General features: G+C 41.0%; 1 protein-coding gene and 1 long non-coding RNA gene across 3 annotated transcripts; one reads left to right on the top strand and one right to left on the bottom strand.

The window, feature by feature from the left end:
- Positions 1–58,490: 58,490 nt before the first annotated feature.
- LOC138762043 (uncharacterized) lies at positions 58,491–71,741 on the bottom strand. Of its 2 annotated transcripts, XR_011356732.1 has the most exons (6): positions 71,369–71,741; positions 69,538–69,683; positions 66,666–66,779; positions 64,112–64,254; positions 61,834–63,856; positions 58,491–61,616 (listed from the first exon to the last, which is right to left on the bottom strand). It is a non-coding gene; the product is annotated as an uncharacterized lncRNA (long non-coding RNA). The 2 variants fall into 2 exon arrangements; XR_011356733.1 differs by lacking the exon at positions 69,538–69,683.
- On the top strand, positions 62,224–66,169 carry en1a (engrailed homeobox 1a). The gene is made up of 2 exons (XM_069935228.1): positions 62,224–63,064; positions 65,503–66,169. The coding sequence occupies exons 1-2, from the start codon at positions 62,560–62,562 to the stop codon at positions 65,820–65,822; spliced, it is 825 nt and encodes a 274-aa protein (XP_069791329.1). The 5' UTR covers positions 62,224–62,559; the 3' UTR covers positions 65,823–66,169.
- Positions 71,742–72,089: the final 348 nt, after the last annotated feature.

Here is a 72,089-nt window from a genome sequence, read left to right as displayed (position 1 = left end):
CACATGACTCGCGCATGCACATTTCCACAATACGCCCCATCCCCTACCACAACACCCGCTTCCAGAAAATCCCTTGTGTATAGTGGCCTCTGTTAATCCCCACTACAATAGTTTAAATTCCCTGCTTATTTTTTTGCTTTTTGTTAAACAGAGCTGCACTGCACTCCTGATATCCATCTCTAGCAACACTCTCCCTTTCCTTGATCTTTCTGTCTCCATCTCAGGAGACAAATTCTCCACAGACATCTTTTACAAACCCACTACCTCCCACAGCTACCTTGACTACACTTCTTCCCCTCCCATCCCTTATAAGGATTCAATTCCATTCTCTCAATTCCTCTTTCTCCGTCGTATCTGCACCCAAGGTGAGGACTTCCATGCCAGATCATCAGAGATGTCCTCCTTCTTCAAACAATGTGGCTTTCCCTCTACCACCGTCAATTTGGTGCTCACCCATGTATCCTCCATTACCCGCACATCTGCCCTGGACCCCTCTACCCCCACATGCAACAAGGACAGGTTTCCTCTTATTATCAAACCATATTATTCACTCCATTGTCTATTGTAAACCCAGACTAGTCTCATAAGGTGTAAAAATCATATTCAGAATTTTTAAGGAAAATGAGCTGTTCATGTAAATCAGGACATGCCCAAGATGAGTTTAATACTTCGATAGTTTTCTTTGGCTTGGCTTCGCGGACGAAGATTTATGGAGGGGGTAAATGTCCACGTCAGCTGCAGGCTCGTTTGTGGCTGACAAGTCCGATGCGGGACAGGCAGACACGGTTGCAGCGGTTGCAGGGGAAAATTGGTTGGTTGGGGTTGGGTGTTGGGTTTTTCCTCCTTTGCCTTTTGTCAGTGAGGTGGGCTCTGCGGTCTTCTTCAAAGGAGGTTGCTGCCCGCCAAACTGTGAGGCACCAAGATGCACGGTTTGAGGCGATATCAGCCCACTGGCGGTGGTCAATGTGGCAGGCACCAAGAGATTTCTTTAGGCAGTCCTTGTACATTTTCTTTGGTGCACCTCTGTCACGGTGGCCAGTGGAGAGCTCGCCATATAACACGATCTTGGGAAGGCGATGGTCCTCCATTCTGGAGATGTGACCCATCCAGCGCAGCTGGATCTTCAGCAGCGTGGACTTGATGCTGTCAACCTCTGCCATCTCGAGTACTTCGACGTTAGGGATGAAAGCGCTCCAATGAATGTTGAGGATGGAGCGGAGACAACACTGGTGGAAGCGTTCTAGGAGCCGTAGGTGATGCCGGTAGAGGACCCATGATTCAGAGCCGAACAGGAGTGTGGGTATGACAATGGCTCTGTATACGCTTATCTTTGTGAGGTTTTTCAGTTGGTTGTTTTTCCAGACTCTTTTGTGTAGTCTTCCAAAGGCGCTATTTGCCTTGGCGCGTCTGTTGTCTATCTCGTTGTCGATCCTTGCATCTGATGAAATGGTGCAGCCGAGATAGGTAAACTGGTTGACCGTTTTGAGTTTTGTGTGCCCGATGGAGATGTGGGGGGGCTGGTAGTCATGGTGGGGAGCTGGCTGATGGAGGACCTCAGTTTTCTTCAGGCTGACTTCCAGGCCAAACATTTTGGCAGTTTCCGCAAAACAAGACGTCAAACGCTGAAGAGCTGGCTCTGAATGGGCAACTAAAGCGGCATCGTCTGCAAAGAGTAGTTCACGGACAAGTTTCTCTTGTGTCTTGGTGTGAGCTTGCAGGCGCCTCAGATTGAAGAGACTGCCATCCGTGCGGTACCGGATGTAAACAGCGTCTTCATTGTTGAGGTCTTTCATGGCTTGGTTCAGCATCATGCTGAAGAAGATTGAAAAGAGGGTTGGTGCGAGAACACAGCCTTGCTTCACGCCATTGTTAATGGAGAAGGGTTCAGAGAGCTCATTGCTGTATCTGACCCGACCTTGTTGGTTTTCGTGCAGTTGGATAATCATGTTGAGGAACTTTGGGGGGCATCCGATGCGCTCTAGTATTTGCCAAAGCCCTTTCCTGCTCATGGTGTCGAAGGCTTTGGTGAGGTCAACAAAGGTGATGTAGAGTCCTTTGTTTTGTTCTCTGCACTTTTCTTGGAGCTGTCTGAGGGCAAAGACCTCCATTGCAGGCAAAATCTTCGCTAGGATTCTCCTAAATAGAATAATACCTAGTGTCGCCGAGAATATTCTCCCAGAATCACAGTGCGGCCTTCGCGCAAACAGAGGAACTACTTCGATAGTACATCTTGCAAAAGTGCATGAATGCTATGTGTTTTCATTCAATGCATTTTGTCATTCCTTTTTCATGGAAGTCTACAAGCAAACACAGAGGCTTAAAAAGTGTCATAGTAAAGTGTATTTCTACACATTTTAAAAAATATAATTTGGAGCCAGTTAACTCTACAGAAAGAGGACAGTTCTGACTGATAATCCTATTACATTTTTAATCTGAACATTGAATCAAAATTAAAATTTTGCATTCTCATTTGTTCTAAATGCTAATTTTTTTTTTAAATTGCTTACCGTAAAGCAGTAGAACATTTGTTTCATCACACTGGTCATATGAAAGCAAAGGGATTGTGTCCAATGGTTCAAAACATTGATTCCGCATTTTCCAACTGATCTCCCTGTGAGGTGATTTTATAAAATTGCCTTCTATCAATCAAAATGGACTTTCCTTCTTCAAAGCCTTGTTAACTAAACAAAAGGTCAATCAATGTATTAACTATTCTTTTGCGATTCATCAAAAAAGATACGCAGGATAGCTTACAAGGAAATTTATCATGACGTGTCATCAGCATTTAAGTAATTGTATTAAATATCTCCACAAAACTAGAAGAATTGACAGCTACCTGGGGAAATCTGCTCAAAAGAAATAGAAGTGGCAATCTTTGGATAAATTTCATTCATTATAAAAACTATAACAATTCCTAAATTGTTGTCAGTGGTTCCATTACTAAACTGTAGAGAAAATACATGGGAATAAAATTTACTTGCTCCTTCATGGTGTAGGAATACTTTACATTATCATATTTAGAGCTTTCTAAAATGTTTGTTTTTAAGGCGATGTCTGCATGTGACAATTTAAAATATCAATTTACAGATTTGGTAGGAGCATAAGTTAATACAGTGTAAACAGGGTATTTACAAGTTGCTGTTGACCTTCAAGGAAGAGATAGATAGTGGGGAGAGCTGACGAAGTTCAAACATGAAGCAGCACTGGAGAGGTCAAGGTGGCAACTTAATATATTCAGTCTACGTGGGAGAATAAGCAAATATTACCTTACTGGAAGAAGAAGAGTGGCAGAGCATTACCTGTAATGTCAGATGCGGAAGGAGAAACTTTTAGGATAGCAGGAATCCAAGATAACATGCAAAGCAAATAATTTTACCCATCTGGTAAGCACTGTACTTCATCAAGGATTCCTTAGTTATTAGTCACAATCAGTAGTGAAGATAGATTTTCAGTGTTGTTAGATCTGGTAATAGCGCAAGGAAATGAAACAAGAAAATCTGCAGATGCTGGGGTCTAATTCAGTACACAATAATGCCGGAGAAACTCAAAGCCAGATGCAGCCAGATTTAACTTTGCCAATTTGGAGCTGGGCAGGTTAAATAAAAATGATCCTCAAGTCCTTCTTAAATTTCCTGAATAACATCATGAAAATACTCCAGGCAAGGGTGGTTAGGGGGCTTACTGAGATGCAAAGTTGCATTTAATGAATGATCTCAGGAAAGCCCCATTGTCTGGGTTCAAAATGAACAACTTATTATTTGTGAGATATTTCTAGAACTAGTGGAATCAATTGGAAAAAAATGTATGTTTTATTCTTGTTTCACATGAATCCATACAGATTGTTGCAGTATTGAATTTCAATAGAACCAATGCAAATTCATTTACACAATTTTGCAAGTAAATGTTAGAAAGAAAATGTAAAAAAGTACAATTTCTTATCATTATTGTGAGACAAAATAAGCTTATTCTTTTTATTTTAATATTTAAAAGGCATAAAATGTTGAAAAAAAACTTAGCAGGTGTCTATTAATATTCACAAACTGATTCTGATGAAATGTTTGCCTCAGAATTGTAAGGCTCTCCTTTTTACTTTAAAAGTGTTAATATGTTTGAGATGTTAATCTTTTTCATTTATCTTGACAAATAACACAAGGATTTTGAACTTTAAACAACCAGGCAGCTCTTCATTCCATTGACAAAATGATCCCTGCTCTTTTAAGATCTTGATCTATATAAATTAGGAAATTGAACAGTAGGAAGATTTTCAGGTGACCCAGACAAGAAGTCTTATCTATAGGAGAGTGGGAGTGTAAAGCACCAATTTCCTTGGAGTTCATTTAACTAGTGACTTATCATGGACACTCATCATCTCCTCACCTGTCAGGAAGGTGCAACAGTGACTGCACTTCCTGAGAAAATTGAAGCGGGCAAGGCTACTGGCCACAATTATGTCAATCTTCTTTAGGAGCTCTATCAAGAGCATCCTTGCCAGCTGCATCACAGTGTGGTATAGTTGCTGCAGAGAAATAGCTCAGAGGTCAATTCACAGGGCCATATGAGGAGCAGAGAGGATCACTGGAGTCTACCTCCTTCCCATGGACGTGATCCACTGGAATCATTGTCTGACAAGGCACACAAAATCATTGAGGCCCCCCTCCACCCTGCACACACCATCTTTCAGCTGCTCCTTTCGGGAAAGAGATACAGGAATATCAGAGCCAGCACCACCAGGCTGAGGAACTGCTTCTTCCCACAGCAATGAGAATGCGGAACAACCAAAGGAAATGCTCATACTAACCATCTGTGACTCTCATATGTATGAAAAAAAAACATCTATTTATCTATTTGTATAGAAGAAGTACTTGTTTTGCATATGTATTATTTGTCTGTATGCATGTTACGTTTGTTTGTATGTCTGCATCTTTTGCATCGAGGACCAGAGAACGTTGTTTTGTCAGGTTGTACTTGTATAATCAGATGACAATAAACTTGACTTGACTAAACATATTTCTAGTAGCCTTCATAGACTTCAAGCATTTCTATCCTAATATGGGGATTGAGTATACTAAAAAGAGCTTAATTGCCAAATCAGTCTTTTTGCAGTAAATATTTTTTTTTAATGGTGTTATTATGGTATATTAGAACCACTTAGTTAACTCTTGGAGAGGAACTCAGAATTGACTCCAGTGTATTTTAATATAACTCAGTGAGGATAAAGAGTATCACAATTTTGCAGCCAACCTGAAGCCTAAGAATGAGTGGAGTTAGGATATTTATCAGACATGATTCAATAAATAATGGATCAGAACCAAGGGAATAATTACCTTCCCTGAAACAGAACAAAAAAGGCTGCAAATACTGAACATAACATTAAGTGGAGGAAAACATGCAAAGTTATGTTTTGGATAATGTCCTTCTTCTGAATCACCAAAATAAAAATTGAAAATCATCTGCAGATTGCAAGTCATTGAATAGATTTCCTTACTTATTCTAAGACTTTGCCAGGAAATTGTAAACTACTTCAAAAAGAACACTGAAACACTTCACTGTATGATGTTATAACCAATTAAATCAAAGTTCCTTTTTTAAAACACTGTAAGCATGTCAATTTGCACTTTAGTTCTTGACATATATTTCTGCTGTGTATTGGGCTTCCGAAATAAGGTAAATAAAATGAATGAAGTCTCTAATTTTTCAATTCTCACTGCTCTCTTAAAATTGATTGCATAAATTTCTCCACAACATAAATATCTGGCCATTTGCAATTGTTACTTCCACAGAATGTATGAACAAACATAGAATACATCTACAATTAATCACCTTGGAAATAGAAATACAGAAATTAAATCATACAAGGACTTCAAAATTATTCCTATTGTTTTACACTCAACCGAGCACATGATTATGGGGATAAGTCATATTCATGAATGTGAGGAAAATAATGAAAACTGTCCATAAAATAATAAAATAATTCAGCCTTTCAAAATACCAACAGAGCTAGTGTGTGTGGTTTAAAAAAAAGACATCTCGCAATTGGCAAAATGAATACGTGAATGACAAGATTCTTTCTATATAAGAAAAAGGAACTTCAAAATTGGAATGAGGAAAGATATAGAAAGCAGAGAGCATTCAATTCTAAAAACATTAAGGCCAGGACAAATATTAATAAAAACATTCAGGAGAAATATTAATAAATATTAATAAAAAATTTAAAACTGGTCTGATCATTAAATAGTTGATAATTTCAAATGAATTCTCAATATATGATTATGTTTAACTGAGCAGCCAGAAACAGAAAATTATTTACAAATATGTCAACAATTTCCCTACAGTGAATCTAGTTGGAACTGATTTTGATTGTCCTTGTTTTGGTTCTACCTAGTAGCCTCTTTGAGAACTGATCAAACTCATCCCATTTAGGTCATTGGAAGATAGTCTTAAGTCACAGAAAAGTAACTTCTGAGTAAATTCTGCTGGTGAAGGTTATGTGTGGATTGTGGCAAAAGACGTGGCCTCCCTGCCTATCTGGAATCTTGTGGATGGTGGGCATAGGTATATTTAGGGTAGGGCAGGTGGGGCACAGAACCAGGGTGGCACTTGCAGGGGGGGCTTCACTGTCCTTACCTTACCCACTCAATATCTGTGTCCCTAGCCCAATACAAACCGCTTTGGGGCCATTCCAGCACACAAGTGGCACCTGATGACTGCACAATGTGGGATCAATGGGAAAAATGGCTGTCTTCCCTACCCATAATCTTCCACACAGCTGGAACTGCTCTGCCAGTGCCAGCACTGATGAGCAGCCCTGACGGCCAAAGCACCCTGTTGGAGTGGCCCAGCGGGGTGGACTGTCAGTGGGTGGTTGGCAGGGCTGCACAGCCTGCCATGCCCATGCACTGATGTCCCCACTGGCCACTCCCTGACAGCCCTATTGGCTGCCATTGACAGCCCTGCTGTCCACCTGCCCTGACCATGCACTGATTGCCCCACTGACCGCTCACCCTTGCCACGCACTGACAGCCCTGCCGAAAGCCCGCCGCGGCTGTGCAATGACAGCCCACCTCGGCCGCCCATGGAGATATTCCAATTAATATCCCCCTGCAGCCTGCCCCATGTCCCACTCCCCAAACAAACTTCTGACAGACTTCCATTGCCAGAATGTGTGCTCCCAATGATCAGGAAGAGAGAAGGGGTAAAGGCTGATTAGTTTTTCACAACCTGTATCCACAACCAGTGTGTGGTGGTGGTGAGGGGCAATTAAAATGGAAACTATGTCAGGTGGCAGTGGCATGGCTAGTTGTGGCAGTTTTTTGTTTGATTTTTTAATGGGGCACCACTTGTCCTAGATGTGACCCTTATTGTTGGTGGTCATGTGTCCACCCTGAAGTCATATCACCTATTAATCAAGGTTGGACTCCAGCCACCCATGAGTGCATACCTTGCTGTTGGCTCATTTAAATTACCTCGGGTAATTTAAATTACCTCGGGTGACTATGTGCGCAGATCAGAACTGTATATAACATAAAAGCATAACACATTCTTTCCCGAGGTTAATATAGATGGGCTAGGGGGCTCCATCCTCTCTGCACCTCTCCATCGTTGATAAGCCTCCCCTGAGTGCATTCTCAGAATTAATATACAATACTCAAGGGGCATTCATTGCGTAACAGCAAGAGAAAATTTACATTGGGATCACCCGATTGTCATCAGGGATTGTCATCAGGGCAGCCAAATGGACTCCCCTTGTCATTTCACCCCCTCATCCCCCACAGGTTGTCTGCACCCACCAGTATTGGGTGCCGGGGAGCAATGAGGAGATCCCATCCTCTATGAGGGATTAATAAAACCCACCGTGTCCCCCTACAACAGCCCAGTCTGGCCCATCCACAAGAAAAACGGCATGTGGTGCATGACCATTGACTATCGCAAATTGAACAAATTTACCCCCACTTCCCACGCTGCGGCCATTCGTGACTTGAACACATTGGTGGAGGATATCACATGCAGGGACAATTAACCATGGTATGTCGAGGTCAACCTCACCAATGCATTCTTTTCTATCCCCTTAATCCCTGACTCCAAGGATCAGTTTGCTTTCACCTGGGTAGCACACAACACATCTTTTGCCATCTACTCCATGGGGTGAGTCCACAGTCCAATTCTTTGCCACGGGTTAATAGCTCATGATTTAATAAATATTGCCCTCCCCTGACATCGATGTAAGTCATTACATTGATGACATCCTCATCCAGGGACCCGCGGAAGAGACAGTAGCACAAGCACTGGACTCCCTCATATCTGTGTTCCGCGCATGTGGCTGGGCTATTAATCATGAAAAAATACAGGGCCTCAGCCAGGAGGCCCACTTCCTGGGAATCCAGTGGCACTCAGGCCAGAGCAATATCCCAGAGGTGGGGCAATATAAAATTATGACTACAGCAGTGCCCACCAACAAGGATGAAAAACAAAGTTTCATCGGTCTTTTAGGCTACTGGTGACAGCACATTCCCCAACTCATCATGCCGCTGTATGTTGTAACCAGGAAGATGACCACATTTCAGTGGTGCCCTGAAGAGCAGCTAGTGCTTAAAATGGCTAAGCAAGCTATGGAGCAAGTGTTGCTGCTAGCCTCCCGACAGACCGGAGTCCCCTTCAAACTCCAGGTCTCAGCCACCACCAGAACAGCCGAGTGGAGACTCTGGCAGAAAATTAATGGCCGCAGATTTCCACTCGGCTCCTGGATGAAAACCCTATCCAAGCCCGCCTCCGGCTACACCCCTTTCGAACACAAGCTCTCCTCATCACGGAGCACCGAATACCCAGTGAGACCATTATCTTCTGGCTCACCTGCCCATTATTCAGTGGATCAAATCCTTCGATACTGTCCATAAGGAAGGACACGTACAGTGTTCCTCCATTGTTAAGTGGCATTGGTATATCGCTGACTGGGCAGAGGCAGGGCCATAAGGAGTCAGCAGATTGCACAAAAATGTCACCCCTCTCCTGGAGAGTCATGATCCCCACCATCAATCCCTCTCTTGTACCTTGGTGTCAGCCGTTTGATTTGCTCATCAAAGAACAGCAGCAAGCCTGGTTTCATGGATGGTTCCAGTCATTGGAAAAATGGGAAGTAACTGCACTCAGGTAAAGGTAAGGCTCTAACTCAAGAGGGTGGGGGGGTGGAGGGATCCAGCCAGCTCACAGAATTGGCTGTGGTAGTGCTTGCGATCAAATCAATGATGGGTCTGGTGCATATCTATACCGACTCATGGGCAGTGGCGAATAGGATGGCGGTATGGATGCCTCGTTAGTACGACTCGGGGAGGGAGATCCACAATCAACAACTATGGAATCAGCGGCATTGGAGGTACATCTGGTAGTGGGCTGGGCAGAGGGTACTCATGGTCCACCACCTGGATGCCCACATCAACAGGGCTGCAGCAGAGGCTATCCAAAATGCCACTGTGGACCATGCAGCTCAAATCTGCATAGCCTCCATCTGCTCTAACAATGTAGATTCCAGTACCCTGGCAACAAGGGCCCACAGGAAGAGCGGTCACCTTGGGACAAATGGAACACAACGATGGGCAAAGGGTTTAGGGGTGGCATTAACCCAAGATCATGTGTGGACAGCGGCAGATAATTGCCTTCACATGTCAGCAGGTTAAACCACGGGTCTGGCTGGTGAAAACACCAGGACACATTCGGTGTGGCATGGGCGCAGGCCAAGTCTGGCAAATAGACTATGTCGGCCCTCTCCTATGCCAAAATTAAAAAGCCTATGTACAGATGATGGTGGACACCTACTCTGGTATCCTGGTGGTCGTGGTGCCCTGAGAGCAGGCTGACCAGGACAAACAATTTGGGGGTTGAAATGCCTCTCCTCCATTTATGGAACATCATGGGAGGTACAAGTCTGATCAGGGTTCACACTTTATGGGGATTAAGGTACAAAACTGGGCGACAGAGGCTGCTACCTCATGGCTGTTGCACATCCCCTCAATCCACAGGTATCAGGTCAAACTGAAAGAATGAATGGCCTCCTCAAGCAAAAGCTGCACATGCTGACAACACATTCAAGGGTGGCTCTGTGCACTGCAAAAAGTGGTGGACCATTTTAATTCACCCTCACTATACATGGGTGTAGTGGTGACCCACTTTCTAGACATTTGGTCACATCAGCACAGCAAAATTTAGATGAGATTGACCTTCAGGACCTTGAGAAATCTGGTAGGGTATGAGTGCAGCAGCCACAGGGTCCACCCAGAAAGGGGGAGGTGGTTGCTCAGGGACCAGGAAGCACTCAGTGGGTTGTGTTCCCGGGTGAAAATGTATTAACATGTTATCGCATGAACAAACTGGTCTTCACAGCCTTCCTGCCATCACACCATTCAGTTTAACCAGCAAGGAGCTGTTGTCACTTATTATGCGCAGAACTTTCAAGCAGACATACAATAATTGTTGCCAGGGAAATGTCATCATTGGAGACTCGAGCACAACAACGACCGCATCTTTTGTTATGCACATTCTGAGTTCAGCTTCTGTAACAGACCTTTTGCTTTTTTTCCCTCTCTTTTTAATTTCACCCTGAGCTGTGCTCATAATATCTCCCAGCACACACATTGGAGTTACAGATCACTATTTTAATTTTAAATTAAAAAAAAAATTAGACATACAGCACGGTAACAGGCCCTTCAAACCTGTGCCATCCAATTACACCCAATTAACCTACAAGCCCTGCTAATGTTTTGAACAATCGAAGGAAACCCTACGTAGACACAGGGAGAATGTACAAACTCCTTACACACAGTTCTGGATTCGAACCCCCAAAGCTGGTGCTGTAACATTGTTGCACTAAGCGCTACATTAACCATGCCACCCTAAAATGTTACAGTTTTTAAAGTGGTGGAAGATTGATGTGAGGCAGGTTATTTTATTTCTTTTCATATTATTATCTTTTCTTATTATCATGTTATTGTTATATAATTTTGGTCATTCTCTGAGACTTCCTAGAAGGTCTCAATTTGAAATTTTACTTACTGATAGTCGTAAGAAAGGATTTATATTTGACATGTGTGCTGTATTGTAGAATAAAATGCCTAAATCAGATATTGATAAAACTAGAATGAAGTGAGAGAAAGATTTGGGGATATCTATTTCTCATGATGATTGGAGGTCTATATGTGAGGATAATATGAGAAAAATTGTAAATGTAAGGTATAGATTGGTCCATTATAATTTTATTCATCAATTATATTTGACTCCAGAGAAATTGAAGAAATATAAATATATTTCTTCTGATTCATATTTTTGATGTCATAAAGAAGTGGGTACCTTTTGACATTCGATTTGATTATGTGAGAGGGTTAAACCCTTTTAGAATAATATGAAGGAGTTTTTGGATCGGTTTTAAACATTTTTTTGCAACCAAAGTTCAAATTGCAAAGTCAAAGTTCAAATTTATTGTTTACATGACATTGGATACAACCCTGAGATTCCTTTTCCTGTGGGCCAGGCAGATTTCTAATTACCAGTAACTGTAACAGTACTCAAGAAGAAAGAAATATATACAAACAAAAGTCATGTAAACAGAAGAAAGAAATATAAACAAACTGTGCAAATACACAAATAAATATGTAGTAATAAATAATGAGAAAAGTAAGTACTTTTAAATGAGTCTCTGACTAATGTCTCATGGTTGAGGTATAGCTGGAGGCATGAGTTTTGTGGCACCTGTACATCTTCCCTGAAGGCACCAGTGAGAAGAGACTCCCAGGAATTTAAATTTTCTCACCCACTCCACCTCTGATTCCCCAATGATCACTGGATTGTACACCTTGGTTTCCTTTCTAAAAGTCTACAATCAGCTCCTTGATTGTGACATTGATTGCGAGCTAAGTTTCCAATCTCCATCCTATATGCTGAGTTAACACCCCTTTTTATACAACCTACCCCAGTGGAATCGTCAGCAAATGTGTATATGGCATTACTGTCATACCGAGCACACAGCCAGAGGAGTACAGTGAGTAGAGCAGGGGGCTAAGTATGCAACCCTATGGTGCTCCAGTCCTAATGGAGATCATGGAGGAGATATTCTTGCAAATCCCCATTAATTGAGGTGAGGAAATCCAGGATTCAATAGCACAGTGGGCTATAGAAGATATCCATGAATACACTAGCCCTAGATAAGTTTGGAGAGAAACAGGAAGATAGGAATTAATACATCATTTTCAGGTTGGAATGTACCAGGTGGCACAGGGATCATGCAGGGCTTCTAGCTATATTCAATTCATATCACTGATTTGGATGGACAAGGGGATGAAATATAACAAATGCTATCTATTCAATCAAAACATCTGACACGGCAACCATTGGCATATTTCTTGGAACTTTGAACAATATATTGGCACACAAAATGATATCAGAAGAACCAAAAGTAGAGAAAGTATGGAAATGCTGGCTCATAGCAAGTGAGCATTGGCTGATTGTGCAATAGGTAATCTCCATGCCATCTTTGGAAGTGAAGTCCATGGAATTGTCAATTGACAAAATACTTAAGTTGGGCGGACTCCATTAAATCCAAGAGAATGCACATTCCCAATCCTTCTCTTCTGGTCTTACATTTCCCTCATCTCAGGAATTGTTAGGAGGAGAATTTGCTGCTGGTAAAAAAAATATTAACTGAATTCTTTCCCCTATTTCCACAATACAACACTTAACTTCACCCCATATCTTTATTATGAAGAATAACAAGCAGATCAGGTGGTAAATCAAAACAGCAAAGATAACGAATCACTGCCACTCAATTATAGTGTCACAGCTATCAATGCAGAAACTGACAACTTAAGTAATTTATGGATGTGCCTGTAATGGATCTTCAGAAGTAAACAGCCTAATCTAATGACAGGGAATTTTCTATGTTTCTGGGCTTGGAATCTAAGCAGATGGATGGAGCGAAGTAAAATGAAGACAGAAAAAGTTAGAAAAGAGAAAATTAAAAGCAGAAGGCATAAAAATCAAATGCAAAGTACAAAAAGGGCTAACCTAGATTGTAAAAAGCCAGAGAAAGTAAGGGCACAATCTGAATGTCTAGCATTTGAAACAGGGTTAATAATCTTTGGCACAAATCAATGCAAATTGGTATGTTTTAATGGTTGTTACAGAAACATGGTTGCAGGGTGGAGATAACTGGGAATTAATTATCTAGGGCAGGGGTGGACCCGCAATCCAAATTCATCCAGCTTGCAATCCAATACTAAAGTATCATGTGCTTCCAACCCGTTGATTCAAGTGCAGGTGTGCACTGCTTAACATTTGATTGGGCCAAGTCTGACCACATATACATCTGTCGTCCATGGTCCAATATGATTATAATGGTGATCATTCAGAAATCCTGATTGGAGAACACGAGAATGGGACATAGCAGATGTAACCAGATGATGATGAGGACATTGAAGAACTCCAAGAGGTGGTTCCTGAGGAACTAACAAATGAAGAGTTGCTGGAGCTAGAGCAAGGGTGAATAGCTGAAGAAGAGGCAAGGGGAAAGGAAACTGCAAAAGGAGAAGAACAGGTGCAGAAGAGGTTCAGTGTTAAGGGGCTAGTCAAATTCTTTGCCGACCTTAACAGCTTGCTGAAGAGATGGACTCAAACACTGAATGGTTTTCACTGTTAGAGAGGAATGTCAATGAAGTGTTTGCTGCATATAAAGACATTTATGATGAAAAGAAAAAGCACACTAAGCAAACAACACAGGACATATTCTTGAAGAAACCAACACCTCCCGAAGAAGACCCTCAGCCAGGTCCTTCAGACATTACAGAGTGACAGGTCATCAATGGAGTTATTCGACCTGAAACTCTTCCAGTAGATCACCAAGAGGAAGTTGAGATGGTGATCTGAATGATCCAGATCCTCTTTGTTAAATTGTGTGTTTTTTTTATTGTTTCATTTTAATGACTAACATGATTTTTTGGTACATTTCCAGATTTGAAGATGCTTTCAAATTCATCATCGTAGTTTTTTGGAAGGAATATGGTCAATCTCTTTGCTTGAACTTTTTTATGTGGATTGTTTTTTGATAAATGATTGTCAGTTATGTTCATGCATTGTACATTGCGTACTTCAAACAGAGACAATCAAAAACTTAAATTACATAATGTCTGTGTTTCAGTATTTATTTCATTTATGGTCTTATTCTGGCTATCCATCCCATAAGATGATGATGGTTCCTTTCAGTCAGTTGGTGGGGTTTGCTAGGATAGCCCACTCCTCAGAAAAGAACTGTGTGTGCATCAATGGATTTTAGGTGAGTAGGGGGTTGCACAGGTCCAGACCCACTCTCTTGACATCTCTTTCCGGATTCAGTGGCATGATGAGGTCCCAGACAGCTGGGGGAAGTTCCATTACAGTGAATGACGAATCCAAGCTTTGATGCAAGGGATGCCCTTTCTGTGCTTCATGGCACATGTTTACGAGATGGCTGTTGACCCCACACCCTTTGATAGGTCTTGTTTTTCATCCTGCAGGGTATTTAGATACCCTCCGCACCAGGCAAGCCTGAGGGGGAGCCAGTTTAGTCACCGACCACCCAACCATGCAACAGGTAGTACTGGGTTACATGGTACCAGTAGCACTCAGACAAGTGATCAGACTCTATGGTAGCATCAGTGCGGCCTACTGTTCAACCACTGAAACACCATGCACAGTAAAAGGTTGCCCACCCTTGATCTAGGGGTATTAGGTAACACTAAACATTAATGTTTTTCAAAGGGTTTGCTTCCTGAAAATTTAGCCACGAGTTTGGTGCTGGAGAATTGGAGGGTAGCTCATGTTGTTCTGTTGTTTAAAAAAGGCTCCAAAAATAATCATGAAAATCATAGACTGGTGAGCCTGATGTCAGTAGTGGGTAAATTATTGGAAGGTGTTCTAAGAGATCAAATATACAAGTGTTTGGATAGCCAAGGACAGATTAGGGATGGTCAACATGGCTTTGTGAATGGTAGGTCTTATTTAACCAATCTGATACAGTTTTATGAGGACATTGATGAAGAAAAAAGGCTGTGGATGACATCTATGTGGACTTTAGTAAGGGCTTTGACAAGGTCTCCCATGGGAGGTTAGTCAGGAAAATTCAGACACTCAGTATTCATGATGAGGTAGTAAACTGGTTTTGTTGTTGGCTATATGGGAAAAGTCAGAGAATAGTGGTGGATGATTGCTTCTCAGACTGGAGTCTGACTAGTGGTGTGCCTCAGTGGGACCATCTATATCAATGATCTGGATGATAATGTGGTAAATTAGATCAGCAAGTTTGCAGATGATACAGAGATTGGAGGTGTTGTGGACAGCAAAGAAGGTTTTCAAAGTTTGCAGAGCAATCTGGACCAGCTGGAAAAAAATGAGCTGAAAAATTGCAGATGGGATTTAATGCAGACGTGCATTTTGGAAGGACAAACCAAAAAAGGATTACAAGGTAAATGGTAGGGCACTGAGGAGAGCAGTAGAACAGAGGGTTCTGGGAATACAGATACATAGTTCCTTGAAAGTGGGTCACAGGTGCTTAGGGTTATAAAGAGAACTTTTGACATATTGGCCTTCACAAATCAAATTATTGAGTGTAGGAGTTGGGATGTTATGGTAACATTGTACAAGACATTAGTGAAGCCATATCAGGAGTATTGTGTGCAGTTTTGGTCACCTAACTACAGGAAAGATATCAATAAGATTGGAAAAGTCCAGAAAAGATTTACTAGAATATTGCCAGGACTTCAGCAACTGAGTTACAAGGGAAAGTTAAACAGATTATGATTTTATTCCCTGGAGCATAGAAGGGGAGATTTGATAGAGGTATTTAAAATTATGAGGGGTATAGACAGAGTAACTATCAATAGGCTTTTTCTACTGAGGTTCAGGTGAGATACTAATGAAAGGGCATGGTTAAGGGTTAAAGGGGAAAAGTTTAGGAGGGAACTTCACACAGAGAGTGAAGTGAGTGTGCAATGAGCTGCCTGCTGAAGTAGTGAAGGCGGCTCATTTTTAACATTTAAGAAGAACTCGGACAGGTACATGGAAAGGAGGGATTTGGAGGGCTATGGACTGGGCGCGTGAGTAGGACTAGGCATAAATATAGTTTGGCACAGACTGGAAGAGCCAAAGGCCCTGTTTCTCTGCTTTAATAGAACATAGAACAGAGAACATTACAGCACAGTACAGGCCCTTCCCCCCATGATGTTGTGGTGGCCTATATATTCCTACCAAAATAAAATTTTTAACCTTTTCTACCTTGTAACCCTCTATTTTTCTTTCATCTATGTGCCTGTCCAAGAGTCATTTAAATGCCCCAAATGTTTCAGCCTCCATCACAATTCCTGGCAAGGTATTCCAGGCACCCACAACTCTGAGTAAAAAAACCTTCCCCCATGTCTCCCCTGAACTTTCCTCTCTTCACTTTATACAGATGTCCCCTGGTGTTTGCTATTCCTGCTCTGGGAAAAAGACACTGGCTGTCGACCTCATCTATGGGCTCTTAGAATCTTGTAGACCTTTATTAAGTCTCCTCTTAGCTTCGCTCCAAAGAGAAAAGTCACAGCTCTGCTAATCTTGCTTTATAAGACTTATTTTTCAATCCAGACAACATCCTAGTAAATCTCCTCTGCACCTTCTCCAAAGCTTTCACATCCTTTCTATAATCAGGTGACTAAACTGAACAAATGCTCTAAATGCTTAATGATCTAATCATCAGAGATCTATAGAGTTGCAACATGACCTTTTGACTCTTGAGAATGCCCCTATTAATGAAACCCAGCATCCCATAGGCCTTCTTAACTATCCTATTAACCTGTGTGGTGAACTTGAGGGATGGATGGATTTGACCCCAAGGTCCCTCTGTTCCTCTGCACTGTTAAGAAACCGACCATTAACATACTCAGCCTTCTGGTTTAGTCTTCCAAAATTTATCACCTCACACTTATCTGGATTGAACTCCATCTGCCACTTTTCTGCCCAACTCTGTATCATGTCTATATCCTTTTGTAACCTACGACAACTTTCACTACCATCCACAACTCCTCCAACCTTCATATCATCCACAAACATACTGACCTATACTTCCATTTCTTCATCTCGGTCATTTATAAAAATAACTTCTATGGTTCTTTGCAAAACAAAATTGGCGATTACAATAGATAACTTCAAGCTGAACATAATGATAATTTCAGATTTGCTGTATCACTTAGGAAACTGGTGAAACATTAAATAAACTTTCATTGAATTTAGTAAATTTAACCATATAATGATGTTGACACATTGTGTAAGTTCAACTGATTTAAAATGTTTTGCAGCTGATTTTCATTTGTACTCAGCATCTGATGCCTCTCATGTCCAGTGTCCACCAATAATTGTCCAGCATTAATGGATTCCAGTTGTCCTGATATTGTGTTTCCATGGTCATAATTTCCTGATCAAACTTTTCACCATGTTCTTCACTGACTTCACCAAGATCAGCAGGAAGGCAGAAAATGAATTTTCAATGACATGCTGCACTTCATAGTTTTATATGCTTGAAGTATGTTAAAAATATGACAGGAAATCACAAAAATCAATTATATATAAAAAACAGTAGGTGATTATTTTCAGGTGATTTTCATGATCATCAGCCAGAAATCCATAAAATACACTCAAAAGTGTTCTGGAAGCAAAATCTTAATTGACCAGTGTAATTCACAAGGATTGGGAGAAAGGTAAGGGGAGTGGGATGTCATTCTTAATTAAGAATGAGATCAGAGATGATATAGGCTTCAAGGTGGAATGTTGGATTGATCTGTGTAGAGATTTGAAATAGTAAAAGGAAAATTTCACTGGTGGGAATAGCTATCGGCCATCAATCATTAAATTACAGTGGCACAGGCAAAAAATAAAGAAATAACCAATCACTTAAGAATGGGAAATTTTACCCTAAATGTTGATTGGTCAAGAATACCACCAATATATCAGAAAAGGCTGGAACACTATCAAACAACCATCCACCTCCTTGACTGATCAGAGCAAAAGTAAAAGGGTGGCCTGCAGGGGGCTATGGATAGGATCGGTCTCTGGAGGTGTGTCTAGTCACTCATGGTATAACAGGGGTTTACCACAGCAGTCTTGGGGAAGATTTCATATAATGCATCCGTGATCATTTTCTTGAACAGGGTATCACATCATGTCCTGTGCAGTGAGACAGGTCAAATACATGATCTCATAGTTAGGATCCTCTCAGAAAATATGATCACAGTACAGTTGAACACCTAACTTGTATGGAGGGCAAAAAAGTATGATCTAAAATAAGTGTGTTGTGCCTAGACAAAAGAGACCACAATAGGATAAAGGAAGAAGACTAATGTAAACTGGGAGCACAGGTTGAGGAACAGTGGAGGGCTTTCAATAAGATTTTTTTGCAATGGTCAACAAATTCCATTTAAAATCAAGGGGTAGTCAGCTGTGGTCAATTAGGAAATAGAGGAAGGTATCAAATTAAATTCTAATGACCTTAACTGTGATCATCCTATATCTGATGCTCCAAAGAATGGTTCCTTGCTTAATCCTGAAGCAAGACAATGGAGAAGGATGATGTCAGGGTTCAGAAATAAAGTTCAAAATCGTACCTAATTTCTGGTGGAAAGAAGAGAACTCAGGCCTTGCTTTACACTTATCTGTTTCAGTTCCTCTGCTTCTCCTGCTTTATTTGAATCCAGTCCTCAAAGCCTAATCATGAAATCATGCGTCGGAGACATCTAAATTGTTTGGAGTACTGAACACTACAGATTCAGGCATCCTATTGAAGACAGTGTTTTCCTTGCAATAACATTGGAAAATTGAAATAAAAGCTAAACGCTCAGTTGAACTATAATTTCAATGCTGGGTTTACAAAGTAAGCATTTGGTCCGCTGGGTCTTTTGTGAAACTCGCATATGCAGTTGCTTTGAGAAATCAATTGATCTTACCACATTCCCAGCAGATCAGTTTGAAGGACATTTCAGGAAATTCACATCAGCATAGGTTGTGTAGAATTGTCTTTCAGTGATGGCTGTGATTGGGAATATTGACCTCGGAAAGCTAGTTCTGTATAAATGCACCCTCCTAATTTTTAAATTTAAACTTCGACATACAGCATGGTAATGTGCCATTTTGGTCCATGAACCTGTGCCTCCCAATTACCCTGCAACCCTCAGTACGTTTCAAACTATGGGAGGAAAGCGGAGCCCCCGGGGAAAATCCACGCAGACACGGGGAGCACGTACAAACTCCTTATAGACATCTGGGCTCCTCCCAAACCCACTTGAAAAATAAGTGAGCCTGAAGTATGGATGCTCTTAGTTTTTCCTCACTGCCCAATGATATGATTTTTTCAAAATTATAGTCCCTCGATCTGAGCAACTCAATTCTGTCTCTTCCTTCGATCTCCTGTTCATCCTTTATGGCACAGCAATCCCTCCCCAAACCTATCACGGGATTACCTACATCGTCAGCAATTTTGCTCTGCATCTAATAAATAAATTGTTAATAATTTAGGATACATTTCCTGACCAAAAAAGATACTAATTTACTGTGGTATTAATCCACATATTTATAGTTGCTTTCTCAATCGATGTTTGCCTTAAATATACAGTCCTGTATGGCCTGTTAAAAGGAGCTGATGGTGTCCTGAAACCCAAGGCTGTAGCCAGGTTTTAACATGAGGAGGAGCAGGCCCATAAAAAGGGCACCACAACTACTGTCCCCTCAAAGCTGTGTTTGTGTGCGTGCACAAGCACATTTTGCAACCAGCACACAAAGAAAATTAATGTGCGCTCTTCCACAATGCATACCAAATAATTAAAAATTCATTACACATTTTTATTATGTGTTTAACATCAAAACCCAAGGAACTTAAAGAAGATACAGTTTTAAAGGAAGTACATAATTGATATTTGTATTTAAAATCAAAATTAAAATCAGTCTACCACACAGCGGAGCTTCCGATGCCCTGGATCAAAATCCTCCCTTGGCCGTTCTGTGGAGGGAGAGCTTTAGGTTGAAATCCATCGCTGAATTTGGGCTCAATCACCTCTCACATCCCCCTCCTCTCTCCCGCTGCCAGAGCCTGAATGGATGAATAAGTCTCAAGTGTTATATGTTGACTCCCTCACCCTGGTATTGGGCCGAGTTTCCCTCTCATATCTGTATTATCCTTTCCCCAGCCAACACAGGCACACACCTCATGGGGTTTTAGGCAGTGGATGCGGGGTTGGTTGTGCAGAGAGCTACCTTGCCATTGTCCATGAGCTTGGGTGTTGGATGTGGGCAGGCGGTGCTATTAGGACCGTGGGCAGCTTCGTCACCATTGTGGCTCTGCTCTCCAGCACTGGAGTGTGGCACATTGGCACCATCTGTCCCCCTAACCTGTCCAGTTGCTGCCTGCACAGCAGGATGTCACCTTGCAACATCCACTCAGCTCCACCAGTCTGGCTGCACGAGAGGTGCCTGAACAAAGGACTAGGAGATCACAACTTCTGTCACACCCCCGATGGGCGGCTGAAGCCTTGGTGCTTCGTCAGAAACTGCTGAGGAAGGATCAACTGGGCATTTTGCACCCAGTGGCATAGGTAGGGTGCGTGTGTGGTGGTGGGGGGTGCACCATTTTTGGCCAAGGCGGAGTGGAGCAGCTGCTCCTCCTGCACCCCAGTCCCAGCTAAACCATTGCTGAAACCACAAGATCTTTGCTTGAGGTGGTGGCGCCCATGCTCGGAACAGCCACACGAGGTTGCAGACTCCAGGGGAGTAGCAGACAGGTGCAAGACACCAGAAATGGGGAGATCACCCTTCATTGAGAGTGAAAAGCAGAGGAGACTAGCCTACAGGACAGAGACCAGCAAGTGGCTCAGTGGGTGAGGAACCCACTCAGGCTGTGGGCGACATGGATCTGCTTGGGCTGTGGGCTGCTGAAGACCGGCTCATGGGAATCAAATATTCGAAACAGGATTCGGGAAGGTGCTGAGGGCAAGAAGAGCTCTCAAAGGGCCTTGGGCACTGAAGGCTTCCTGATCATGTCAGAAGTCATCTGGTTTCTTGGGATGCTGATGAGTTGAACAGGAGTCTGTGTGGCTGCAGAGACTGGGAGCACTGGAGGTGAATGCATGAACACTTAATGTCTTTGAAGGGGCTCTCTTTTACTTCTCTTTCACTCTTACTGTAAGGGGTGCCAGGCAACACTAATGGCAACTCGTTGTCTCCCTTACAGCAGGAAGAAGACAATTTTGTGTAATATTACATGTTCTGTACTATTACATGACAAGAAAGGAATCTTGAATCTCGACCATTCATCCTTTCTCATTGTTATTTCTCATTGCTTACAGCATGTTCTTTCATAATTGCATAATTGGATTCATTTGTTTTCCCAAAATCATTACCAACCATATCTGACAATAAATGTTTAAAGCTATTTCAAGTAAGTATTTTATGTAAATAAATGGAGTAGTCTATATCTTTATTGCAAATAATTTGAGTTTCTGAAACGGAGATGTGTAGATACGCAGATGTTCGGATGAAATAAATAATACTGATTGCAAATGAAGAAGAATACCAGTTTGGAGAAAATATATTTTTCTTGGCATGTTAATTTTACATTAAGGCATGGCAATATTTTTAAATTTATGTGTTTTGCAGCCTTTGAATTTAAATGCTTTCTTCCTTGTTCTCCTTTGAGAGAGAGAGAGAGAGAGAGAGACAGACAGACAGACAGACAGACAGACAGACAGATGGAGTCAGAGAGAGAGACAGAGACGGAGGCAGAGAGAGAGAGATGGAGACACAGAGACAGAGAGAGAGAGATCCTGAGCCTCAAAGATATAGACATAAGAGCATAATTATCAATATGATAATGTAAAAAAAACCAATAGTTAATCTGATTTTCAAAACAATAAATTGCTGGAAATGTCAGGCAGCATTGGTAGGAAGAGAGACAAAGTTTCAGGTTTGAGACCCTACATTTGGAAAGCAGAGAGAACAAGTTAGTTTTGACTTGCAAGGAGGCTGTGGGGAGGAAGGAATAGGGCAAAGTGAAAGTCTCTGAAACAGACATTAAAATTAAGAGTTAATAAAGCAGCTGATTGATGGATTAATGAGACTGATTGGAAGGAGAAAAGAAAAAGATATAAAAGTTGAGAAATCAGGGTCAGATTTGGAGATCTATAATGCAGCCATCAAAGAATGATAGAAGATATCAATGACAAAATTCACATCACCAATACATCAGCTTAGCTTTCTTCTTCCATAATTAATGGTCACAATGAACCATTTCTCAGTACTTCCAGAATTATAATGCCACTGTGCTTTGCACCTCAGTATTCCAGCAGAAGCACAGTTAAACAGCAGCAGGGCCTCCAAAATCTTGATTCCATATTTTTGTTACGAGATTCTATCTTCCAAATCTACTGCCATCAAGCATTCCATTAAAATCAATGACCCTGAAATATTTTCTTGTTTATTACTTCATTATTATCCCTATTGCATTCTGTTAATGTGATCAGTCCTTTGAGATCTGCCAGTGTGTGATAGCTAATAAATAGATGTACGAACCTGTGTAAATCTCAAAAATATACTATGCTCTATAGTTTGTAGCCCTGCATTTCTGGTAAATCTGAAATGCAAAATATTTCATTGCATTAGAATTAACAACACAGAAAAAAAAGAATTAATTTAATCTCTTATATTTGATTTAAATGTGTACAGATACAATGTAAGAATGTGCATTCATGAAAATCTTTTGCAAATAAACAATATCAGAAGTTCAGACACAGTTACTTTTATCAGACAGTTTTGAAAAGACAACAGTATTTTGTTGCCACCTAGAGGTGAAACCTACTATTCATGTTATCGGCGCCATTCTCTTTCAACCCAATGCACAAATACGTATCAGAAAATCAGAATTATATTTAGACAGCTATTTCAAAATTTGTGATGTTTTAAAAATACTTACTGTATGTCAGAACTATTGTATGCTTCTATTCCACAGGCAGCTTATATTCTTGAAATTTATAAGAGTTGTTACTGACACCCAGAAAGGTATCTGTATTTAATAGTTCCTTTTCCAGACTATGGAATTGAAATAACTACATAAGGTTTGGAAATGAATCAGCTCAAGGCTAAAGTACAGGAAGGAACTGTCAAGAAAAAAAAATCATCACATATTGTTGGTGCACTGTTGCCAGAATCAGACACACACAAGGTAAAGACTACAACAGGCTTTAATTCACAAAGACTTCCACAGAGCCAGGCTGGCTGTAGCTGCAGTAACTCTGGTGACCTTCAGGAGGCCAGCGCAGGCTTATATCCTGGAGGGTGATTGACACCAACCAGGTAGGGCTTGATCCCTTCAGGCCAACTGATTGACAGCCAGCCAGGTGTTGTCCTGTCCCCTAACACTCCTGCAGGTACAGTGGTGTACCACCACACATAATGTATCCATTAGCATTGCACCCTTTCAAGTTCTGTCATAGAAATTCGGGTTAGTTTTAAAAGGTGAGCTAAGAGCTGAGAACAAATTAACTGTAACATGAATGGCTGAAAAGGAAATATTTGCAAATACTTGCTGAAGAACCTGCTTTAGCATAAATATCCCTGGAATATCTTGTTAATTTATCCTTCAGATATCAGAAGAATTTTAGGTTTAAATAAAGAATCCATAAGATTCAGGACAGCTTCTTGAAAGAGCAGCATTTGAAATTTGTGAATCCTCATTTTGTGTGTAAATTTTTTTGTTGCAATTTAAGGTTGTTCATACAGTAGATATTTCAAAAGTTATCTCACTTATTTTCTGATACTGATCCATTATGTGATAAATGTAAAATGTTTGAGGCCTCATTGTTTTGGACTTGCCCTAATTTCAAAAGTTTTGGAAAAATCACTTTCAAACTTTATCAATAATTTCTAAGGTCAAGTTAGAACCAGGCCCCTTAATTGCTCTATTTGGTTTGTCTCAAGAAAAAGAAATGTTGTTGACCATCTCAGAGGTGAATTGGAGCTTTCATCTTATTGATAATTAGATGGGCAATTCTGATGAAATGGAAAGAGAGTATTCTACTTACCCATACTCAATGGTTACAGGAGATCATGTCCTTCCTATGTTTAAAATAATTCAGACATAATGTCAAAGAAATAAAGGTGAATTTTTTATGACATGAGGCCTGTTCATGGAGTTTTATCATAATTTAAGGGTATTTAGATGCTCCTGAACAGCACTGTCTGGTCTCCAAGTGTCATCCTTCATTTCCTATTTTTATTAGATATGCAAGTTTGCCTTGTTTAGAGGGAGGAGTTTGATTATCGGTGGGGGGGGGGGGGAGTCTCTTTTTCCTTTTGTGTTTTGTTTTATTTTTCAATATTTTTGATACAGTGGGTGAAAAGGTGCATCCAATTTATATTATGGTTTTATCTGAAATGTTCACATTTTTTTTTGTTTCTTATACTCTAGCAAATATGTGTGTGTATATGTTTTTTTATTTAATTCAAAAAAGGTATTTTAAAAAGAAATAAATTTTGTAATTCTGATCAAAATATACTCATTGTCTATGGATCAAGAATATATAGCACCCTCCATAATGTTTGGGTCAAAGATATATTTTTATTTTCCTTATTTGTTCCTGTGCTCCACAGTTTTAAATTTGTAATCAAACAAATCTCAAGTGAATAAAGTGCACATTCCAGATTTTATTAAAGGTTATTTGTACACATTTTAGCTTGAATGTGTAGAAATTGCAGCACTTTTTATACTTAGTCCCCCATTTCTGGGCACCGTAATGTTTGGGACATTTGACTTCAAAGGTGTTTGTGATTACTCAGGCATGTTTAATTGCTTCATTGGTGCAGGTATAAGAGAGCCAGACTTGCTTCTAACTTTCTGATCAGCTCTGGAGTCTGTAATTGCTGTTTTTCAACAAGGACCAGAGTTGTATCAATGAAACTCAAAGAAGCTATTACGAGTCTGAACAACAAGAATAAAACAGTAAGAGCCATTGCACATACCGGATTAGCTGTTTGGAACATCATTAAGATGAAGGAGTGTACTGGCGAGCTCAGTAATCACAAAGGGACTAGTAGGCTAAAGAAGATCTCCACTGCTGATAACAGAAGAACTCTCATCATAATGAATAAAAATCTACAAACACTTATCCAATAGATCAGAAACACTCTTCAGGAGGCAGGTGTGGATGTGACAATGACTACTGTCGGCAGAAGACTTCATGAACAGAAATACAGGGGCTACACTGCAAGATGCAACCCACTAGCTACAGAAACAAGATTGGCAGATTACAGTTTGCCAAGTATTTAAGAACCTGCAGAATTTGGAAAAAGGTATTGAGAGCAAGAGCAAGGTATGGAGGCATAAAGGAACTGCCCAATATCTACCATCTCATCTGTGAAACATGATGCTGAGGCTGTTATGGCCTGGGAAAGTATGGCTGCCACAGATACTGGCACACTTATGTTCTTTGAGGACATAATAGCTGGTGGCAGTAGCAAAATGAATTCTGGAGCTTATGGAAACATCTTATCTGTTCAAGTTCAAGTAAATGCCTCCAAACTCATTGGACGGTGCTTCATCCTACAGAGAAGAAATGATCCCAATTATATTCCTAAAGCAATAAAAGAATTTTTTCAAAACTAAAAGCTAGACAATGCTTGAATGGCCAATCTAGCCACCTGATTGAAATGCAATTAAGCGTATGTTCCATATGCTGAAGAGAAAATTTAAGGGGACAAGCCCCTGAAACAAGCAGGAGTTGAAAATGGTTGCAGTGAAGGCCTGGCAGAAAACTAGCAGAGAATAAAATGCCACCCCTGGTGATGTCTATGAATCATAGACTTCAAGCAGTCATTGCATGCAAGGGACATGCAACAAGTACTGAACATGACTATTTTAATATACATACCATTGCTCTGTCCCAAATATTATGATGCCCTGAAAAGAGGTGACTATGCATAAAAAGTGCTGTAATTTCTACATGGTCAAACCAAAATGTACTGTTATGGGCCCAGAGGACCCCAAAACCCAGCCACAATAGATATTTACCAACACAAATGGTTACTTAAACAAAAATTGCTTTTAATTATCTTTAAACATGAAAACAGGATCAAACTTTAACTTATTACTATTAACTTAACTTAACCCCCTTCTAATTCTAAATGCACATGTATGTAATGTGTATGTGATCAGGAAAGTTCTTTGATTCACAGTTCAATCTCACTTCTCCACATTCACCGGTATCAGGCAATTCTTATACTGTGCACAGAATTTAACATTTATGAATTTTCACCAAGTTCTGGTGCTTAAAGGTAATTGGTTACCCCTCAGGAAGGTTCTTCTTGGTTTCAGAGAGAGATTTGTTGCTCGTGGACACACACAAACTGATTCCCTCTGATCTGCCACTTCAGTGTCTTGCAGGAGAAACTTGCCCCATCAGGGTTTTCCAAATGATAACCTCTTCTTCTGCAGGTCACCACAGAATTCCTTTTGTTTTCCTTATTTCGGGTGAAACACTCTAGCTTGTTTGGTCTCCTCTCTCTCGTTGTCTGCAAAACTACATGACCTTCTTAGAACAGCAAACTGCATCCAGACAGATTGCGACATTGGACCCAAACTTCTCAGCCCATTTGTCTATTGCTTTCAAAACAGTAATCCATTTACACCTGCTTTTGAAATTCTTTAGCAAAGCAGTCTCATTGTTTTATTGTCTTTGCGAAGTCTCTCAGTGCCTGCACGACTCAATTTTAGCAAATCTCTTGTATTTTAAATGTGAAGTGTTTGTTTGTTTGTGACCTAAACTTTAACCCCCACAATCTATCTCCTTCAAAACTTAGCTATATACAATATAAAACATGATATAATCCATCACAGTACACAAATCCTTCTTTGGCTTGGCTTCATGGACGAAGATTTATGGAGGGGGTAAAAGTCCACGTCAACTGCAGGCTCGTTTGTGGCTGACAAGTCCGATGCGGGACAGGCAGACACGGTTGCAGCGGCTGCAGGGGAAAATTGGTTGGTTGGGGTTGGGTGTTGGGTTTTTCCTCCTTTGCCTTTTGTCAGTGAGGTGGGCTCTGCGGTCTTCTTCAAAGGAGGTTGCTGCCCGCCAAACTGTGAGGCGCCAAGATGCACAAATACCCTTTAATAAAACATGGAATGTGCACTTTAATCACATGTAAATTGTTCGATTACAAACTTAAAAATGTGGAGCATGGGGGCAAATAAAGAAAAAATAATGTCTTTCACCCAAACATGATGGAGGACACTGTAAATCATAGAATTTTTTTTGTCATAGAACGTAAAGTTCTGAATTTCTCTGAAAAGAAAACAAATATCAAATATAAAAGTACAAAAAAAATTAAAACTCCCCTATCTGCAAATGCTGCATTTGTGAAATTGTTACATTGAAACCAGCGTGGAAATTAGTTAAAGCATAGATTCTCAAGGTGGGGCAAAGGAATATTTGGTGGAGCATGGGAATATTTGGTGGGATGAGGGAATACTTGGTGGGGCTTGGGGCTTAGGAATATTTTAGCGAGGTGTAGGAATAGTTTGGGAAATAATTAAAAAGTTTGTTGGAATAAATAAACTCGTTATGTTGGTGTGAAAGATGTGACTTGGCAACACTGTCAGTACGACCCAATTGTGGTAACTTCCAAGCAAAATCACTTGTGTTTTTGCTTTTTCAATGTTTCTCCATTGTTTCTCCTATTTTAACTGTTGTTAGCATCATAATAACGTTTTTTTCTGACTGGTCTTATTATCCATTCCAAATTATCTCATTGATGATGAGAATTCCAAATTATCTCAACAATCATGTTCCATCCATACCCCTTTACTTTTGCAGTTCAGTAGTGAGTGAGGCCTGTATCTGCATGATAAATTTTGTGATTTAAAGGTAATGGATTTTCCCTCTTGGTTAACTCATTGCTGGTGCATTTCTCTGGAGATCCAGTGCAATACCAAGAGGAGTTATCTGAGTTGCAACATGATGAATCTGTGAAAACTCTGTTCAAAGAGAAGGAAATCATGATGTGGCTGTCTAACAAGATCAAAAAGAAATACCCATACTCGACTACTTTAGCAAGGGAACTATTGATACATTTTCCATTGTCTTATTTAGTGCAGTTAGTGATTTGTTGCAAGCTAAGAGAAACCAACTGGAAATAACAAAATGTGGAGATTTAAGGTTGAAACTAACAAAATTAGTCCCTCAAATCAAAAAAAATCTGCAGCCAGAATCAGGGATAAGGTTCCCACTTAAGTGACAGTTGTTGAATGTGTGTTTGAGATGGTTGACATATTCAAGTAGAAGTTGAATATGAAATATGTGTTCCAGTGTATTCCTGACCTTAATTGCATTTAAATACACCTGCAGAAAATTATTTAATTAAAACTTCTTTAGAATATATAACATTTTTCCGCAAATGGTGGGGTGTATGATTTTTTTTGGAAAAATTTAAATGGGGCCTAGGGCAAAAAAAAATAATTCAGAGCACTGAGTTAAAGTGAAATGTTGCAAGATAAATCTTTGTATCATTGCACTACAAATTCAAAGGATCATTTTTAAAAAAATTCCAATTTGGACAGATGTAAAGTCAGTAGTACCACAATGCCTGTATCCCAAATACAAAGCAGGGATCCAAACAATTTTCAAGCCCCTGTGGTGATACAACCACTGGACTGTCTGTGACTGCTTGTGCCTGTCCACACTCCTGCACTGCAGGGAGGTAACCTGGGAGACTGGCTCCACCTACTCCCTGCCAATCACCGGCCCCATATAAAGGTTCATACCAGCCCTTGGGCAGCAGCAGAGCACATGGAGCCTGAAGGGATAGTACCTCATCACTCAAAGGCATTACAAAAATGAAATCCCATTTCTTGGAAAGTAAATACACTCACTGTAGTGATACCACTGTATTACTCCTGTTCGGCTCCGAATCATGGGTCCTCTACCGGCACCACCTACGGCTCCTAGAACGCGTCCACCAGCGTTGTCTCCGCTCCATCCTCAACATCCATTGGAGCGCTCACACCCCTAACGTCGAGGTACTCGAGATGACAGAGGTCGACAGCATCGAGTCCACGCTGCTGAAGCTCCAGCTGCGCTGGATGGGTCACGTCTCCAGAATGGAGGACCATCGCCTTCCCAAGATCGTATTATATGGCGAGCTCTCCACTGGCCACCGTGACAGAGGTGCACCAAAGAAAAGGTACAAGGACTGCCTAAAGAAATCTCTTGGTGCCTGCCACATTGACCACCGCCAGTGGGCTGATAACGCCTCAAACCGTGCATCTTGGCGCCTCACAGTTTGGCGGGCAGCAGCCTCCTTTGAAGAAGACCGCAGAGCCCACCTCACTGACAAAAGGCAAAGGAGGAAAAACCCAACACCCAACCCCAACCAACCAATTTTCCCTTGCAACCGCTGCAATCGTGTCTGCCTGTCCCGCATCGGACTGGTCAGCCACAAACGAGCCTGCAGCTGACGTGGACTTTTTACCCCCTCCATAAATCTTCGTCCGCGAAGCCAAGCCAAAGAAGAACTTCTGTGTGTATGGCTGGCCCGCCTCCATGCTGACTGTATTGGTGACTCCTTCCATTGGAATCCCCTAGTAAAGGCTGAAGCACCCAGATCCCTCCCCCGGTACAAGCTCTGGACTCGGGCCAAGCAACATGAATGTACATACAGTTTTAAGCAATTAAAATCCTATTGTTCTGCCAACTTCTAGTCTTTAAAATTATTGATGGTGCATCAATTTGCTTAAATTGTTTTTCCTCACTATGGACAAGTTGCTGAGGCCGGACAAACTTCAAATCAATCTGTGAGTGCCTGAAGCTTTGGCCAAGTTTGAGCTCTGGCTGCACTGCTTCAATGACTTCCTACTGGCATCTACTGAGGTCATTTAATCAGAAGAGGAAAAACTGCATCTGCTATTCTCGCGAGTTGTCGTTTGGGTATACCTGATAGTCAGGGGCTGCACTGAAAGATCACTACTTGGCTGAGATGAACGAGGTCTATGTGCGGCATCTCCCGGCCACAAGGAAACAGCAACCCAGGGAGCTGCTTGACGAGTATATTCAGGCTTTGTGTGAGCTCAGGCAAGGCTGCAACTGCAGGGATGTCACAGCAGAGACTTACACTGACATACTCATCCGGGATACCTGTGTGACGAGTGTCCGATTAGATTATATCCACCAGAGACTGTTGGAGGAATAGGGCAACCTGAACCTGCAGAGAAATATCGACCTAAGCAAAGCGCTAGAAGTAGCCATCCCCAACATGAACTCTTTCTCCTCTGAAAATTCGGCCATCCCATGGGGAACCCGGGTGCTGCTATCCTGGGATGTGGGATCCCAGGTCACTGACAAGCAGGAAAATCTTGACTCCTCCTAAGCTGCCATTGCTAAGTATCCGAAGTGCTACTTCTGCGGCCAGCAGAAGCACCACCGCAAGCGCTGTCCTGCCTGGGACGTGATCTGCTCAGGCTGTAGGAAGAAGGGGCACCATGTGAAAGTCAGTAAGTCAAAGCCTCCTCCTCTGCCCAGCAGTACCGCAAGCAACCAGTGGGGGCAGCCGCCATGGATGATGTTACTTCCAGCATCACTTCTGGCTATGAGTAACAACACCATGTGTGTGCCATGAGGGCCACCATTTCCAGTGCCATCTTACCAATCAGGTAATGACTCCATCGTGCCTCGGTCATACTCGCCTACAGCAGCAATTTAGACAATGACCTGGTGTTGGCCTCAGTCACAATTGACCAGAATAGCTCTCACCAACTAGCCCATGCAACGAAGGACATCGAGGTAAATGATCGCACAATGAACAGCCTGTTCAATACCAGGAGCACAGAAAGTTTTATACACCCTGACACGCTACAGAGCTATTCCCTTGCAGTGCACCAAGCAACCTACAGAATTTTCATGGCCTCAAAATCCCAATTGGCAGTTTTATTGTAACACTGACCGTGGATGGCACAAAGAATAAAAATTTTAGACTTCCTATAATGCCACAGCTCTCTGCACCCGTGTTACTGGGGTTAGACTTACAATGCCAGCTCAGGAGCATCACCATGGAGCATGATGGGCCACACCCCCCCACCTCCCATGGCCAACTTGCAGGCTGTCCACACTCTGGGTCCCCCCACCCTTCTTCATCAACCTAACCCCAAACTGTAAGCCCATAGCCGCCAAAAGCAGGTGATACAGTTACTTTAATCAAGTCAGAGGTACAACAGCTCCTGACTGAGGGGATCATTGAACCCAACATGAGCCACTGGATGGCACAAGTGATAGTGGTCAAGAGTGGAGAGAAACAATGCATGGTGATCAACTATAGTCAAACCATCAACTACTTCATGCAGTTGGATGCATACCCCCTTCCCTGTATCGCTGACATGGTGAATCAAATCATCCAGTTCCGGGTAATCTTAACCATCGACCATAAGTTGGCTTATCACCAGCTCCCCATATGCCCAGATGACCAGTACACCATGTTTGAGGCAGACGGCCGCCTCTACCACTTCATATGTGTCCCCTTCGGGGTCACAAATGATGACTCTGCCTTTCAGAGGATGGACCAAATGGTGGACCAGCACAGGCTCCAGACCACATACCCCTACTTAGACAGCGTCACTATCTGTGGCCATAACCTCCAGGATCATGACGACAACTCAGTCAAATTCCTCCAAACAGCCAAAAGCCTGAACCTCACTTATAACAAAAACAAGTGCTTATTCCACACTTCACACCTGGCTATCCTCAGCTGCATTGTGGAGCATGGAGTCATTGGTCCCGACCCTGACTGCATGTGCCCCCTGTTCGACCTCCCACTGCCCCACAGCCTCAAGGTGCTTGGACTTCTTTTCATACTATGCTCAGTGGGTTCCCAATTTTGAAGATGAGGCCCGGCCCCTAGTGAAAGGCACTTCTTTCCCCTATCGATAGAGGCCCAGGAGGCCTTCATCCACATTAAAGGAGACATTACCAAGGCCACAATGCATGCTTTGGATGAATCTACCCCATTTCAGGTGGAAGCAATGTCTCTGACTTTGCTCTGACCGCCATTCTTAACCAAGCAGCAGACCTGTAGCCTTTTTCTCCCGCACCCTCCAGGGCCCTGAACTCCGACACTCTTCCATTGAGAAAGAGGCCCAGGCCATTGATGAGGCAGTTCAACATTTGAGGCACTACCTGGCCAGGAAAATATTTACCCTGCTAACTGACAAACGTACTTTTAAGTTTAATAATAAGCAGTGGGGTAAAATCAAGAATGATAAGATTCTGAAGCAGAGAATCAAATTCTCCACCTACAACTATAACATCTTGTACAGGCCTGGGAACCTCAACGAGCCTTTAGATGCCGTGTCCTGGTGGCCCTGAGCCAGCGTGCAGCCCAACCAAGCCCTCCATAGTGACCTCTGCCACCCCAGATTGCCAGACTTTTCCACTTTGTTAAAGCCTGAAACCTCCCCTATGCTATTGATATCAGGGTGTTGACCAGAAAGTGCTGGGTCTGTGCAGAATGCGAACCACTCTACCAAGCAGACAAGTCACACCTGATAAAGGCCACCCAGCCCTTTGTATGTCTCAGTAAGGATTTCAAGGGACCCCTGCCCTCCGCTAGTCACAACTTGTACTTCCTCAACATCGTTAATGAGCACTCTTTCTTCCTCTTCGCCATCCCCTGTCAGGACATGACCACAGCCACCGTCATGAAGGCACTGCACAACATATTTATCCTATTTGGGTACTCAAGCTACATTCTCAGCAATCAGGAGCCCTCCTTCATAAGTGACAAGTTGTGTCAGTACCTGTTGACAAGGGGTATTGCCACCAGTAGGACAAGTAGTTACAACCTCCAAAAGAATGGCCAGGTAGAGAGGGAGAATACACTGTTTGGAAAGAAATCCTCTTAGCCCTGGAGTCAAAAAGCCTACCTGTCTCCCACTGGCAGGAGGTCCTCTCCGAGGCACTCCGTATCATCCACCACCATTGCCACTGCACATAAAAGACTGTTTTCCTTCCCCAGGAAGTCTGCATTGCGGGCTATGCTGCCATCCTGATTGACGTCCCCAGGACCAGTCCTGCTCCAGAGGCATGTAAGGAGCCACAAGTCCAACTCCCTGGATGAAAAGGTCCATCTCCTCCATTCAAACCCCCAAAACACCTATGTGGCATACCCGAATGGGTGAGACAATACTGTCTCTGTCTGGGACTTGGCATGCACAGGAGACCCTGGGACTCCTACCACCCACTCATTACAGCCCCCTCCCATAATCATCTGCCACATGCCAATCCCAAACCCCGACCCAGTGGCCCCATCTCACCTGCCAGCCAGCCAGCCGGGCAACGCAACCTGCTGACACACAAGGATTCTGCAGCTGACCCACAGCTGTCAATATGGCGGTCGCAGATCCAGACGAAACCATCGGATCAACTGAACCTGTGATGTACGCTAAACACACTTCTCCTCCACTGGACTTTCTTTTAAAAGAGGGGGTAAATGTGGTGATACCACTGTATTACATCTGTGTGTATGGCTGGCCACCTTAATGCTGACTGTACCAGTGACCTCCTCTTGGAATCCCCTAATAAAGGCTTTCACCCAGACCCCTCCTCCATTACGAGCTCTGGATTTGGGTCAAGCAACATGAGTGTATATACAGTTTTAAGCAATTAAAAGCCTATTGTTCTGGCACTTCTAGTCTTTAAGGTTATTGATGGTGCATCACTCACTGTAGAATGTTAGGATTTGTGCGTGACAGTCCAGGCACCCTTTTGATGATGCCTGTTGATCATTAGGAATCCGCTGCCCCATTGGAGTCTGATTCCACCCATCAACAGTACACCACAACTGAAATAATGAATATATATTTAACTGTAAGTATGAAGTTAATTGTACTGAGCTATTTAATTTGGTCTTTAATAATGCCAATAAAATATTTCCAAACCACATCACAATATTAGGCAATAAAGCCAAATGAAAATCTCATTAAACCCTCAAGATTTTATGTAATTGAAGTAGCCATCTATTCCTATAGACAAGTTATAAAATTAAACATCTGTTTTTCATTGAAATGGAACAGGAGCAAATGTTTGGAAGGCAATTCACACCAAAGAGTTAGATTAATTTCAGTTTAATATGTCTATTTTACAATAATTATGGACAATTTTTAAATATTGTTCAAAGAACATAGAACATTACAGCACAATACAGGCCTTTTGGCCCCCGATGCTGTGGCGACCTATATATTCCTACCAAAAAAATATCTGAACCATCCTAACCTGATAATCCTCCATTTTTCTTCCATCTCTGTGCCTAAGAGTCTCTTAAATGCTTCTGATGTTTCAGCCTACACCACCATCCTTGGCAAGGCATTCCAGGCACCCATAACTCTCTGCATAAAAAGCTTACCCCTGATTACTCCCCTAAACTTCCCTCTCTTCACTTTGTACACATGTCCTCTGGTGTTTGGTATTCCCGCCCTGGGAAAAAAGGCACTGGCCTCTCCTCTCAAAATCTTGTAGACCTCTATTAAGTCTCCTCTCATTCTTCTTCACTCCAACAAGAAAAGTCCCAGCTCTGCTAACCTTGCCTCATAAGACTTATTTTCCAATCCAGGCAACATCCTGGTAAATCTTCTCTGCACCCTCTCCATAGCTTCCACATCCTTCCTATAATGAGGTGATCAAAACTGAACACAATATTCCAAGTGTAGTCTCATTTGTAGAGTTGCAACATGATTTCTTGACTCTATTAATTCCCTATTAATGAAACCCAACATGTCACAGGACTTCTTAACTGTCCTATCAGCCTGCGCAGCAACCTTCAGACATGTATGGATTTGGACCCCAATGTCTCTGTTCCCTCCACAATCTTAAATATCCCACCATTAATCCTGTACTCGACCTTCTGACTTGACCTTTCAAAATGCATCACCTCACACTTTGAACTTTTCTGCCCAACTCTCCATCCTGTCTATATTCTTTTGTAACCTATGACAACCTATAACCTATAAGCGGATGCGGGACAGGCAGACACGATTGCAGTGGTTGCAGGGGAAAATTGGTTGGTTGGGGTTGGGTGTTGGGTTTTTCCTCCTTTGCCTTTTGTCAGTGAGGTGGGCTCTGCGGTCTTCTTCAAAGGAGGTTGCTGCCCGCCAAACTGTGAGGCGCCAAGATGCACGGTTTGAGGCGTTATCAGCCCACTGGCGGTGGTCAATGTGGCAGGCACCAAGAGATTTCTTTAGGCAGTCCTTGTACCTTTTCTTTGGTGCACCTCTGTCACGGTGGCCAGTGGAGAGCTCGCCATATAACACGATCTTGGGAAGGCGATGGTCCTCCATTCTGGAGACGTGACCCATCCAGCGCAGCTGGATCTTCAGCAGCGTGGACTCGATGCTGTCGACCTCTGCCATCTCGAGTACTTCGACGTTAGGGATGTAAGCGCTCCAACCAATTTTCCCCTGCAACTGCTGCAATCGTGTCTGCCTGTCCCGCATCGGACTTGTCAGCCACAAACGAGCCTGCAGCTGACGTGGACTTTTTACCCCCTCCATAAATCTTCGTCCGCGAAGCCAAGCCAAAGAAGAAGATGACAACCTTCAGCACTACCTACAACTACTCCAACCTTTATATTACCCACAAACTTACTGACCCATCCTTTTGCTTTTTCATCCAGGTCATTTATAAAAATCACAAATAGCCAGGGTCCCAGAACAGATCCCTGCAGATCTCCACTAGTCACTGACCTCCAGGCAGCATACTTTCCATCCACTACTTCTCTCTGCTTTCTACAGCAAACCAAGCTTCTGTGGATCCCATGCCTCATGCCTTTCTGAACAACTCCTGGGGGACCTTGCCAAATTCCCTCTAAAATCCATATAGACCATGTACCTTCATCAATCTCTGGTGCTTAAACAGTTACCGCTCAGGAAGGTTCTTGTTGGTTTCAGAGAGAGATTTGTTGCTTGTTGGACACACAAACTGATCTCCAATCAGACACTTCAGTGCCTTGCCGAACAAACTTGCCCCATCATGGGTTTTTCAACTGATAACCTCTTCTTCCATGTCACCACAGAGTTCCTATTGTTTCCCTTATTTCAGCAGAAACATGCAAGCCAGCTTTTCCTCTCTCTCTCTCTCTCTCTCTCTCTCTCTCTCTCTCTCTCTCTCTCTCTCTCTAAAAGAAAAATCCTGTTTGGTCTTTACCTCTCTCTCTACTTGCTAAAACCAGAACCTCTTGCAGGGCTAACCCAATCCTTGAAAGATCTTTAGCAGCACTTTGAGCCTGGACTGTTTATTTGCACCTGCTTTTTAAAATTCTTTCCAAAACAGTCCCATTCTCTTTTGCAAAGCCACTGGTGCTTGCATGACTGGCTTCAGACAAGCTTTTGCATTTTAAATGAGATATGGTGTTACTCTGTTTGTGAAGTGACCTACACTAAACCCCTACAATCTCTTTTAAAGACATATTTATATATAATATAAAATATAATATACCCCATAACAATCCTCCTTCATATATGCATAGAACGTCTTAGGGTTCTCCTTAATCCTTCTTGCCAAGGCCCTTTCTCATGGAGAGGGTGCAGAGGAGATTCACTAGGATGATTCCTGGAATGCAAGGGCTAGTGTATGAGGAGTGTTTGGCAGCTCTTCAGTTGTTCTCATTGGAGTATAGGAGAGCGAGGGGGGATCTCATAGAGACATTTCGAATATTGAAAGGTTTTGACAGAGTGAATGCGGATAAGATGTTTCCTTTGATGGGTGAATCGATGACAAGAGGTTATAGTCTTAAAATTAGAAGTTATCCAATTAAAACAGAGAGGAGGAAGAACATTTTTAGTCAGAGGGTCATGGATCTGTGGAACTCACTACCACACAAAGCAGTGGAGGCCAGATCACTGGGAGTATTTAAAAAGGAAATGGATAAGTATCTCATTAGTAAAGGTATCAAGGGATATGGGGAAAAGTTTGGAAATTGGATCAAGGAGTGAGCATAGTTTAGTTTAGTGTAGAGTCACGGAACAGACTCGATGGGCCTAGTGGCCCTCTTCTGTACCTTTATCTTGTGATCTTGTGATCTTTGAGCTTTCTTTTTTCTTAAATTAATTCCTTGCTACCATATAATTCTCTTGAGCTCTTTCTGCTTCCTTCTTCCTCAATCTAATATATGCTTCCTCTTCTTAATTTGCTGCCTCACCTGTTTTGTCAATCTTGTTTTCCTTTCATCCCATATTGCCCTTGTTTCAGTGAGACAAACCTATCCTGAACCTGGTGCAAGTAGTCCCTAAACATCCTCCATATTAATTCTGTGTTTTCTCCCATGAAGATCTGTTCCCAATATACTCTCCCTAGATTCTGCCTCATCCCAGCATTATTAGCCCTTCCCCAAATGAACACATTCCCATTTTTCTCTTATTTCATCCTTGTTCATAGTTATGCTACAGACCAGTAAGTTGTGGTCACTCTCACTAAAATCTCCCCCTCCTCACCCCGCCGAGAGGACTGCCACCTGACCAGATTCATTACCCAGTACTAGATCCAGTATGGCCCCATCTCTAGTTGGCGGTTCCTCATACTGTGTCGGGAATCTTTCTTGGTCACACCTGAAATATTCTGCCCCATCTATCACCCTTGCAGTCAATATTAGGGAAGTTGAAGATTCCCATGACAACAAGCTGCAATTTCTGCACTATTCCAAAATTTGCCAATTTATTTGTTCCTCTGTGTCCCGAGAGATATTTGAGGACCTATACACTACTCCTCGAACAGAGATTGTTCCCTTCCTATTTTTGATTTCCACCTTTCTACAGCCATGATAATATCCCTGACCAGCAATACTACTCTTGCCCCATCTCTGACCTCCCATCCTATTCCTTGTAAAACACTTAAACCCTGGTACCTGCATAGCCAATCCTGCCCTTCTGCCAGCCAACTCTCTGTAATGGGCACAATGTCGTAGTTCCATGCTCAAAGTTCATCTCCTTTTTCCTAATAAGTTTTTCATTGAAATAGACACATATCAAACCCTCTGACTATGTTTATCTTCCTACACAAACTCACAAAACATTGCATCATGCTTTTCACCTTCTGCCTTATTCTCTGATCTTAGAACCTGGGAGGAAATATACAAAACCTCCTATCTGTTCGTCTAACTTAGCGAATCCCCAATCACTATCACTCTCTTCTTCAGCCATTTCACTTCTGAGCTGACGGTCCAAAATCTGTGCCTGAAATGAGATCATTATAACTTGTCCCTGGTATATTATCCATGGTGTACTTACTTTTGAGGGAAACAGCCACAGGGGTGCTCTGCACTGCCTGTCTATTCCCCTTCCCGTCCCTAAAAGTCACCTGGTTACCTGCCTCTTGACTTTTGAGGATGACTTTCTCCTTTAAGTTCCTCTCTATCACAACCTCTACCTCCTGAATGATCCAGAGTTCATCTCACTCCAGCTCCAGTTCCTTAACTTAGGCTGTCAGGAGCTGCAGCTGTAGGCATCTTGCAGATGTAGTCATCAGGGACAATTGTGCTTTCCCACATCCTGCATTTAAAGCATCCAGCATTCAGAGTAGAAGTTACAATTTATATGATTACTAGAAGCAGGTTTCATTGTAGTGAAACAATTTTTGAAAAAGAACAGAGTAATAATGATTAATGATTTGCTGATTGAACTAAGGGCAGGATCTGAAGGTCTGGTCATGTAACTAATGGCTCCAGCAATTTTATAATGAAAGTAAACAATTTACAGATTGAAAAGAGGGTTGGTGCGAGAACACAGCCTTGCTTCACGCCATTGTTAATGGAGAAGGGTTCAGAGAGCTCATTGCTGTATCTGACCCGACCTTGTTGGTTTTCGTGCAGTTGGATAATCATGTTGAGGAACTTTGGGGGACATCCGATGTGCTCTAGTATTTGCCAAAGCCCTTTCCTGCTCACGGTGTCGAAGGCTTTGGTGAGGTCAACAAAGGTGATGTAGAGTCCTTTGTTTTGTTCTCTGCACTTTTCTTGGAGCTGTCTGAGGGCAAAGACCATGTCAGTGGTTCCTCTGTTTGCGCGAAAGCTGCACTGTGAATCTGGGAGAATATTCTCGGCGACACTAGGTATTATTCTATTTAGTAGAATCCTAGCGAAGATTTTGCCTGCAATGGAGAGCAACGTGATTCCCCTGTAGTTTGAGCAGTCTGATTTCTCGCCTTTGTTTTTGTACAGGGTGATGATGGTGGCATCACGAAGATCCTGAGGCAGTTTACCTTGGTCCCAACAAAGCTTGAAAAACTCATGCAGTTTGGCATGCAGAGTTTTGCCGCCAGCCTTCCAGACTTCTGGGGGGATTCCATCCATACCTGCTGCTTTGCCACTTTTCAGTTGTTCGATTGCCTTATATGTCTCATCCAGGGTGGGAACCTCATCCAGCTCTAGCCTTAGGGGCTGTTGAGGGAGCTGGAGCAGGGCGGAATCTTGGACTGAGCGGTTGGCACTGAAATTCGGCTCCGAATCATGGGTCCTCTACCGGCACCACCTACGGCTCCTAGAACGCTTCCACCAGCGTTGTCTCCGCTCCATCCTCAACATCCATTGGAGCGCTTACACCCCAAACGTCGAAGTACTCGAGATGGCAGAGGTCGACAGCATCGAGTCCACGCTGCTGAAGATCCAGCTGCGCTGGATGGGTCACGTCTCCAGAATGGAGGACCATCGCCTTCCCAAGATCGTATTATATGGCGAGCTCTCCACTGGCCACCGTGACAGAGGTGCACCAAAGAAAAGGTACAAGGACTGCCTAAAGAAATCTCTTGGTGCCTGCCACATTGACCACCGCCAGTGGGCTGATAACACCTCAAACCGTGCATCTTGGCGCCTCACAGTTTGGCGGGCAGCAACCTCCTTTGAAGAAGACCGCAGAGCCCACCTCACTGACAAAAGGCAAAGGAGGAAAAACCCAACACCCAACCCCAACCAACCAATTTTCCCTTGCAACCGCTGCAATCGTGTCTGCCTGTCCCGCATCGGACTTGTCAGCCACAAACGAGCCTGCAGCTGACGTGGACTTTTTACCCCCTCCATAAATCTTCGTCCGCGAAGCCAAGCCAAAGAAAGAAGAAACAATTTACAACTTCTTTCCCTCTTGAGGTGACAGGAAGATTATTTTTTGTTTGTGGCTAGTTTTACAGATATTTAATCTACATTTAGGGTGAAATCATGCTGTAGAATATTAGCATGTTCGTATTAAAAAAAAAACCAGTTTGCACACAGGGTGCTCTCACAATGGCAAGAGACAGAACAAAGCAATCTCGCAAAGAGTGAATCAGATGGCAGCTCCGTAGTCCAAGCCACATCTCTTCACAAATAGTGATAAACAATTAAACAGCTGACTGTAAAAGGATACTCCAACAACAACCCTAACCTCATGGATGCCGGTGACCAGCATTTAGCTGTGGTGTGGAAGACAGATGATCTACTTCTAGCACCATCCAACGTGGTGCCAGAAGTAGATCATCCATCTCCTGCATCACAGAAATGAGTCTTTAGCTAAATCCATTCTCTCCATGCAATATTAAAGTGGAATGAATTGAATGATTGAGATTAGATATCAGATTTATTGTCAGAGAACATACATGATATCACATACAACCCTTTTTTCTGTGGATGAGGCAGAATGATCAGATATTGGTAATGGAAATAAAACTGTACACAGTGTTTACATGTAAACAAACAAAGAACTATAAACAGATAATGAATGTAAACAAACTGCAATACAGAGAGAAAAAAAATCAATAAAGTGCATAAGTAAGTCCTTAAGTAAGTCCCTGATTGAGTGCATTGTTGAGGAGTCTGATGGTAGAGGGTCACAGCAGTTCCTGAACCTGGTGGTGTGAGCCTTGTGGCATCTATACCTCTTCCCTGATGGCAGCAGCGAGAACAGAGCATATACTGAGTGGTGTGAATCCTTAATGATGGCTTCTGTTTTCTAACAGCAGCATTCCCTGCAGAGGTTTGTGATGGTAGTGAGGATTTTGTCTGTGATATCCTGGGTTGTGTCCACTACCTTTTGGAGGACTTTATGATCAGGGGCATTATCAGCACATTTTCCACTACACATCTGTAGAAATTTGCCAGGGTTTCTGGTGCCATACCAAACCTCCGCAAACTCCTGAGGAAGTAGCTGTGCTGATGTGGTTTCTTCATGATGCCTCTAGTGTGTCGAGACCAGGAAAGATCCTCTGAGATAGTGACACCCAAGAACTTAATTTTGCTGACCTTCTCCACCTCTGATCTCCCAATGATCACTGGATTGTATACCTTTGCCTTTCCTTTCCTGAAGTCAACAATCAGCTCCTTAGTTTTGATGACATTGAATGCAAGGTTGTTGTTGGGGCATCATTCAGCCAAGTTTTCAATCTCTCTCCTGCATGCTGACTCATCACCTTTCTTTATACAACCCTCTACAATGGTATCGTCGGCAAATTTGTAGATGGTGTTACTGTAGTACCGAGCCACACAGTCATAGGTGTAAAGTAAGTAGAACAGGGGGCTAAGAATGCAGTCCTATGGTACTCCAGTACTGATGGAGATTGTGGAGGAGAAGTTCTTACCAATCTTCTGGAGGTGAGGAAATCCAGGATCCAATTACATAGTGGGGTGTTAAGCCCCCAGGTCTTGGAGGTGGCTGATCAATTTTGAGGGGATGATGGTGTTAAATGTCAAACTGTAGTCAATAAAGAGTATCCTGATGCATGCATCTTTACTGCCCAGATGTTCCAGGGCTTTGTGTAGAGCCAGTGAGATGGCATCTCCCATAGACCTGTTGCTATGATAGGCAAACTGGAACCTATCCATGTCGCTGCTCAGACAGGATCTGATCTGCTTCAACACCAGCCTTTCAAAACACTCCATCACTGTTGATGTAAGTGCTACTGGTCAATAGTCATTGAGGCAGGCTTCCACACTCCTCTTGGGCACCAGAATGATTGACACCTGTTATGAACAGGTGGGCACCAAGCCCTGCTTCAGTGAGATATTGAAGATTATCCGTAAATACATCTGTAAATTGGTCAGCACAGATTTTTAATACTCTGCCAGGTACTCTGTCTAGGCTGGATGTATTCCTCAGATTCACTCTCCTGAAGGCAGCACACAAGTCATCGTCAGACACGGACAGGAAGTGGGGGTGTGGAGGGGTTGTTCTTCACTGTTACTGTCATCAAATCGGGTGTAGAAGGCACAGCGTTACTTTGGGAGTGAAGCTTTACGGCCCTGCTACTTCACTGGATTTGGTTTTGAAGCAGGTTATGGCACTTGGCCCTTCCACAGCTGTTGAATGTCCATTGTTGTTTCTATTTTCATCTGGAATCTTCAATTTGCCAAGAAGTTAGTTTTTCACAGGTCATACCTGCTCCTTCTGTATTGATCTGGATCACTGGACTTAAATGCTCTCTATAGATTCCAAATTTCATTATTAATCAAGGCTTCTGCTTTTTATTTTATGGGGACACACTCATCCACAGCTGTTTTAATAACATCTGTGACAGCCCTGGTGTAATCATTCAAATTCTCAGCTGAGTCCTTGAACCCCGCCCATCCGTAAATGTTCTTCAGGTTCCTGTGATCACCTTTTAGCTGTCCTGATCTCCAAAGCTTCTCGTTTGAGGCTCTGTTTGTGTGAAGGCAGAAGGAACACAGCTAGGGAAAGAATGGTAGGTCTTCCTTATCTTGGTGAAGCAATGTAATAGAACATGGCAGTCCAAGTGTGATCTCATTAGATTGGCCCGCCTCCAAACCTGTAACTCCTCCCCATAGATTCCCAATAAAGGCTGATAGCCCTAGTCTCCTCCCCCCATACCAGCCTTGGATCTGGGCCAGCAGCATGTAGAGACCTGTCCAATGTTTCTGGATGTTAAAGCTTTTAATCACTCACTTCGTGTCTGTTTGTGGAAATTGATCGTGCTACAATTTAGTATCTAGACAAGGCGATCCAAGTGGAGAAGCTGGAGACAAATCCGAGGGATCCAAAGGCCTCCGTCAAGTTTGATATGTGACTACATTGCTTAAAGGCTTACATGAGATGCCACGAGATTTCCACAGATGTAGACAAGTAGGATCAGCTCTTTTCATCGGTGGGTCTCCGGGCTTACCAATTAATACGGGACTCCAAAAAGTATGAGGACGCAATGGCACTGCTGTAGCAGTAATACGGTGCACCCGTGAACTCAATGTATGCATGTTACCAGCTGGTCACCCGATGCCAGGCTCCCGGTGAGTCTGTCAATAATTTTGTGAGGGCCATGAGGGAGTTGGGACGAGTGGATGTGTGGATGGGACTGTAGCAATCTACCAAGAGGAACTCATCCATGATAAACTAGTGGTTGACTCCTGTTCCAATCACATCCGTGAGCTAGGTCTTGGTGCAGCAAACAACTGAGATTTGTCTTACCTGTCTCTGATAAAGTAGCCTTGCCCTCAGAGCATCAATTTTATTTTCCAGTGAATGGCATTTTTCAGTAATATAGACAGTAGGGAAGGTCTCAGACCCTGCACCAGTCTGGTTTGGATCCTGGCCTTCAATCCAACCTTGGCCTTTTTGGTGTCCTGTCCCTTTAAGGCCTCTGCCTTCTAGCCGACCTGTTCCTGTCTCAATCATTACCTGGGAGATTTGTAGGTCACTAGGTATGCTACTGGTTGTGGGAGTAGACAGCATTTCTGTCCTTGTGCAAAAGAGCAGTAATCCAAAATGAGCTGCATTTCTAAACAAGTTGTTCCAATAACAACTGCATTAAACCTCCTCTAGTCAACAGTGTGGAAAATTGTTCAGAACTATCCCATTCACAAAAGGCTGGACAAATCAAATCAACCTGGTCTCATATTTAAGCTAGGTAATGGAATGTGCCAGGGACAATACATTTAAGTGATGCTTACCATTAGCTTGCACATTGATCTTCATCTTAGGTTTACCAGGACTATTCAGCTTCAAAGCTCAATATATCTAAACATGGGGCAAGAGCTGGATTCCAGAATCGAGACTATCTGGCCTCATTGGACATCAATACTACAATAAAGCATCAAGGAGCCATGCTAAAAAATGAAGTCAATGTGCATTAAGGTGAAAATACAACTGGAAATGGTGCACAAAGGAAGATGTCATTAGTTCTTGGTAAATCAGCCTCAGCCCCAGAATATCACTGTGGGAACTTCTCAGAGAAATGTGTAAAGCTCACCTGTCTTCAGTTCCTTCATCATAAAATCAAATGTAGAGCAAATGATTTTAAAATGTTCAATTCCTCAGGAAATAAAGCAAGAGTCTGGCAAACATTTTGGCATAGGCTAGTAAATAGCTAGTGACATCTGTGACTAGAAGTGCCAGGTAATGACCACAAAAAAAACACAAGAGGATGAAAAATATGATCTTTGACCTAAATGGCATTGCAGTTACTCAGTTTCCCATTGTTAACATCCTGAAGAATTATCACACTCCAGAAGCTCAACTGGATCTCTGGTTAGAAAAGCAGGTTCGAAGCTGTGAATGACTCATCAGCAGATTGCAAAGATCCTTTACACCATCTACAAGACATGTCAAGAATGTGATGGAATGTTTTCCACTCCCCTGAATGATTGCAGGATGGTGTCATGGGTCAAACAATCATTTTTGTCCTGGAAGACTAGAGCATTTAGAAAGGTAGCCCACCACCATCTTCTTAAGGAGAATTATGGATAGGCAATAAATCTGTGGTTCTGAACCTTTTTCTTTCCACTCACATACCATTTTAAGTAATCCCTATGCTACTGGTGCTCCGTGATTAGTAAGGGATTGCTGAAGGTGGTATGTGAGTGGGAAGGGAAGGTTGAGAACCACTGCTCAGGACTCAATTGTAACTGAAATATTTTGCTTGAGAAAAATGGTCATTGGTCCATTTCCTTTGGAGTTGTGAAACTGTGCACAGAACGAGTCAATTAGATATGATTAAAACAGTGGTTTTTAACCTTTTTCTTTCCACTCACATGCCACCTTCAGCAATCCCATACTAATCACAGAGCATAGAGATTGCTGAAGGTGGAATGTGAGTTTAGGAGGGCAGTTTGAAAAATACTGATCTAGGGCATTCAATAACTTTATCTGGAAGTGCAGCAAAGGATGTGGTGATGAAGTACAAGCCTGAAATCATAAGTAAGATTATGAAAAAATTTGCTGAGAGGAAATCATGGTGGCCTACCAGTAAACAAAAGGCAAAAAAAATGTTCACATTAGAGCTGCAATTGTACGTTAATTGCATTGTTGTGGAAGATAGATGGAAACCTGAAGAAAGTGAGAATTGGGTAACAGGGCCTCAGCTTGATAATGAGCTAGTGAAAACATTGGGAATCTCTGAAGATTCAATTTAGACTTCAAATAAAATAATAGGAATGTGGATTCAAAATTAAGCATTTCAAGTATAAAACAGAATACTAATCAGAAGGGTGTTCAAGGGTTTGATCCAAAGAAATGGATATTTATTCCTAGATCAGTATGGTGTGTTCCTAGATCAGTATGGTGTGTTACTTGTAAGGAAATAGGGTGATAATCTTGTTCCCATTCTTCTCATGCCCTTTTAGCCAATATGTATCACAGGCCTGAGGAATGCTGTTAAAAAGGCATCTTGTCAGATGGTTGATACTGAAGGAATAGTGCAGCATAGGTAGGAGGCATCTAGACAAGTGAAACTCAGTACAATGTCATGAACGTTGACTGAACAAAAATCAAAGAATAATTTGCGCTTTATCATAATTGTTATTAACAAAAAGTAACTGATTTCTAAAAAAAAATATATATGGATTACCAGGTCTAATGAAAGAAGCATTGTTAAAAAGTTATTTACATGATAACGTAATCCTCCCAAAGAGCTTCAAAGCCAATAGAGTAATTTTTAAATTTCATTACTTTTAGGAAAAAGGTAAAAGTAAGGTTGAAAATACCCAGAATCCCAAAAGGTAAAACACTACTGAGATGAGAAGATTTCTAGAGAAGGTCACGATCAGCTTTATCCAAAGTCTTGCTTCAGTTGTAGGATTAATAGTGAAAGACGTGGCTTTCCAGTGAGAAATCAAACATCGTCATGGAGTTTGTAGAGCTGGATGAGGTTGCATGAAAAAACCGTAAAGGGATTTAAACATGTGGATGAGAATTTGAAAATGGAGGTGACGGATGGGATAAAGGAAGCCAAGCATTGTATGTAGTGAAATTTAATGAGAGTGAAGGATGGGAGACTGCCCAAGAGAGCATCAGAATGCACTTAGCATTTCCAGAAATTGAATTTCAGAAAGTAACATCTGCTCTAGCAGTAATATATTTGTTGGATAATATTTCTGTAGTTCAAGGAATTCCAAAAGCTGTCAGGATTGATGAAATATGTAATTTAACTAAGCAGAGTTTCACCAATTGTAAGTATATCCTAAATTGTATCACTGAAGATAACAGCATTTTAACAGATCACTGGAGTGGTAGAAAGATTCTTGGAAATACCTCAGAATATGACTATATTTAAATTTCAAAGCAAACAAACATTATGAAAACTATTGTGTCCAAACTATACAGGGACATAGATGAAGCATTTATTACAGCATTATCTTAACAAGAATTGGAAGTACCTACCCACTATTGATCAAAACAAACTTAATTAGAATCCCACAGTTATGAAAGACAACAATTAAATTGGAGACCAACATTAAAGAATCTGGATGGAAAATCGAACAAAGAATAAAAAAGTATTTCCAGTCAATTTCAGTGTGCTCATATGTTTCTGTATAACTGGCTTAAACTGATTTTTATCCTAATACATCAATACACGTGGATTTCATTAAATGCCACTACAACATTTTTAAGGTACGAAAAGTAGTTTTTCTCCACTTGCATATGTTCTGACAGATTGTGGTCTTATATGCAAAGATTTAGCTGCAGAAAAATTCAAATTCCAATCACTTGTTTATAACAATTAATTTTATTTTTCCTTATCAGTTATGAACTCTATTTCTTTATATTTTAAGTGCTTATTATAGTAGCCAGCTTTACTAGGTTGTCTATTTATCTGGCAGTCAAACCTCGCAAAGATTTTGTATTTTTCTGACTATCACTGAAATTATGGCATCAGAGCTTATAAAGTGATAAAGTTTCACAACTGAATTTTCTCGATGTGAAGTACCTGCAGTGCTGCTGGTGCCGACTGACTTCCAATGTTAATGATTCTGCACAGTAGCAGAACCTTGCAAATATAAATGCTGCCAGGTAAAGACGGAGGGTTGTCTGAATAAGACCTATGCACTCAGCAACTGAAAAAAAAAACGTTGATAGCCAACTAATCCAATGTCTCTGACTTACAGTCATGGATTTATACCGTATGGTACAGGCCAATTCGTTTCTGCCATCCAAGGTGCCCACCTGACCTAGTCCTATTTTCCTGCATTTGGCCCATCTAAATGAACTTGTCTAAATGTCTTTTAAACATTGTAATTGTATTCAGCTCTACTGTTGCCCCCTTATTCCATACCCTCAAGTCGCATTTGGATTATCCTCCCTTTGCTTCAATTTATCCCCTTGAGTGTTAGACCCCTTTAACCTAAGAAAGTCATCAACAGTGTTGATAGTGAAATTTTTTATTTCATAACCGAGGTATCTTAAACTTGAGAGCACAGTTTTAAAGTAAGGAGTCAGAGGCTCAGAGGAGAACTGAGCAAGAACTTTTTTCTTCCACAGAGTTTCTGATATCTGGATCAGAATGCCTAAGTGAGTGGTGGAGCCAGTGATGTTTGATGTGTGTACCTGAATCTCTGAAACATAGAAGGCCATGAACCAAGTGCTAGAAGACAGAATTAGTATCAATAGAGAAAACAGTATTGTATAGATGGCTACTCTCATTCTCTACTCTTCATATCTTTAACAATTTTATGGTCCTTTTTTGCAGAATTTTGAAATTTCCTCATTCTCGGATTTAATATTATTTTTAGCAAGATTAATCATCTTTCCTTTGACATTTAATTTCTCTGATAGTTATTGTTAGACCACCTTTTCTGTCTTTTTTAGATGGGAGCCTAATTTAGAAAATGAAATAGTATTTGTAATATTTGTAATATTTCAGATATGAAATCCAAAATCTTCACATGTACACTCAATTTTAAAAATTGCTTTCAGGCCCCTTCCCTTCTGGCCCCCTAGGGTTAAGCTAACAAGGAATTAAAAATATACAATTTTAATCATCAATTTAAATAGATTTATAAATTGGAGAAATATAAAAAATTATGGTAGCAGTATAAATAAGTACTTAAATAATATTATGAACTAATTACTTTTAACTATTTGTTCTGATAACACTGGATTCCGTACTTTGCTTTTCAAGGCCAGAAATGTACTTGGCACTAATTATGACTTTATAAATTAATTTATTCACTATAACATTTGATAGAGTTGCACAAAATTATGAGGAGTTATAGATAGGGTAAATGCCAGAAAGTTTTTTCCACTGAGGTTGGGTGAGACAAAAACGAGAGGACGTTGATTAAATTTGAAAGGGAAAATGTTTAAAGGGAACATTGGGGCAACATCTTCACTCAGAGGCTGGTAGGAGTGTGGAACGAGCTGTCAGTGGAAGTGGTAGATGAAGATCCAATTTCAACATTTAAAAGAAATTTAGATAGGTACATGGATGGGAGGGATATGGAGGATTATGTAAATCGATGGAATAATAATAGCAACTCACAACTAGAAGGGCCAAGGGGCTTGTTTCTCTGTTGTAATCTTCTATGGTTCAAAGAATGTAACTTCCTGATTCAATAAGGTTTAACTTGTTCAGAGATATTTTACACCAAGAACAGTGCAATGAAGGTTTTGCAGATTCAGTAATAAAAAAAAACATTTCCATCTGCAAGGACTTCAAAAGCACACCCAGTGGAGGATAGACTAAAGCTGACAGCGATGTCTGAAGTTTTATATTTAACTTCTCAAATGTAAAGGCAGCCATGTCAATTTCAATGTAATTACATGAAATGCTAACAATTTAGAAATCATTATAACCAGAAAACCAGGGCGAAGCTATATGAAGACATTAATATGCAGGTAATGGAATAACCTTTTATTTTCTGTATATAGAAAATATAAAATTCAGAAGCTGATCAAAAGAACTCTGATAATTTTATTGATCTGATGGAATCCCTGCAGTTATAGTACCTAGGATTTATAGCTCAATTTCACAGTTTGGATTTTAATTCTAAGATTAGTTGATGTGCAAGCAAGTTTGAATTTCATTTCTGTATCATTTTCTGACTTACCTATTGGTCCCATTTTTGATTATTCTCACTCTCTCTGTACCATTGTGCCTATGTTTCGGTACTACACTTCTGTAGAATTATTTAGTTCATCGTTTCACTTGCATCCTTTTAATTCTTTGAATTGAAACAGTTCCATTGCTTTAATTCTCTATATTTTCTCGCCATTTGTAAGATTTTCTAACAGAATAAAGAGAATTTATTCTTTGCAAAATATATTTTCTTGCTCCTCATCTCCTTTGTATATTAAATTCCTCACCATTGATACTAGCATTAAAAAACTCATCTACCATTAGGTAATTTGTACAAAACTTGATTAATGATTTTTTTTGAGTATTTGTACTGGCACCAGTGGTTCAATAACTAAATGATTAATTTTGAAGATATTCCTTGGCTGACTGCTTTTCTGCACTGCAAATACAAAAGCCTATGTTGCACTAACACTTTATATAACTTCAGTTGCTCCCAACATACTTAACATCCAAAGCATCTTTGAAGTCTATTCAATTGCAATGTAATTCAATATGGGGTTATTGTCATATACAGCAGTACAATGTACAGATGTAGACAAACAAGTACATAAGGTACACCACCACTAACAATAAATTTTTTAATTATCACAAATGCAAGACAGAAGAAGAGATAGTAAATATCACAGAATAAATAAATAAATATTCACACTTGCAATAACTGCTAGAACAACAAGGAAGTGCCATTTCAGTCATAGAGACAGATCCTTTAGTGGCTCTGTGTAGTTTATGGTTAATGTCTTAAGGGAGGTTCAAGAGCCTGATAGCTGCTGGGTGGCATCTGTTCTTAAACCAGGTGTTGTTGGAGTTCAAACTCCTGTACCTTCTGCCAAAAAGGAGCTGTGAGAAGACATTGAGACCAAAGTGTTGGGAGTCCATTATGATATTGGCAGCCCTCTTCAGGCAGCAAATCACATGGGTGTTTTCAATTAATGGGAGGTCATTGCCATTGATGGACTTGGTTAGGTTTGAGAGAGTATATGATGACATACCATATCTCTTTAAAAAGTAGAAACATTGGTGTGCCTCCTTCACAGTTGTCACGATACTTTTGCTCCAGGAGAGTTTCTCCAATATGTCGATTCTCATGAACTTGAATGTTCTAACCATCTCCAGCATCATCCCATCTTCAAAAACAGGTCCATGGTCCCTCAGATCCTCTTCTGTAAGTCCACAGTATGCTTCTTGGTCTTGTTGATGTTAGAGCAAGGTTGTTGTTAATGGCACTGACCTCCACCATTATGAAATGCTGGCGATGGAACATATCAAAGGCACCATCCAGAGACGCTAGACCCTTTTCAATTCGGCTACAGATGGAACCATTCCACTGACAAGGCTATAGTCATGTCAGTTCACTGCATCCTGACTCACAGAGAACAAGGCTTCATACACCAGTTAATTGATTTTAGCTTGGCGTTTAATACAATCATACCACAGAGGCTGGTTGATAAGTTGTCCTCATTGAGACAACCCTCTCTGTAACTGGATTCTGGACTTCTTAATGGAAAGAGTGTAGTCTGCCTGCCTTGTCAGCAGAATATCTAGCACCGTCATCCTCAGCACTGGCACACCTCAGGGATGTGTGATCAGTCTGCTCCTGTTCAGTCTACTGACCCATGACTGCAATCCCAGTTCCAGCTTCAACAGAGTCATCAAGTTTGCAGATAACTTGACAGTAGTTGTCCTCCTCAGCAACAACGATGAGTCGAAATACAGAGAAGAAATGTAAATTCTTATAAAATGGTGTAAGAATAATAAACTGAGTCTCAATGTGGACAAGACAAAAGAGATTATTGTGGACTCCATGAGGATCAGGGATGACCACCCTCTGTTACACATTAATAGCTCAGTAGTGGAGAGTGGAGAGCACTTAATAAGTGTCCTCAATTGTCAGGAAGGTGCAACGGTGGCTGAACTTCCTGAAAAGGCACAATGGGAAGGCTACCTGCCACCGTTCGGTCAACTTTCTATAGGGGCACTATTGAGAGTGTCCTGGCTAGCTGCATCACAGTGTAGTATGGTTGCTGTAGAGCATCAGCTCAGAGGTCAATCCACTTGTCCATAAAAGCAGTAGGGAGGATCACTGGCATCACCTTTCACCACCCCTCCCCCACCCGCATCGAGGTGATTTACTGGGATCATTGTTTAAAGACGGATAACAAAATTAGGGAGGACCGCTATCACCCTGAACACACCATCTTCCAGCTACTCCCATTGGAAAAATGATACAGAAGGATCAGAGCTAGAACCACCAGGCTGAGGAACAGCTTCTTTCCACAGGCAGTGAGACTGTTGAAATAACTCTTCATGTCTCTACTATTTACTAAGAATATTTATTTTAACATTTGTAAACATGTACTGTGTATATGTACTTGACTATATGGGTGTTATGCTGTATGTTCGTTCTGTACCATGGACCAGAGAAAGTGGTTTCATCAGATTGTACTGGTGCAATCAGATGACAAATAAACTTTAACTCATACTGGCACCATACAACTAGATTTTCAGTTTTTATCATATATTCTGAGATATTTCTTGTTTTCGGCCAGCTATGGAGTTATTTAGCTTTCATTGGAGCCAAACTTAGCTATGTGATCGTAAATATAGAGTTAAATACAACAGGGAACTAAGCATCCAGCCTTGAGGTGCTCCCATTGATGGTCATCCAGGAGGAGGTGATGTTGCTGATCTTCACTGATTGGGCTCTGCCAATGAAGAAATCGAGGATCCAGTTGCAAAAGGATGAACTCTGATCGCCAAGATTGATTATGCTGGACAATGAAGAGTTTGCTTCTTGGACACCTTTGGGTGTATTTTACGGATTGTGAGTCACCTATCATGTACCAATTTCTATGATTTCCCATCAAATTATGTCTACTTCAAGCATTCAAAACCATGAAGAGCAACATGTCATTGAAAATTCATTTTCTGCATTTGCATTTGGACTTCTTCCCTGCTGATCTTGGTGCAGTCAGTGATGAACCTGGTGAAATTGCAACCATGGAAAAGCGGTATGTGAGCAACTGGAATTCATCAGTGCTGGCTGACTATTGTTGCACACTGACCTGAGAGGCATCAGATGCTAAGTATGATCGAAAATCAGTGCCAAAACATTTTCACATCAGTTGAGCTAACCCAATGTGTCATCATGATTATGAGACTAAACATAGTAAATTCAATAAAAGTTAATTTAATGTTTCTCCAACTTCCCACGTGATCCAGCAAATCTGAAATTATCTTTGTGTTCAGCTTTAAGTTGTCTATCGCAATCCCCATTTTTTCTTTCAGGAAGCAAACCTTTTGAAAAATAATCTTGTCCAATGTTATTAGTTTTAGTGGTATGGTGGTGTTGATGTTCCAGGTGTCAGTTTGTGTAGGTTCTGATCTCGTAATCAGTAAGGAAATTAGATATATTGTTGATATGGTCCATGGAGTAGATTTTAGACAGTGTTTTTCCTTTTTTTTTCTTTCATATTTTACTATGAATTTTTATTCAGCTCAACTCAGCTTCAGAAATGCACCATCTTAAAGTTCTGAATAATTTCATCACATTATTTACAAACACACAATTGCTTCCAACTCACGATCAGAAAATGTTAAAGGAGATGTTCAAAATTTTGAGCAATGTGTAAGATTTATTGAAGATCGTAAAGGAGGGAAAAGATGGCAATGAGGAAATGGACATTTCACCCCAACAACCTTGCACTCGGCTTTAGCAAAACTAAGAACTGATTGTGGTCTTTAGCAGGCGGAAATTAGGAGGCTCAAACAAGTCCTCGTCAAGAAGTCAGCAGTGGAATGGATTAAGAACTTCAAATTCCTGGGTATCAACAGATCTCTGAAGACCTCTCCTAGGACTTCCTTGTTGATGCAATAATTAATTAAGCTCACAAGCTCCTACACATTTTGAGGAGTTTGAGGAGATTTTGTATGTCACCAGACTTTTGCTAATTTCTACATGTGTACCATGGAGAGCATTTTGACTTGTTGCATCACTGTCTGATATGGAGGTGCCAATGTACAGAACAGGAAAAGACTACAGAGAATTTTGAACTCAGCCAGTGCCATCATGGGCATTAGCCTTTATTTCATTAAGGAAATCTACATGAGGCTTTCTCAGGAAAGTAGTCCCTATCCTTGAGGACCCTTGACATCCATCCTCACTGCTACCATTAGGAAAGAGATACAGAAGCCTGAAAACGAATACCCAATTGCACAAAAACAGCTTCTTTCCTTTTTTTAAATCAGATTTTCGAATGGACAATGAACTACAGACACTACCTCAGTTTTCTTTTGAACTAAGTTGTTTATTTTTACAAATTTAATTTATAGCAATCTAGCACTGCAATACTGATGAAAAACAACAGATTTTGTCATATAAGTTCATGACAAAAAAAAAATTGATTCTGATTCTGAAGCCATCAAGACATGGTTAACACTATTTTGTCAGTGGGGATCTCTATATACAGTGAGATACTCAAATAAATTTAAAAAATGCTGCACTTTTGAGTTGGACGAATTAGCGTGCATTCGAGAAATAAATCCTCACCGTTTCCTAAATTTCAAAGATTTCAGTCATTACTGATATTTTTTTCCATATGGGCTCAAACCCGAAAAGTCGGTTACCTATCTTTATCTTTGCTAGATAAAGGACACTGTTTGACCCGCTGAGTTTCTCCAGCATTGTGTTTTTACTTCAACCATGGTGCCTGCATACGACTGATACTTTAATGAGTTGACACAGAATATTAGATTAAAGCCTGTGTTTTATTTGAAGTTGATCAATCTGGAAAAGAACCCATCTATGCTAATCGAAAAGAGAAACATCATGGATGTCACTGGAACCAAAAAAAAATGGCATGTTGGATGAATTGGATATTTCAAGTATCTGGTGTTATAGATAGAGAATTTAGGTTAAAAAGGGCTTAAGTTAAAATGTGATGATTAATCATAAAAGGGGAAGCCAGAATAGACAGGGAGCTTACCATAAAAGTTTAGCTGGACAATGTTATAACAAACAGAGATCTTTCATGGTCACAAAGAGACATGTAGGAGCCAAAGATTGATAAAAGAGTGAAAAACAGAATTTAGTGTGTGCAGATTTCGTAGTGTACTTGACTAACATGATAATTACAAATGCAAGTGTACTTAGAATGATTTTGCAAAAACTAACCCATTAAAACAGTGTTAAAGAGGAGGGGAAGGACAAGCAAAAAAGGTATAAAAATCAATGCACTGTATGTATCGGGGCTTGACTAGGCGAGAAGCCAGTTGAGTCCAACTCTGCAGACTTGTAAATAAAGCTTGTCCTGTCACCAACTTCAAAGAGACTCATGTGTGAGAATTTGTACTTCTGACATCTGGGGAAGGCCAGCATTCGGGGATTATCTGCACCTTGAACATTATAAGAAGTCATCTGATAAACAAGTCCGGACTTTGATTCCCCCCCCCCCACCCCCACCCCCACCCCGCCTCCCCAGCGTAATTATTGCGCCAAAACCATCATCACTTATTCGAAACTTGTACCCGGTTACTGTGCCTAAAATTCCCGAAAACTCCACGTGGCATTCCGAACCCAATTGCCCTTGATGAGCCCGAAGAAAAAAGAACATCGTCCGCTGGAGGTGGCGCAGAAAATAATACTATGCAACAATAAAAATCGTCCTGAAATTGCCATTTTGTTTCTATTCCAGAGCAAGTGGCTCGTGGCACCCGTTTACAGCCTAATTTATCAGTATATCATACCGAGAAAAGAACCCCTTTTCCACTTGCACATTTCCTGCGACCCCCACACTTCGGAATTCAGTCCGTGAACGAAAGTGAAAAACCTCATAATTTACCCCTCATGACCATGCGCATGAGTGTTGCGGTGTTTTAAACATTGGAGAACAACCCCACTGTGGATCTTAATCAAGCAGAATTCAAGCAAGCACGATGTTTATATTGCTTGAAATAAAGTTGTTCGACTCCGTTTTCGGAAATACGAAGCTAACACCATGTGGCAATGATAAATGAGCTCTTGGTGGCGGTGAAGACGCGGGGGGTTGAGGGGGTAAATGAGGAGCAAATTGCAAGATCTACAATAAAATGACCGAGTTTACTTTTAACTGCGAGGGATCTCCTCCTGATCTCTCGAACATTCACAAAGCCAGTAATTCTGTTCCATTTCTTTAAACAATTGCTAAACCGCGAATTGATCAATAATCCGTAAAACAAGATACTTCGATTGGGTGTTTAGGAAAATAGTTGAATCGACGTGAAACCGAGGTAGATTTGCAATGATACAGAGCATGATAAACGACTGCCTCAGAAGAAGAGCGAAACCTTTCCACTTGTTCGGCACTCGCAATCAGAGCCGAGTGTAAGTTGCGAATGTGAGAAAGTAAAGTCTATCAAGGGTTGGTCATTCTTATGGCCACTTCCGGACATCTGGGTATCTCATCGCGAAATGCGCGATGCGCGCCCCCTTAGGGTTTAGTTGAGTTATATATCGGATGATTAATGAATATTACGAGGATAAGTCTATGCCGAGTTTACGTTCATTGCTAAATTCACATACCCTTGCCCCAATTGCTTGTTGTCGCTTCTCCACAATTAGACAAAGAACCATGAAACATTTGGCTTTGGTAATAGGTATGCCTTAATTTTATGCGCTAGAATGTTTTCATGAGCGAAATACAGTTGCAACTCTGACATATATTAGTTGAAACGAATTTATCACCTTGCATTAGTAAAAGCATTGAAAATTGTTTATATATTTTATGGTCCTTTGCAATTAACTTCATCCGCGGAAGTGTTATTAAATGGTTTCAAATCAATAGAAGCGACAGCGAACGGAAATTATACAAAAAAATCGCCTATCTATAACCCGCCACGATGTCAATATTTTAGTTGTGGGAATATGTCGATGAAATATGCCCAAATTTGTAAAACAAAATGAACGCGTTTGCAACTTTTAATTTCTTTTAAATAGTTAGACCCCACAACCATGTTGGAAAGTTTAGCGGAGTTCAGGAACTGTTTGCAAAGCTCTCAACAAGCGGTAACAACACAATGGATGCAGTAGCATTTATTCCTCATGACAGCGAACGCTGCCGTTCTTCGCATCAGCGAAATGAATCGTGCACAGTATATTATCTCAAAGTATCAATGACTTTAACTTCGTCGCCACATTGGTCCAAAAATATAAGCAATTGGGAACAAGCTTACTGTAATTCCGTTAACAGGTGATTTGATTTAATTAGTAATTTAATCAATATAGTTTTTTTGTGTTGAAATCGTTCGAATAAATATTATAGCAAGTTACACCGTAAATATTGTAACTAGATTCTGGCCGAACACGTCCGTATTTAAAATGCAAGCTCCCTAAGCTAAAAAAACAATATTAAGATTGCCATAATCTAGAGTGTGCACGCACAAATAACCTAATTGTGCAAGAAATTGAATTGATGATGACTTCACATTGCCAGAGTCTCTGCATCATTTCTATATTCGGTTAAATACTATTTTAAAATTATTTGAACAGGATAGTTTGGCACAGATTTAGTGTCGCTAGGTGGCGCGTCCGGTCTTCAAGCCGCACAAGTCGGTGAGTGGGTTTGTTTCACCTCAATCAAAACTGAACACTTCTTTGGGTATCGCACACCCAGTCGAGAATTGTTGCAAAAGATAAGGCACTGCTTATATTTGACTTCTATTCTCAATAATCGACCCCAAGTTTAAGCGGCGGGTTTTCTTAACTAAACTGAAAAAAATATACCAAGTCAATATTTAACAAAATGCTACCAAGCACTTCTCATTGTCGCTGCACTTCTCAAGAAAAACTTCGGAAATTCTGCAACGTTTCCGAGGCTCCTCGCAAGCTTTCTTTTCTGTTCGACTTCATTCTGCCACTTTTGGCTGAATGAAACGGATGGTCACAGTTTGCCTCAGGTAGCCGAGATCAAGAATGTTATTTTCAAGCCCACATTCGGAATTCCACGTCCCTCACTAAATACACAGGGGAGGTGTTTTCATGAAAAAAAGAGCCCTGTTATTATGTATCAAAGTTTGAAAGGATTGAAGGAAATACTTTGCGACTGTAAATTATCCTACATGGCAAATTGGAATTGCCGCCCGACTTTTTTTTGTTTTGCTCGACTTTAACATCGGGTGGGTTAATTCACTTACCTTTGAAGCACAAGCCCCGTCCGTCATTTCCAAAACATAAGGTTTATGGGACCAAGAGTAAGTGAGAGTGGTGGCCTGCAGCTATTTACGATTCGCGTCCCAATAACTGGTCTGATTAATTCCTTGAGCTGCCACTGGGCCGCAGCAGAATTACATCACGAAAAAGTCTGCTTCGACGCAGGCGGTTTCTTTCAACACCGATGGATTTTTGTTTCTAAAGAGTACAGTAATATATTTACACCTTTTTAAACAACTTTTTTTTTAAAAGGTGAAGTGGGATTGGAAGGGAGTCTAATAAATTGTACGAACACCTTTTTTTGTTGGCAGTGTCAGATATTGAGTAGCCAATAATTAAACATTACTATCATTCATTTGCATTTTGGCTTGCTTGGTGCTAATTTTGGTTACCGCTGTACTAACGGGACCTTTGAAAGTGTGTCTCTCACAAACAGCAAGTGGATACAACTAGAACAAGCAAAGCAAAATGCAAACCCTTGACTCCTTCGAGTTCGGTTCAAACATAATAGTTCAGTGAATAAATATCATCAGAACCGAATTGGGTAGAAATTGATACATTTATGAATTTGATTTAAGAACACCAACAAATATTTGGCAACAGTTCAGGAAAAAAAAAACCAAAGCCTCATAAAAGAGTGATCGTGGGATTCGCATTCGAAGCATTTTAGATGGACATCTAGTTGTCACGGATTAATGTGGGGGCAGGCGAATATAAACGCTGCGAGTTATTTGGCGCTTATTTTGTGGACTTCACTGCAGGATTATTTTCCTTTGACGTTTGTGCATCCATAATCTTGGTGGGGCGAATATCAAACTTGAAATAGACTTGTAAGATTAAATAAATGGTCTGAAAACGGAGTATTACTTTATCGCCGTCGCATCTCCCTGCGTGCATTATTCACTGAAAATGCGGCGCGTATTTAAGTTTAGAGCTGAACTCTCGAAGTCCTGCTTTCCCGGGGCTGAAGGCCCGACGGCCGTGTGCTTGGAGATGCAGCTGAGCGTTAAGTGATTCGTTCGCTCCAGATTTTATTCAGAAGTGTAGCAGAGACAACAAGCAGCAGTCACAAACCATGCACGTGACACTCGTATTTCCAAACCCCTCATTGAAAAACTATACGGCTTCGGCTTAGGGCAGTCCTTCAAAATACATTGACTGTCAGTGTCAGGGTATTTGTTTCCAGGCTAAATAAAGGCTCTCCGTGGGCTATCCTTTTAATATGAATCTATATGGTGAGTTAAAATATTAACACAAGTCTTCATAAAATCAAGCTATTTCTTTGCAAGCACGAAAGTAAAAATGGCGACTTGATTAGTGTATTCATTTTTGTGAAATATGTGGAAATACATTGCAGCATTTGAGTAAGGAAATGCAATGCATCTACTCGCATCAAGATTGTTCAGAAAATGCAATTAGGTTTTCTCAGACGTGCAATGTAATTAGATTGCATCTACACGTTATTACACTTTCTTAAACTAATGGGTCTGCAAGATTCCTTTACAAATTGGTACCGAATCATTTGATCCGAGCTGAATTAGTACAATGAAAAGATCGGCAGGTAATGACTTGCTGCCCCACACATTTCCGACGTCTAGCGTTAGGGACATAGAATGTGTACAGCTTGACCTTACAGCTCCTAATTAGAATGGTGCATTTGTGGAAGAAATCTATTCGTATTCAATTCAAACAAAACCCCTGGTCACCGATTCGCTGTAGGAGCGATGAAATCCATTGTATGGGAACAACTCATTTACGTCCTTCAAGGAGTAGCCGCAAGTGATTTGATCACGACCTTTAGATATGTTAGACAGAGAAGTTATATATTTTAGTGGTTAATAAGAAGAAAGCGCTGGAGAGATGGGAAATTTGATGAAAATGTTTTTACTGTTTTATAATTACCGGTTTTATTGGTGATTAACTTTGTGGGTCTTGCATAATCTATATTTTTTAAAACAAAGTATGTTCGACTTTATCACACAGTCGAGTACGCTTATTGGAACATTTACATTTTGTGTTTTTTTTTCATATTTAGGAGTAAATCACCTGATATATCTCTGAGTCTTTATGTTATGATCCTCAACTAAAATGTTTTCCTTCTCAGACGCCTCTGTGTATAAATTTTCTCGACTCATTTTCTGGCTTCCTCGGCTCTAGATGTATATATAGGATTTGCAAGGGCTGTGCGCATTATATTCAATAATAAAAGCTATACGCCACCAGTGCATTTATCATCCCATTACTGTAACAAATCAAAGCTCCAATACATGAAAGGTAAAATGAATTACCGACGTTAAGCCGTCAATAAAGTCATTTCTGTAAATGGTGTCTCAAAAGGCTGGGGCATTATTCAACCAGCTTTATCAGCATCTTCTAAATTACGTTTAGGATCTCTCAGCGTGTAATATCGCCCTGCTTACTTTGATTAAGCGTCTTGCCAGGGAATACTGACAGTGCTTTTGACCAGATTTTATTCACTCACATGTGATGAACGCCAAGCTGATCAGGCGGAATGAAGAGTAATTAAAACCTATAAATTATCTTTTGCAGCGCTTCTCAAGGCGTCTCTTGCAGTCGAGATAAGCCACCGATACTCCATTTACTGCATGAAAAGGGCTGAATCCAACAATGGCTACGTGGCTAAATGGGATATTGATAGTGTCGTAATTAGAATTTAACTAAGTACCCAGGCTAGCTTTTGGGATAAAGATTTCAATTTTGCTAACTTAAATATAAATAAACCTTTGGTTCCAAAGGAAGTTTTTTTTTGGGGGGGGAGGGGGCGGCATATTCCTATCTAATTGCTGTTTATTGTTCGCCTACTTAGAAGCAACTGTTTCCTTATTTCCTTCTCGCTTTAAAAAAAAGAATAGCGCCCGGGTCCAGCGGTTATTTTGAACTCCGACTTCTTTAATAAAAAAGGGAAACTTTGAAAGGGCAATATTTTGCCGTTCATCTTTCTCTAACTGTTCCCTTTGTTTAGATTGACTCGCATTCGGGTTATTTTTCTTCAAACTTCGAGGGCCCGACAAGTAACGCATACATTTATTCAAACGAAAGAATACCTGCGGCACGAGTTGCTTCATTTAGCATTGTTTCATTGCTCTTTGATCTGCACGTTCATCCAGTTGGCTTATGGTTCTGTGGGAAATGATTATTGCCATGTGAAATTGTGCAGTTTTTATTTCCAAGAAAAAAAAACAAATGAAAGAATACCTTTGAATTTTTTTTTGGGGGGGGGGGGTGTTTTGTAGTTTGTGTCCATTGCAATTGGGGTTCCATGTGTAATTTAGAGACTGTTATGAATATGAATGTCCTCAAACTTGCACAACCTTAATGTCCGATAATGACGGCATTTTCAACAGCAAAAAACATTAAAAAAAATTTCGGTGACCCTTGCTTAACTTATTTAAGTGCATACCCGACATGCCAAGGACGCCGAGATTGTTGTAGGAAGACGGGGAGAGAGTATTGGATCATTGTTTAGGAACAGGTATTTCGACAGCCCAAAAACAAGCACGTATTTAATATTTATGAAGAATCATTGTTTGATTTAAGGCTTACTTTGGAATATGCGATAAGTTCTCTACCGTGAGTGAACCTCTACGCAAAGACAAAATAAATATATATTTTATGGAGGGACGACCGGTTTTTACCTATTAATAACATATTCTTCTCCAAAATAAAACCGGTGGAACCGTGCCATTACTGCAAGTTGGAAATATAAATTTGCCCTCGGGTTCTCTCCAGGCATGATAAAATGCTGCCTTTTTTTCGTGGACGATGTCTACCTTGTTTTGGTTCCTAGCTATGTCAGTTTGTTAATTTTCCATTTCGGAATCCTTGAAAGAGGCAACATTTTGGGACAAGCCGAAGACATTATTTCGCACAATTCCATGGACAGTTTGTTTTTTGTCCGAAGAGGGGCACTTCATTCGAAGTTTACAGGTAAACTTAACAGAGGCCTCTTTGATTTAAGGTACTAATACAGCCTTGCGTTTTGGTACCTTCACCAATACGAAAACTGGAGGGCGAATTTATGAAAAGGTGCAATGCTCCATCATCTGTGAAAGCAAAATTCAATTAGTGTTACTTTGAACGACGCAACGACAAGAATAAACATATAAAGACACAGACCCCCATGTCGTATCGCTTCAAAATACCGACTGTCATCACATCGTTAACAGAAGCACGGTTTTAAGATTGAATGACATTGAATTCATGAAATAAATCTGGCAGGTTTTTTTTCCCGCGATGAAGCTCAGCAAATTTTGTACTCACAGTTTTTAAACCAAAAAATATGTTGCTTCAGTTCTGGACACAAGTTAATGCATTGACCAAATTCCCGCTATTGGAACCCACGAAACCATCGGGCTTTTAAAATAGTTTCGTGAGAAACTTTGTTTCAAAATGCAATGGCAAATCTTGGGGGATTTCTCGGAAGTTTACCTAAGGTTGGAGTGTTCATTGTGGCCTGATTTTTGTTCACGTTTGCTGATTTGGAAAGACTCTGGGAAATGGATCTGCAAGACCCAGCGGTGACCCCCTTATTACGTCTCATCTCCGTTTTATTTATTTGGGGAGGCCGCGCTGGTGATTGGCCAGCCTCGCCGCTGTCAATCGGAGTCCACCCCGGGGTCTTGACGCCGGGCTCGCTGATTGGTGGAAAGCACGTGCCTGTGATTCACGTGCTTCCGGTCGTTGGGAAAAAAGTGTCTGAGAGAGGCTGCGATTTAGGAGTTTGCAAAGCTCGCACTGTCAGAGAATCGCCACGGACTCCAAGCGAAGATCCATGCGGTGCCAGCTTCACATGGCACAGTCAGTGTGAGAAGTGGAGGTGAATGCACCGACCCAGCCACCATGCCAAGTCCATAGAGCAGCTGTCAGTGAGGACTGCGAGGGAGAGAGGACTGCCAAAAGAAGAAGGTCTTTGGGTTTCGTCGTTTTGGATACGTCGCCTATCAAAGTGGGGCAAGGATCAAGTCGGTGAAATTGACAGCTGGCAACATGGAAGAGCAGAAGGATCCGAACATTGGTGTGGAGAGTAGAGAGTCGAACGAGGCGGACCGTGTTTCTATCTCTCCGCCTTTTCAGTCGCCCCAAATACAGCCCCATCCAGCGGCCCAACAGCCGCACAGAAACACTAACTTTTTTATTGATAATATCTTGAGGCCAGACTTTGGGTGCAAGAAGGAGAGAGATCGGGCGCAGACGTCCGGGAGAGAAAACGTCAACCCCCTCACAAGGCCCTTAAATGCATCAAGTCTCAGTCCGGATTCGGATTGCAGTGACAGCTCGTCGCAGCCGTCGAAGCAGTCTCAACCAAAGCAAAACGAAGGCAATGGAACTAATTCGACAAAGTATGCAGAAAACACTGGCTCGGCTCTTCTGCTTATGGGGGCTAATGCAGAGCCTATATCCAACAGTGATGGAATCAAAACAGCCACATCAGCAAATCTAATGTGGCCTGCCTGGGTTTATTGCACTAGATATTCAGACAGGCCGTCTTCTGGTAAGAAATTATGATACTTATTACTCAGGTATGAATGAGTACAGTCGAGCATCTCATAATCGAACTCTTAAAAATCTAGAGCAGGCAAATGGCTATTTTTTCAAAAAATTGTGAACCCTGAAAGCGTTGATTGTAGGTTTCAAGCTCAAAGGACGTTTATCCAACGCCTTTAGTTGATCTTTGTATCTGACAATGTGGTACGATAAAAAGAAAACGGATACTGTAAGACGATAGCGATGATGGTCTCCGAAAGGAAACCTTTACATATTTAAGCGTGGAAGTTAAAAGATGTAAAAAGATAGGCAGGCATAACGGTGGAACAGTGACAAGGAACAAGACGAAGTTTTGGGCCTTGGTGTTGATCTTTGCAAGCCAGGGATTGAAGGTATTCAGGACTGCTTTCCCTGCACTTTAAGTGTATTCTTAATGCTAGAAACAAATGATCGAAATGTGTCGAGAATTCTGACACTCGAGCGTCCAAGTGATCGAGCAGATGCTTCGGTATTACGGATAAAATTAATTCAGTACAGTACCTTCACTGGCCCACAAATAGAGTATCATTTAACCATCTTTTTTAATGATATTCAGTGATCCACCTTTACAAATACATTAAACTATCCCCCACTCTTGTCTTGCTTTGCTAGCGAAAATCAGCGAGAAAATGCTTATTTTGACGACGTTCGGATGTAGCAAAGAAAAGGCAACTTCGACCTTGTGATGCTTTAAATAATTTTTGAGCTCGTTAACTCCTTCGAGTGAATGTCTGCCCTCTGGATCTGCTCGGGTTTCTGTCTGTGCAGGAAAAATAGAGGGTTTTTTTTTACAGATTGACTAATTTTACATGTTTAGTGTAAAATCAAAAGCAGTAAGGAGTCACCTCGGGATCTAAATGCACAGTTGAGACAGATTGAAAATCGGAAAACATCGATTAAAGAAGCATTTGTTGTCTGCTTTCGAGTATAGGTTTACTAAAGATCGAAACAGATGATTTTATGCATTGAGTCCTGTATGCGGCGGCCTGGCGGGATTGCGACGCTCACGACTTACAGAGAATGAAGAGAAATGTCCTCTCGGTGAAAGCAATCCCACAAACTTCTGCGTCCATGTACTGTAGTTTGAGCTAATCATGGCGCCGAGCTCTACAAACTAAGAAAAGCCAGCTTGATTGACGAGTTGATTGATTGATTGAGCTGTCAGGCAAAACATTTAGGAAAGCGTCACTTTTTAGCTTTTCAATCAAGTAGTAAAATTATTTTATTAACATTTACCAGCTGTCTTTGGGCTCGTTTTTCAATAAATTTGTGGGATTCTTAAATGAATTTTTTTTTTAATCGGTCAAATGTAACCACAACGTTCTTGGAAACGTAGGACTGCTTCTGGAATATTGATGCCCTGTGCTTTTGACGTTATCCTTTGAACATATCTTTGATCAGTATAATCTTTCATCAATAGAAGTGGCCAATATCGAAGATGTGACGGGGACCTGTGAGATAAATTTAATGCAAATCCACAATGTGGTCGAAATTTTGGTCTTGAAGGAAAGGGTAACCAACGAAACCACCGATTATGAAGGCACGGTGATATTTTCTATAAGATTAATGCAACGTAGGACTTTTGTCGCGTGTTATGTTGGTTCTTTCTTGAGTTTAGCAAACTCAGACTGAGTAGTCTAAATTTATAGAAATGCATAATTGTTAGAGGATGGCAGAATGTCGTCAACGAACCGAGGATGTGGAATAGAAAGAATACTAACAGCAGTCTCAAAGTTGAACTGCCTTCCGTTCTGAACCAAGTCAATGATAATCCTTTTGCCCCCCTTTATTTTAAAAAAGAGGCACATTATATTGTTGAGGGCGTGGGCTCATTAGCTGTTGTCCTCTGGCAGGCCATCTACTTCCACGAAAGCGACTGAGGAGAAACAGGATGTTTAATTTGTGCTCAAGAATGCAAAGGGGATTCTGTCCACTGGCGATTATTTGAATTTCCAATCTTTTTTATACCTCCACGAAGGAATAAAAATGCACGATTACTGTCTTCTTTGGATGCAGTTTTCCATCTCGTAACCATTGCCCAGCTAATTAGATAAAACGTGCCAACCTTGATATGGTTAAGAAAGTTGCATATATGGCAACGAAATAAAAGCGCACTCGACATCTAGACGAAGGCGACGGATCAGCCGTGACTGCAACTAGATTCCGTACATGATTAAATATAAAATGCTGCTTCCCCGAGGCAGTATTGTTTTGTTGCGGGATATGCACTTTGCGCCATTTTGTTAATTTTAAGACTATAAATATGGCCGCCTGTTTAAAGGGGGATTGTGCATTTCATTTTGGACATTTCACTGTATTGATCTGTGAAAGGTTGGCTGGAATATGGTTTAAATGGAGAATCTGAAAGCGTGACCATGAATATATTTAATTTTGCCGTTTCCTCAGGTCCTAGAACTAGAAAACTGAAGAAGAAGAAGAGTGAGAAAGAAGACAAGCGGCCACGGACAGCGTTCACAGCCGAACAGCTGCAAAGACTCAAAGCAGAGTTCCAGACCAATCGTTACATCACCGAGCAGAGGAGGCAAACTTTAGCACAAGAACTCAATCTGAACGAATCCCAGATCAAAATCTGGTTCCAGAACAAGAGGGCCAAGATCAAGAAAGCTACTGGCCTGAAGAACGGCTTGGCTCTCCATCTAATGGCCCAGGGACTTTATAATCATTCCACCACAACAATTCAAGACGAGAAGGAGGACAGTGACTGATTCTCGTTTTACACTGTTGAAATAAAAGACTGTGACAGGTGCTATTTAAATTGGATCTGCGTGTATCTATATGGACTGAATTATAATACAAGCATTTTAAAATTATATATAACCAAACACATTATGACGTTGTATATATTTAATTTCAGGTAAGGAGCTGTCTAGAGATCCCTGGTTGACCGAGATTTTATCATTTTCGTTTTCAATGTTGTCGCTAATTGTTTCAATGTCAGGTCTGGAAATTTTATGTGAACCCCGTCTTTTCTGAACGTTCAGAAATAGGTAATGAATCGCCGCTACATGCCAAAGATTTTACTATGTTGAGAAATGATGTAGCTTCAAATAAAGTGTAGACTGTGCTTGGTGCACATTCTAACGAATAGTTTGGTATTGTATTCTTCTTTCTGAGCTCTGCGTTTGACTTAAAGGGCCGACATCAAAGTAAAACGTAGCCGTGATGATTGAAGAGAGCAGCAATAATTAAATGCATCGGCTAGAATTCTGGGCTTCCGTGGCGAGCAAAATCCTGCTCGTTTTAAGTAAGAGGGAAGGTTACCCCGCAGAACGCAACATGACTGGCATTTTAAATAATTAATTCTCCATAAGTGCAGACTTTGTGAACGCAACGTATCACTTTTAAATCCCAATGATTCTATCGGTTCCTTAAAATAACCTCGTATTTTTCCGGTCAAACAAATTTAGATACCATTGTAGAAAGAAGAATTGCTTTCTCAGCTTGTGAGCGTTTTTCAGAGTGATTTCTTGGACTGCAAAAGGTGATTTTTGGAGAAGCGATTCCCACGTGAATTTTCCACACTTTAGTAAAGGCATTGGGTACATTACCTCTAAAGCTGAGTTTGGAGAACCCTTTCGTTTGGAACATATATTTTAAATGGCTCAAAAGAGCAAAACCATCTCCCTCTTGCGTATTGTTACACGTTAATTGCATTTCAATTCCTAAAACCAAATGGAGAACAATGAATTAAAGACGGTAAACGATCTCGTTTGTTTTACACAAAAGAACCCGAAATTTTCACGAAGAAAATTGCATATTTTAAACATTCCGCATCACCTTTGGTGATTGGTATAAACATTACTTGTAATCTCACAGGGTCCAAAAGAGAAGACAAGTATCATTGTATGATATGAAAAAAAAATAGCTTCTTCTTTCAACCCGTGAGCTGCCTTCTCAAGAAACAACCCGATGAAATATTCGATACAAACTTTTAGTCACCAGAGTCCTAATTTGTTATTTGCATGGTGTCTGAAATACATTCTTATCCTATGATCCCATTAACTCCACATCACCAGTCCTTAGATTATCAAGGTAGCGAACTATTTACTCCCGGTCGTGAGGTGATGGAAAATTGCAAATAAAAAAAGATCCCTTGTGTTCATTACGTGCATCCAAAATTGATTGAACGTTTCTTCCATTAAATATAACGATCAGAGGGAATGCGGCAGCAATCCTAACCACGCGACTTTTAGCCAGAAATTAATGAAATCTGACTTACCTGGAGCAAAACAACAGCAATAGGTTTTCTAATTAACAACAGGAGAATATTGAAAGAAGAAAGTGGAGGATCTAGTTTGAAAATATATTGTACGGTATTTCGAAATGTTACTTACCAGGACGGTTGTAATAATCGGATTCAATAATCACCGATAAATGGTTTTGGGTTTATAAATTCTAAGGTTATTAATCAACATATAAACCCTAATAATTTTCATATTATTTCAATGAAGACTGTGCCATAAAAAATCGTTAACAACAAAATCTAGAATAAAGACTAACGCTTCACAAGATACATTAATATTGATTGTGTTCCAATAACCATAGTGAAATAAAATTTAAAATTTGAGATGCTTTATTTTGTTAAATAATCCCATAACCTGCAAAAAATATCAGCCTAAACGCAATGCAGTTAATCAGAAATTATATTTTATTTAACATTAATTTCTGAGATTTATGCCCACAGCAGATCAATTTTCCTTCATAGCCTCTTGTGTTGATATACAATAACAACTAATGTATGACTCAAAGCAATGTTTAAAGTATTCCCCAAATATCTGTTGATGTTGGTCTTAATTTCAATCAAAAGTCGCAACCTTCCCAGATGCAGTTGTTCAAGGAGCGAGTCCCCATTTGGAATGTACCTGTGGCAGTTAACGAGCAGGTATAGCAGCACACCTGTGGAATTGAGGTACGGCGTCTCAGAAAGGGACTTTCTTGTTGAAGAGAATACTTGTTGACTTCAATATTTGCAACTAACAGTGTAAAGTAAAAGGGGGCGGGGAGGTCAAATGCCTAAGATTTTATATGAAGTTCTTTTTTTCCGCAGAGATTATATCATATCAAACAAACGTGACTGTTTTTGACTAGTCGCATGACCTATTTCCTGAAGGGTCGCAAAATCAAAACTCTTTTTGGGTCATATTTCGTGCATCTTTTTCAATTTGCAGGAATTGCTGCTTTGAAGCATTTCCAACGCGTCTGTGACGCATTGCTGAACATTTAATCTCTGCTGCTTCAGCGCAATCCCTAAAACATATTGCGAAGAATGCCAATATCTAGCCACAATGCAGTTTAGTTCCGACATAATAATAGCTCCGTTACCTCGGAATTTAATTCATATGCTGACTTCTGGATACACATGCGAAGCAATTCAAAAATCAGCGCCCTCTAGTTTCGGTTGAAATCAAATTCTGTTCAATGAGCAGTGTGGAGCATTGTTTTTTCCATTTCCATTTAACAATGTACACTAACTGAGTTATTAAGTTATTAAAGAGAAACGGGAAATATTCTGTTGGTCGACAATTGAGTACAAAGCTCGACACGCAAAAATATACTGCTCATCTGGTCGTTATCAACCAACAGCTGGCAGGTCAATGACGCTTTTTCTTTGCAACTTAGATCTTTAGATTTAGTTCGAGTATATTTCGAGAAAGCCCGAGAAAGATTTCTTTTCTTTCCTGATATTTTTCTGAACTTTGATTGGAACCGATAGAAAGTTTTACAAGGAAGGAATAATACATTTGTGAAAATTCATTTTGCAAGACATTTGACATGAGCTTCGCTGAGAGTAATGTTCCATTGAAGCTGAAATATGTGGATTTATGTCTGAATCGTGGTTAATTCGCAGTCTATTTGTTTTACCATTCAAGGCCAACATATAAAGAGGAAATTTTTACTCCAAGGTATTGGAGCAGCTCATGCAAACTATGCCGACCAACAATTAAATAGCCCAGTTCTTCTTTAATGTCAAAATCCACATGATTCTTCGTTCACTTTTACCATTGCTCATTCCCCAAGATTTTATAAGATATAAACTTTCAAGAAATTCTTGAAAAATATAAACTGAATAAGCTTCCAGTTCAAAAGCGCAAGATTTTCGTTACTTCACATATTCCTGAAAATAATTTAAAATAAAGTACGAGGAGGTATGGAGTGGACACCAAGGGGAGTGCTCGACTCGTCACGTAATGCTTTAGAGAAAGTGAAATATGCTTCATTACTGTGGAAAAGTTTGGAGAGTGACTCAGTCACTTAGTATCGTGTACTAACACGATACAATTTGCACGAGGGAAACTACACCCCAACTTTAAAATAGATCATATTTATTGAACACTATTTTGAAATAATCAATCGTATTATCGCCGATTATTATTTTTTACCATGAATCTTTATTGGGAAAATACGTATAAAGTCACCTACTTTGTAACATCTGCCTGAAATACAGCGAAACTTGATACTGTCGATCTGTCATATCATATTCTAATCGGCGGAGCCCATTTCTTCAGCTGGATACATGTTATACATAATATAAACACGTGCATATATATATACGGAGAGGGCATTTTCTGAGGAGATTGAAGGAGAAAACGAAGTTAGATGGGCCATGAAGCGTCTCTGCAGCTTTCACAGTCATGAGGGTTGTAACATTTGAATGTCGTGTGCGACATTTGAACTTAACGGATGGTCTGAATCATATCGCATATTTAACATTTCCGGTGAAGCATAGTATTCAAAAATCGAAAATATGCGCCCGCCTGATCATCCTTGGCAGGAAGGGCTTTTTTTGTGTACATCTGTCCATATTCAACACATCTGTACACACTCGGAGATTTATTATGGGCAGAAAACAAATCAAATAACGGTTCCATCCCGCAAAATATTTTATTCAACTTTTCCTCCAAGATTATGTTCTTTATTTACTATTCCGCCAATACACCCTATGGAACTATATTTGCATATAACTTTATACTAATGGGAACGACCACACAGCAGTATAGAGACTAAACGGCGAGATTATTTATTTCCGTCGAAGGGCAGCTAAACTTTAATTGACAAGCCAATTTCACTTTTATAAGACGTCCTGGAGGGTCCAATCTTATGTCTTCTATCAGGCACCTTGTCGTTTCCAGCCGTGTTCCGGAATAACACCAGACGCAAGGAGGAGGCGGGAGAGGCGGCTTTCCTTTTGGGGTCAAAGAGCAGATTCTGGACAAGGAGAATGCATGAAACGAACACACAATGTCTGACGGTTATTGGCCTAATAAGAATATTGGATAGACGTTTTGGTTGCTGGAGCCCTGTTAAAATTAGATGCGAGTTCATGTAAAAGAAGCAGTGAAGATCTGACCACGTTGGTAATTGTTGGCTGGGTGTATTTCACATCTGGTTAGACAGGGACAAGGCTCAATGGCTGGGACCCATTTGGAGAGCGCACATGGATGGTCGAGCGTGATTCTAAACTTGTGTTTGATTCCTGGAGAGTCTTTCTCAACAACGTCCCCAACTCTAAAAAATAGAGTCACTAATCTCATCGTTAGTTTATTCTCGAGCAACACCGATGCATTTAGAGTTTCTTTATCGTTATTGTTTCTCGACGAAACGCGAATTCTGGCTGCCGTTCGAGATATGCAAACTATTCAGGCGGATCTTGATATTTGTTGCGCTTTGCAAAAGAACACGTGCAATCAGAACCTTGCGTTTTCCTGCCAGCAAATCAACAACTAAGCTTTTGCCAATTAGTTGGTCCCTTTCTTGAATTGAATAGACGACTTCATGTTGCATATTATAAACGTTACGCCAAATGATACCTCAGAACTAAAGTGAACAAACTGTCAGATATTTCCTTGATAGCACAATCTTCGTGAATGCTGCCAATAAGTTTCCCGCTCCGACCCACCCTTTCAAACATCGCTTCACCGAAAGGCATATGCTGTTTTTAAATATTGAAACATATTTGAAAATAAAATGTTCTTATAAACTGTGCTTTCTATTTTCCGAATGTTCAGTCTCCGGTTACTTTATTCTCTGCCTGTGATAATTAGATTCACGAATCGAACTTTGAGCACGAATTTATTTCGCCAGGTTAAGATTTCATGCAGTGAAGTGAACATTGCATCATGTAACTTCCCCTTTTGTAGATCTTCTAGTGCAGTGTTTTATATCTCTCCACATATTTACCCTTATTATGACATAGACTTGCGGAGAAAGAAAGATTCAGCACTCGTTCTGTTTTATCTGAAATCAGACTTACGTTATCAGCAAAGCTTCTTGATGCAGTCTGTCCAGATGTAACCTAGAAAAAAGATATGGTTGGCAACTTTGAAATTTTGCTAAAGCAGTTTCAATTCGGAAAATATATACTCGACTTAATATCGACTCCAAAATAGTAATTCAAAAAAAAATAAACAACTTTAAACCGAATAACAGTTCTGCCTTTTCGAGTTTTTTTAAAAAAAATTCAGATAAATGACACCGACAGTATGTCAGACGGTAGCAGAAATTGTCCAGGGTTCTTTCTGGAAATGAACAACTGCGAAGTTGGTTTAAATAAAGTCGTTTTCGTCGGTACAGTTCGTATTTGTTCGTTCTGCCCAGTGAACAAAACAAAAGGTCATTCTGTCGAAATTGTGTTCCGATCATTTCTTCTTGTCCAGCAGCAGCCGAAGAGGCTCAATTTATATATCATTAGTCATCTAAAAACACACGAATTAATGATTCACATTACTTAGAAATTCAGAAATCGTCATAAATTAGTGCGACATATAATGGAAGTGATTACCTCAAACTGGAGAAATGTTTACTTTGACTCAAGTATTTTTAAATATCATAAGCATTACCGGACAGTTACAAAAGCAGAAAAAAATTGCTCCCTTGTGTGTGTGTGTGTGTGTGGGGGGGGGGGGGGGGGTGCATGTGTATGTGTGGGGGGCGTGTGTGTGTGTGTGGGTGTGTGTGTGGGGTGTGTGTGTGGG

This window comes from Narcine bancroftii, chromosome 4 (assembly GCF_036971445.1).
Source record: "Narcine bancroftii isolate sNarBan1 chromosome 4, sNarBan1.hap1, whole genome shotgun sequence".
NCBI classification, from domain to species: Eukaryota; Metazoa; Chordata; class Chondrichthyes; order Torpediniformes; family Narcinidae; genus Narcine; species Narcine bancroftii.
The sequence above is the reverse complement of the archived record's forward strand: the minus strand, read 5'-3'. Positions and strand labels throughout refer to the sequence as shown.

Bases quoted from the DNA above. Each gene is read 5' to 3' on its own strand.
- en1a (XM_069935228.1), top strand. From the start codon at position 62,560: ATGGAAGAGCAGAAGGATCCGAACATTGGTGTGGAGAGTAGAGAGTCG. The intron at 63,065-65,502 runs GTAAGAAATTAT...CCGTTTCCTCAG, and splicing joins TTCAGACAGGCCGTCTTCTG to GTCCTAGAACTAGAAAACTG.